At 44.7% G+C, this 72,089-nt stretch overlaps 3 protein-coding genes across 3 annotated transcripts in view; all 3 read left to right on the forward strand.

Annotated features, from left to right (window-relative positions):
* The first annotated feature begins 12,607 nt into the window (after positions 1 to 12,607).
* On the forward strand, positions 12,608 to 32,565 carry SPATA17 (spermatogenesis associated 17). The gene is made up of 10 exons (XM_032947665.2): positions 12,608 to 12,717; positions 13,067 to 13,156; positions 14,069 to 14,150; positions 20,641 to 20,691; positions 20,817 to 20,920; positions 23,847 to 23,970; positions 26,888 to 27,076; positions 27,467 to 27,615; positions 28,379 to 28,514; positions 31,840 to 32,565. The coding sequence occupies exons 1-10, from the start codon at positions 12,626 to 12,628 to the stop codon at positions 31,915 to 31,917; spliced, it is 1,095 nt and encodes a 364-aa protein (XP_032803556.2). The 5' UTR covers positions 12,608 to 12,625; the 3' UTR covers positions 31,918 to 32,565.
* A 26,797-nt stretch (positions 32,566 to 59,362) lies between these two features.
* RRP15 (ribosomal RNA processing 15 homolog) lies at positions 59,363 to 70,335 on the forward strand. Its single transcript, XM_032947662.2, has 5 exons — positions 59,363 to 59,481; positions 62,616 to 62,962; positions 63,173 to 63,270; positions 65,232 to 65,427; positions 69,929 to 70,335. Exons 1-5 carry the CDS (start codon positions 59,433 to 59,435, stop codon positions 70,076 to 70,078), a joined length of 840 nt encoding a protein of 279 aa, XP_032803553.1. The 5' UTR covers positions 59,363 to 59,432; the 3' UTR covers positions 70,079 to 70,335.
* Positions 70,336 to 71,787: 1,452 nt separating this feature from the next.
* TGFB2 (transforming growth factor beta 2) overlaps positions 71,788 to 72,089 on the forward strand; it is a 16,034-nt gene continuing 15,732 nt past the window's right edge. Inside the window, exon 1 of the mRNA XM_032947661.2 lies at positions 71,788 to 72,089. This exon is cut by the window's right edge and continues 480 nt beyond it. The gene's annotated coding sequence lies outside the window, so the exon portion shown is untranslated.

Raw genomic sequence — 72,089 nt, forward strand, 5'->3', positions numbered from 1 at the left:
CTCTGATAATATATGCATTGTCCTTGAAACTGATTGGTCCACACCAAGGGAAGGCTTTCTTTTGAGCCTCGACCCAATTGGTGCTCGAGCAGATGACGCCAAAAGGCGTACAGCTCAAAGACAATGCACTATCAAAGTAATGAGGGATCTGGGTGAGCATCTACATCATTAGACCTCCTTTGCTAGCACCAAAATGTAATAATAGGGTTTTCCCCCTTTTTTCTGGCAACAAAACTGAAACCTTTTTACAAGGATTCATGTCTGCATTAACCACAATACCTGCAGTCAAAATGCAAACAAAAAACATACTATGATAATATATGCATTGTCCTTGAAACTGATTGGTCCACACCAAGGGATGGCTTTCTTTTGAGCCTCGACCCAATTGGTGCTCGACCAGATGACACCAAAACAAAGATATTCGTATCAACTTTGCAATGGTGTAACAAAATAAAAATAAAAACCCCTCGCAGTTTTATAGTCAGCCTGTATGATGCTACATCTCAAACGCCTTTTATCTGGAAATATTTTAGTAGCACGAAAAAAGAACACCAGGGCACTCACAGCCCCTGCGTGACTCCACCGACGTGAGAAGGTACGCGCAGACACGTGATGCCTCTTGGCACAAGCCTTCAGATGTTACTGAACAGAACTGGGCTAAACACGGGATGTCCCTGGACACAAGCACAGCCCTACTGAAGCATCAGTCACCTTCTGTCACAGGCAAGCTCCTTGGTATGGTTTCACATGTCACAATCCACATGGTTAAAGTATATGAAGGCTTTATTTTACTGTTTTTTTTCTTGGATAATCGACGTAAAAGGCTAGCTATAAATTTATTTTTAAATTACACTTTTCATTTCACAAATTTGATAATAATGTACTGTAATTTCTGTACCATATTCCCAGCTCTGACATTCATCAAATTAATGCACGCTGACAAAGAAAATGGAACAACAGCTGAAAAGAGCAGAATAATTTTGACAGACAGGAAGAGTAGCATGTGGATCAAGACAACACAAGCACACATTTCAAACGCCTTATTGACTGTTAAGAACACAAATTGGCCTTGAACAGAACACATCGCTATGAGGGATAAATGATTTTTTTAAATAAAACAAAGTATGGAATAGCAGCAAAAGCAGGAACCTTGCCCAACACGATGACCACCACGGAGATGGACTGGTAAGATTGGTTCAAATGGATTTTAGCATCACAAAGCTTGAGTGGTGGCAAAGTATCAGGAGGCTGCTAGTCTAGCAGTGGATACATAATAACAATTCCTGATCATTCAACAACAACGCTGTAAGCATGACGGTATTGCTGGATTTACAATAAAAAAAATAACAACAGTATTTTGGTATTGTATGTGAACTGGCTTCATTTCATAGTTGTTGTGGTGCTTGCCTCTGGGTTCATGATTCATCACCAGGAGTTAAACCTCAGGCACTAGCGAAGCATTATAAGATAGTCACGCTGACATCCCGTGCACATGTAAGCCCATTATGATTTTTTTTTCAAGATTAAGCAAAATTACACAACATTTTAAGTTAAATATCTTGAACATCTGCTGGCACTGAAAATCCCTGTGTGGCAAAAGTGCTAGAGGGCAATACTTTTTTTGCATTATCATAATGATGATGACACATAAACTAAACTATTTTTATTTTGCTAGGTAAGGCCCACTGAGCTATATAGCTCTTTTTCAGGCGCGATCTGGCCACAATACCCCAATGAAGTGACTTACCATGTAGGAATTTACAGCAGCCAAAGACTCTAAATACGTGACCACGGGGGAGAACATGAAACTCCAAATATTACAGGCGTCAGGGTCGGGATCGAATCCACAATCTCATTCATACCAGGCGAAGTAGTTAACATTTCGCCACCACACGAGGAAGATGTAGATGATAAAATTATTTAAGCGATAAACAAGAACGAGCTTTGGAGTTGTCTTCACAGACGCACATCGACATAACAACACATAGCCAGGCAAGGCCTTGCATGCACATGGTCGACAACACACGCTTTGTTCATACATGTTGTACTCCTCCTTCGGCCAAGATGTTTCCATGGACCATCAAGCACATCACTGACAAAGGCTGCTTGCGCTGTAAGGCTACACACAGAGTTAATTAACAGGTAACAGTCAAGGTTTGAGAATATGAGCTCAAGGAGAGCAAAGACATTCCCAGCAGCAGAGCTTGATATAAAAAATAAAATATTAATTACAAACGTAAAATATAATTTGTATTATTGCAAAGAAGCTTATTTTCGTCAAATGTGTTAACACAGTAACGTTAAAATGACATCACAAAATTTGCTTGAGAAAATACGATTAACTTTGCCGCCTTAATGTTGGCTTCACCTTCAAACAATGTACAATTCAAATAGCAGCTTCGACATCAAACTGTGCCTTTCGGTACTGCCGCGGCGGCGTGGTCAAATGTGATGTGCCCAAGACACCGTCACAGAATGGCCCAGCGACACTAAAACACAAAAGGCAGCCAGGTGGGCTGCAGGGATACAAGCAGAGCAGCGACAGTTCTTTATGTAATCATTCCATTTCTTCCACCCAAACCGCCGGCCATTCGTCAAGCCAAACAGCTTCTTCATCTGGTTGCACCCCCTTCGCGAGCCACCGGGATGTATCTGCTGTCATAAATATCGCGCGAGCTAATCTGTCAGTAATGAAGGCTCCAATAAAGCACGTGTCCAGAGAGCCATAAAGCGCTGAAAGGGAAGGGGGTCTTGGCACGAGGAGGCCATGTGGAACGCCAAAAATGGTCGCATGTGCACAGGCGAGCGACGATCATGCATAGATATCGCCCCGCATGTGCACAATACACAAGCTGGTGTCATGTTTAGAGATGCTTAACTTTTTTTTTTGGGGGGGGGGGGAAATCTTCAAAACGTAAGCGTGCACTTCGTAAGGCACATTGGCCGTTCATCTGATTTTCACGAAGGCTTCTCACAACAATGAGGTGGACTGATGTTTGTTTATGGTATAGTACGACTAAGCATCATGAACATTATGCTGTTTGCGGCAACGATTGTTACATGGCTCCTGCAGTTTGGTATTGTGGTTTTAACAGTAATATACAGCGTAAAACAAAAAGATATGAAAAAACAACATGTAGGATTGTGCATAACTAACTGGAGTTAATTAATACAAATAATACTAAATATCATACTTGCGGGGAAAAAAAGCTCATGATTATTTTCTGCCACACTTTTCGTTACGCGTATTTCACTGTCAAATGCAGTTCTTTTTTTAGCTCCGAGAAATATGAAGTAACTATTTTTCTATTTAACTGACAAAACTGGCAATGTCAAATTTGTTGCAGAGTTGTCTTTTTAATTCTGTGCAAGGGTCAGGAGGCTGGGCAGCGATCGAACCCAATCAATCACAAAAAGTTACAGCCTCTTCTAATTTGGTGCCTGATCATTAATCAGACGTGTTGGTACTCCCTGTCAAACCCAGCTCTAATATGCTTCTGTAACAAATTAACGAAAAGCCGGTCTTTTTAGGGAACAATGCCTTCCTATTTATTCCCTGAAATTGATCAGGAATGCACCTTCTGCTACGTGGCAGGCAATGTTACACTTATCCTCTGCGACGTAACATTTCTCGAGTAACAACTACCAACACGATAGGCCGAAAGGTTTTTAGATGAAGATACATTTTGTCATTGTGATAATTAACTCCACGGATGTTTAAAGGATATCCACATTTACATAAATATAATATTATTTCCTTCAAATGTGAGACAACTACATACGCCTCTCATTTGTTTTTAACATAACAAAAATGTGCATCTCTACACATGTTCAGACCGCCCAATGAAATGTATCTAAGGCACCAAATATTCTCAGATTTCAACCTTTAAACCTCGAGGTTGCTTTGTCACCGCTGAGCGATGGACGAACATGTAAAGATGTCATGAGAAACAAACACCTATCACAGAACAATCGTGCTGCTCATTTTCTGATAGTATCCCACTTGGAAAGTCATAATGTCCTTGATGATATTGGCTTCCTTCTGAAGATTGGCACTAAGATTTTTAAAGGTGATATCACGGACCAGTTCGGTTAAAGCATACCACACTTGGAAATAAACACTCTGTCATCCTAAGGCTGCTCTTACCAGAAAGACACCAGCATTGTGTCATACGTTAGATCGTAAATGCTGGATTTTATCATGCCTTTCATTCAGACATCATCTTTCTTCCCACCCAAATGCATTAAGTTTGAAATGTGTTAAAAGTAGCCAAGGCTGAAACACAGTAAACTGTATTTTATTTTGCAGCATGTTGAAATGCTATCAAGTCTAATAAGCAAGTTTTTGTCTATAAGTTTAGCTTTTTTCTAAAAATTTAACTGGAATGACGAAAAAAGCATTCTTTTTTATAATCGCACAAACATAAAGTCATAGTATAAAAGTCTTCTGCACAAAAACACTCATTAAAAAATATAATCGACAAAAAACACGTTGCTAAATTTCTCAAATGTTTGGGAGGTGCAGCAAGAAGGGTAGAGAATGTTTATATTCACAAGGGAGATGGGCTTTATAGTTTATAGTCTTATATACAGTATGTCATTGAAGGGAGGTGATTAACTCTCATCAATTATATATAAATGTCGACCAAAGAGTAAGTCTCAGAATTGTTATCGTTCACTCTTACGAGCCAAGTCCGTCACGAATGTGCACTAATAACACGTAGTAAGCCCTTTGGAACAACACTGTTTTAAGTCTGTTGTAAAACTGGCTCAGGCTCAGAGATGGACGCAGAATACGAGCTGGTAACTCGTCCCAGGTCTTCGGACGGATACCCCGACACCGCACTGGCCGTATCGCACAAGGTTTGCACAACACCCATCATAATGGATTTAATCGTGCAGGTTGTAAAAGCTACACGTTTCAAAGAAAAAACACACACACACAAACACGTGTAAAAATCTCACGTTGCGCATATGCAACCATCAGCTTTTCCTAAAAAGCACTTCGTCGGAAATTTCTAATGGTGTTTTGCATACACAAAAGGCCGTGTGCTTTAACACATTTTTGCATCTTGATTGAAACTGATGTTTACTTTACAATGGGGATAAGTTACACCTGAATGCCTTGATAATCTCCTCCCGATCTCATTGGGTTCTGATAAGTCATGAAGCTGTGATGTGAACAGTCTTCTTGTTCTTGCAGTGATGCCATGACTCCATATTACTCGCATAGTTGTAAATAAATACACCATCTAGCTACATAGCATGACTGCATTACACCTCGATATAATGTGCAAATCGTAAACCCCGATGCTGTGCAGCTATGTACTGTCAGATTGAAGGCTGAGCATTCTAGCATAGCTCATGAAGCTAATTATCACAATCAGCTATGATATATCCATTACTGGATGTAAATATCCTAAAACTGTCACCATCTCTTACATTATCAAGATGCAACAATCTGATTTCCTGCGCTGAATTAATCACTCCATCTCCACATCGGCCATTATCCAGGGAACGTTCCTTCCTTTGGCTGCCACTCCGATGGCGAGATGTTAACTACCTCGCCTGGTATGCAGGAGATCATGGGATTGATCTTGACCCTGATGCCTGTATATCTGGAGTTTGCATGTCTCTCTCCCCGTAGTCGTGTGGATTTTTCTCCAGGACCTCCGGCTTTTCCCTCCACATTTAGAATCGACATGCGTTCAGAGTATTTGGCTGCTCTACATTTTCCACGTGATAAGCCACTTCGTTGGGCTACCATTTGTGGCCAGGTTGCTTCTAAAAAAGAGCTATGTAGCTCATTTGGCCTTACAAGGTGAAAAAACACATACCTCCTGTCAATCACCGGCCATCATTCCTTCCAATGACACGTCCTGCTCAAGCCCCTTTAATTTTTTAACAGTAAAAATTATGTCTCTAACTTGTTTCCTGATCCATATGTTCCTCTTTCAGTGTCAGAATAATTCAAAGATTGCATCTCACCATGCCTCTTTAAGCACCTTTTAGTAAGGAGGTCTCATAAAGTAAGTACCTTTTGTTCCATTTTCTTTCATAATATTAATAATAATGGTTGAGGGTTAGATCGCGTAAATATAAATGTGTCATTAACCTACCATCACCCGACATAGCCAATTATTAATGTTTGTCACGTAAAAAAAATGTCAATTCGTGGCTACTTCCTTCAGCACACCGGTGTGTTGGAGAGTAAACCCACAACATTTTCAATTTGAGTACAACGTTTCACTGGTGCTCTTTGGTTCTATTCGGTAAAGTCACGTAGGTAAAAAATAAAACAACAAAAATCACGACGTTTTGGCTACAACACAAGCGACCTTCATCAGGTGAAGGGACCAGACTGTCTCGAGGACAGCGCTGGAGTGAAACACAGCCAAGCTCAGACCACGACCTTTCGCTGGTGATTACAACCAGTTTCATCAGGCGATTTGCCATAATTGTGTTGTATTCTTGCTTCCGGACTTAAATAGTGCAAGATGATGTCATCACTATGTGCCTATCAGGTGCGAAGATCAGAGGGAGTTAATGTAATCGTATAATTTATAGTGAATTATGTTAATCTGGAAATATGCAGTACATATTACCTGTTGGGTTAGTCACAGCTACTCAATATATGATAACTTGAACAGGCATGCAATTAAACGATGCATTACTTAATAATACACTTCCAAGCGGCACTGAGCCATCTTCTTTGTCAAAGTCCACGTTTCTGACCCATATGTCATAGCAGATAATATGCATTTATAACAAACTTTCTTCTGTAAGCGCGTTAGTAAGTTGCATTCCGTTATTAAGTGTTTTTTTTTCTTCCAAAAGCACTCCAACCTGCTCGCGTCTGCCTCTTGATTTCATAATTTTGATCCCCAGGCCGCATTCAATAACTGCCATAGTATATATTTTCTGATGTATTTTTCTGGCTGTCTCTCTTCAACATACATCTTCAATTGTTCAGTGAACTTATTGTACATCAAAACTATTGACAGAAAACAGAGGAAGGAAATTATTGACAGAAAACAAAGTGCATAAAGAGTATTGCTAATAATGAAAATATATACAAAGAAAATCAGTACAATTAAATATCAATACATTATGCTTGTGTTATTGTTGCCAATGATAGTGATACAGTTAACTTCTAAAACACAAACAAATATTAAAATACAAATTACGTAGTTTGTACCCCAAATTATATTAAAAATATTATAATAGTTTGCAGCTCAAAAATTGTTGCAAATGGTTAGAAGAAATAACAGAAAGCACATCTGATTTACCTACACCTGGCCGAGGTCAAAATTTGCATCTAATATTTACAGAAAGGAGGCAGACACAGTGGATAAGCCGCTGGCTACAGAAAAAAATTCACAATCGTTGAGACATCACTGACCTCTGCTGATAGGGTGACTGCCTTGCAGATGACCTCTGCTCCTTAGGTTTTCTCTGTAAAACAAACATCTCTGCACCAAACAAATGAATGAGACAATTTAAGCTGGCTAAGCATACTCATCATCATCACCATCATTCAACGCCTGCTTCACAGTGCAGCAGAGTGCATCACACTTCAACCATGTGCTGTGAGTTAAATTGCAACAATAATTTACAGCCCTTTGTCAATCCCCTGCTGGAAGGTCTCCCCTCACTGTGTTGTTGGTCATGAGGGTTATTTGGCCATACTTCACCATGCTGGTCAGTGCGGATTAATGAAGAGGGGGCCCAGGACTAGTTCAGACAGAATTTGCCACTGATGTTAGCCATGGCTGAGAATCAAGCTCAGGTCTCTGCATTCATAGTGCAATGCGCTAATAAGTGTGCAATTTTTACCAAAAAAAGATGCTTTCTATTAAAATGTACATTGGGTGGTGCTGTATGTTGGTGTTTTCATCCAGTGGTGGAATTGCACAGCCTTGACGAGTCTGCCCCTAAAAAACAATGGATTATGTCCCACAGAATGGTACTTATTATATCAACTACAGAGGCAGGATGATAAAGATATGAAGGGCTGAGTTAAACCTGGATTGAGATTTGAGCTCATAACCTTATAATTTTGAGTCAAGTGTATTGTCACAACACCACCTGACCAGATACAGAAAAAAGATGAAAACATAAAAATATATTTCAATCAGAAATATTAGCAAAAATCTGACATTTTCCTCCTTTTTTACTTTTGGGGCAACATTATACATATCACCTAATGGAACAAATTGCCACCATCTATTTTACTTAGTTACTCAACATCTATTGTTGCGTCTTAAAGCCCTAAAGCTCTCTTTTAATGGCCAAGACTGCTTAAGCAGCAAAAATGTGGCCAGCTCCCCTTAAAATTATTCGGAGTTTACGGCCCGTATAATTGTCCGACATCCGTAGCCAGCTTTCATTATGGATTTAATTGCCAGTAAGGAGCAGGCCACAGCAGTCTGGTTGCAGGGACTGCAGTGATGGCCCTTTGGATTCTGAAATGTCTGTTAAAGATGTCACCAATAAAATGCCTGTGTAATTACAGCAGCCCAGAATCGTCATCGAAAATCGCATACGGTAATTTAACGGTCCAACTGATCACATCTTAAGCAACACATTCCTTTCATAATACCGTACATCTAATGGAATTTTCGTTTTTTTTACATCGTTATTCAATACGTCTGCAATCACAGAATGAGTCTCTTTTGTACGTTTTAATTCCACAAAATTGCACGATGAAATGCTGTCCACACCATTGCAGGGATACAAACCAAATGTTACAAGCAAAATCCAAAATGACTGTCACAGCTTCCATACGTTAGTGAACAAGGTGCAAGAGTATACGTACACTGCTATCATTCAATAAATACCCGGTGGTGCCCCTTTATCCACTCTCCTGCTCTCTTTGCATTGATGCATTTGAGACGTTTCACAGAAATGACGGATCTCTCGCCTCCTCTGCACTGAGATCTGGATTCAATTTGTAAAGCCTTGCCCGGCCGAACTTGCTACACCCACCTCGTGAATTCACACAATTGAAGAGATTGCAAGGACCTCCCCTCCCTTTAGCTGCAAAGTAATCCACTTTCATCTTCCATATGCTGCTTTTACATGTAATGCTTCACGTACGAGTAATGCTGTATCACTGCAGCCTATGAAGTTAGTCACTGGGCTGCGATTTAAAACACAATGCAGACTTGTCTTCACCAAATCTAAATTCTGTACCTACCTACAATGACAGTTTACATTTTAAGATCCGAGGCATTTGTGTAAAGTGCATGGTTGAATCTCCAAGCATTGCCTACTGCCATTAAGATACACATTATATTGGACAAGAATGGGTATTTTATGAGAACATTGCTTGTCTGATGTATTTTTTTTAAAAAAAGAAATGCAAAATGTTCTATGTGTAGACAGATTTGGCCCAATTCATATACAGTGTTTTAATGCTTTTGCAGAATTCTGGCAATCGCTGAAAATTCCACAATAAATAATTCCACCTAATTCATTAAGTATTGTTTGGCCGGATTTTGCCATGTGGAATGAAGCCCAATTCCACAAAAAACTCCACAGTCAATCAACAGCCAAGGGCTATGTCAGAATACTCACCCTGTCGATGGGTCAAGCCTACCAATCAGGCCCCGTTTTCCTCAAACACAAAAACACCCAGGCTAATGTGTGTACAGGAGTTGCTCCACCCTTAGCCGAGATTCAAAATTAGTGACTAGTAAACAATAATGATGATTCATTTTGATTTAAAGCTTTCGTGACTGCAGGGATTCATATTCTTGGTTCTTTAGGTAAAGTCACGTAGAAGGGAAACAATAAAATAATAAAAAGATAAAACAATAAAATTCTCACGACGTTTCGACTGCAACACAAGCAATCATCATCAGGTGTGAAACCCACAGCAAGAAAATTTGAAAAAAGTTGGCTTTTTTTTTACTATTTTATAATTTTATTATTTCCCTTCTACGTAATTTTACCGAAAGAACCAAGAATATAATGATAATGAAGATGATGAAAACAAGGTTGAATGTGAAGATGCTAGTGATGCTGTGATAATGATATTCAGGATTATTATAATTGATGATGAAAACGATCAAAATAATCGTGACAATGACAACGGAAAATTAAGATTATGATAGATTGATGGTAATGATAAATTAAGATGACGAATTTTGATGACCAATGAAGAAAATGACGATAATACTGCTGTTTCAAATGATGACGATCCACCAACCCATGATCTACCATCCTACACCAATCTCTATCCCGTGGTGATCCACTATCTGTTCCCTCCAAAAAATAATGCACGCAACACCGGGCACCCATGAGCTGCCTTTGGGTGATTTTTTTTATTTATTTCTGAAGATCAAATGCATTGACCACAGTGGTAACATCTGTAAAGACAGCAACCATGGATAACAACAACACCAAAGACTGCTATCACAGTATTGCAATGCAATAATCCATCTAGTTACGGCACACAAGCTGATTTCTTTACTCCATCTCAACGGTCAACACCCTCTTTGATGTGTTCCCTCATTTGGCCACAACTCTGTTGTTCGTCTCCACCACTAGCCATCCCTTTTAGCAATGTGACCTGCTCAAGTCTACTTGTTGTCAAAATGACGTTCCTAACTTGCGTTCTCTGATCCGTGTGCTCCTCTTTCTGTCCCTCAATGCAATTCAAAGCATGCATCGCTCCATACTTCTTTTAGCATTTTTCAGCTTTTGTTCCATTTTGTCATTGTCCGTGTTTCTGATCCATGGCATACCCAGGTAATGTGCACTTATTAAACACGTTCTTCTTTGGACACATGGGTAGTGTATTTTTCATTCTCAAGGTCAGTTTTACAAACAACGCCACATCCTGATCTCTTGATTTTATATTGAAGTATACGCATGCTGAAGTGTTTTCAAGTGATCTCGCTTCCATTGTTCAGCTACATATGCCTTCAATTGTTCCCCTACACATACCTTCAACAGTTCAGCAAAAACCCCTGCATTTGCTTAGCTACAGATACCTTCAATTGTTCAGCTAACTTTGAGAACGTCACTTTTGTTTTGATCATGCTTATCTTGATCCCTCACTTTGCATCCTTCTTTATTTAGCAATTCCTTGTGAAGTAGCGCGTTCCCATTAGCTGGGCTGATGTTGTTGATCCCTATGCTCAACAAGATAAAAAAAGAACTGAAAACTTTCGTCAATAACACTGCTTTTTGTGCGAGCACATGACGCGCTATGAAGAAGGGCCATTGCCTGAAACGTCACCTATTGTTTTTCATGTTTAGGCCAGTGTTCTTGAAGAACGTATTGAGGAGTTGCACCAGCAGCATCATCACTATCAAATTATTGGTCATCAGCATTCGTCGCCTTCATTTATCATCATCAATCATCTTAATTTTCCAGTCATTGTCAGTAATCATCAGCGTAACTCATTATCGTCATCATCCTGATTATCATAACAGCATCATTGCTATCTTCTTCTTCACGCGGCTACACCACCCCGCTGCGCGACTGTTGATTGAGATTAGTGCCGGATACAACTACATTTGCCAATGTGATTTGTTACTTTGATCCTTTCCCGTGTATCGATAGTTACATTTTAATGTGCAATTGTATTGAGGGACTGTGTGTGTTGTCTTGGTGCGGTCTGGGACTCTGTCGTTGTTTCGTTGCCTTGCCCAAGCTTACGTTTGGTGTTCAAAAACTTGGCAGGAATTGGCGTACTTGAAGCAATTTGTACCTACTCATATATGTTATTAAATTCATTTATCTATCTTGATTTGAAGCTTTCGTGACTACAGGAATCCAGAATCTTTGGTTCTTTCGGTAAAGTCACGTAGGTAGAAAAATAATAGATAACGACGTTTCGATCGCAACACAAGCAATCGTCATCAGGTGGGACAACCACAGCAAGAACTGCTGAAGAAGGCGAGAGATCTGCCTTATTTAGTTATTTATCCATTTATCTATTTTAGTGACTTGCTTAGCTTTACTATACTTTGCACTCCTACCGGTCTGTGTTTAGACTGTTGTTGGAACATTCTGACCCGCCCCGCCGACTTGACATCTGTAAAAGCGCTTCACGGCTCATTGGATTCTTTCAGTCTCAATAAATAAATAAAAATCTGATCAACATTACGCTACCCGCCATTCGCCACCAATTGGCGGTGACGTCCCCACCGGCGCTTGTGCCAGGCTACGTGCACGTTAATGCCACGTGAAGTGTCGGACGCCCGCTGGCAGGAGGTCACGGGACAGACCCAGCAGGTGCCACGGGTCAACTGACTGAGATGACTGCTTGGCCGATGCACCATCAACTGTGCCCCCCTGCTGTGCCAACTCGCTCTATTTTATCCGCCCGGCGCTTCGCTCGCTGTTGTGAGCGTCGCTCCTCTTGCCCTCCCGTTGTTGCTGGAGGGCGACTGCCTTCCACTGCCCAGCAGCAGCAGCAGCAACGTCCTTCACGAGCCTCCTCCACAGAGGCCGATCTTGACACCGCTGTGGTACCTTGATGCTGCCGGCACCACCCCCCACCCCCCTGTGTTGTGCCCCCCCCCCTCCGTCGCCACGGCAACGAACCGCACGTGCGGGCGACGCCGCCGCCGCGCGGCGACGATGACGACGTCAGCGCCCGCGGTCGCCATGGAGACCCGCGCGTCCACACACAACGACGCGGCCATGGCGGCGCCGGGCGCGATGGACGCGACCCTGGCGGCCCTCTACCGCCGGCACCGGTACGTGGCGGGCCCCGCGGCGACCCTCCCCCACCCCCCCACGCTGGCCTCCCGGCCTCCCGCTCCCTCACCACCCCCCACACGCCTCGTACGTGTGCGCCGGTTCGTGGCCGCTCGCCGTCAACATTCCCTCGCCGTTGTGAAGAGTCCACGCTACGGGTCGACGGGGTCGCGGCCGCACGCCTCGCCGTGACGTGGCCTTGCGGTAGTAGTAGTAGTACTCCCACCACCACCACCACTTGACCCTGCCGGCACCGTGAGTAGGGGATGCAACGATAGAGCGACGCGCGGGATGTGTGGAGGAGTGGGGGGGGTGTGACCGTGCCGGTGTGCGGGGCTATCTCTGCAGGGTGGCAGAGGAGCAGCGCGACCTGGAGCACAGGGCGGCCGTGAGGCTCCAAGCCCATCTCCGAGGGTGCAGGGTGCGGGCCAACCTTCGGTAAGCCGTGACATACACAACAATACCAACAACAACAATAGCAACAACCGCCGTTCGTTCGCCACTATAGTGGCGGTGACGTCTCCACGGCGCTTGTGCCAGGCTAGGTGCACTTTAAGGCCACGTGAAGTGTCGAACGCCCGCTGGCAGGAGGGTCACGGGACAGACCCAGCAGGTGCCACGGGTCGACTGACTAAGGTGACACTACCACCGTCGTGAGAAACATGAATACCGCCAGTTACAGTCAGCGCTGTGACACACACACACATAACACACACACACAACAATAAACATCGTGACGCGCATATAGCCTGTCGTTAGAGGTCACCTACGAAGACCAGCACGACACACGAGAGGGTGGATGGCCACCACAACGCCCATTCGCCTTAAAGGCAAATACAGCCGCCACCACCAGCGTGACACACACATGCCACTCGCCCCGTCACACACATACCAACCACCACCACCGGCGTTGTGCTATCATCTACAATTAGCTACATGCCATTAACTCGTACTTACAGTGAAGATCCATAACTCAACAGGGCTCCAGGCCATCACATCTTAACAACTCCATACGATCGTCTGGCGCTAGCTCTTTACTTGGGCCATCGTCATGCCATCTTCAACTGCCTACCTTCATTCAACTTCATATCACCTCATACAGATATCTTCATGTCACTACCACTCCCAACTTGACACAGCGCCAATGGTACCACCATGCTGTCTTTCTGTACTCTCACACAGCCTCATACCACCATCTGCAGTCATGTATTCTTTTCTCAGCGTAGGTGAAACCATACTGTACTTGGAATTGCATTATTTTCACTCTTTGGTCAGTGTAATATTCATAATGAAGACAACGTGTTCTAACCCAACGTTGTTTTTGTTTATAATTTGCTTTGAGTTGTGCAGCTACTTACATGAAAATGCAACAGTTATCCAGAGGCATTGGAGAGGGTACGGGGACCGGAAGGTGTTTCGGGCCATCGTTAAGGTACAAAGTTCACCCAGAGCACAGGGCCTTCATTAACCCTGTTAGAGGTTTCAGGTATTCAGTGGCAAAAGCCATGCTTATGTGGCATAATTTCCACTTACAAATATCAAGCAAAGTCATGTCTGCGTAATGTATAACAAACACATTTTAGTACTGTAGAACTATCCAGCTGCTTGTATGTAAGTCTGAGAAGAGTCATATGATGTACTTTGAGGTAGAGTGTACAGTTAACAGGAATCCCCCGCGAAAGTTGTCGCATTATGCGTTGTTTCGCATATATGTTGCTGATTAATTCCGCAAAAATGTATTTACAAGTATAACTTTTCGCATATGCGTTCAATTAAAAAAATTGCACAAACATGTTTCGCACAATTTTTTTACTATAAATGCACGCGGTGAAAACGTACTATTTTGCGAAGTAACATCATACTGTGCACGCTTCATAGCGCGTACCACCGTGGTGGGAAATCCCCATCATGAGTTTGAGGTGGTGGAGTTCCTTGAGTCCAATGGTGAGGACCCGTCTAATTGGGATTAGAGGCCGACCGAAACTGAATTTCTGGTTTCGGCCGAAACCGAAAGTAAAAAATTGACTTTTGACCGAAACCGAAAGTAAACCGAAAGTTAACTTTTTGGCTTCGGCCGAAAAAGAAACGATGCCGAAAGAGGCCATTTGCCAACTTTCGGCGCCGAAACCGAATTTCGGTCGGCCTCTAGACGCGTCACAGACTCGCGCGCACGCACACCCAAGCCCCCTCCTGCTGTGTGGAACCCATGTGGAGGAGGTGGGATGGGGTGAATTGGATCATTGGAGGGGTGGGTGGGTTGGTGTGTATTGTGTGGCTGGTGGGTGGATGAGTGAGTGTGTGCGCGCGCGCGCGTATGCACACTGTTGGCATCAGCACGCTGCTATAATCTGCTCAGTGTGCTGTGCGTGCATGCGCCCGCATGTGTGTGTGGTGCGTGCCTCAAGCTGCCTGTGGGAGCCCAGCCTCTGAGCCGCTCAAACAAAAGTGCTCCTGGTGGACTGCTGATGCTGCGAGTGCTGGCTACGCGTGTGCTGCTGCTGCTCGCTAGTTTGGTGGTTTTGGGGGGGGGGGGGAGTAATTTTTTTATTATTCTTCTCCATTGTCTGTCTTATCCCACCACCACCACATCCCTCTCACCCCCATCCTTGCTTGAGTGTGCGTGTGTGCGCTGCTTTCGATCGCCGGAGAGAGTGAGGAGCGTCTGCCATCGACCACCGCCGCTGCTGCCCGGAGTCGCATGCGCGCGCGCGCGCGTGTAGTTTAGAGGCCGACTGAAACTGAATTTTTCTGGTTTCGGCCGAAAATGAAACCAGACCGAAAGTAAAAAAAATACTTTCGGCCGAAACCGAAAGTAAAAAATGTACTTTCAGCCGAAACCGAAACTATGCCGAAAGAGGCCATTTGCCAACTTTCGGCGCCGAAACCGAATTTCGGTCGGCCTCTAATGAGGATCTTATGCTCAGGAAGAAGCCGATTAAACGAAAACCACTACCACGAATATTAACTGGTGTTCATTGGCATTCACTGCTACAAGGAGCTTTAACAACAGACAAAGAAAAATGCTGTCCAGCTGTTTTTGGACAGATCTTTTCTGGAAATAAAACAGGTGTTAAGATGTTCAAACACTAAATTGAAACATTTTGCAGCTTGCCTTTTGGCATTCTCTTGTCTGACACTGGTGAGACTATGCCCTAAATAAGATGTAGGCCAATCAGGTTAAAAGACAATGCATATATTATCAGAGCATGTTTTGACTTAAAGCTTTCGTGACTGCAGCAATTCATATTCTTTGGGTCTTTCGGTAAAGCCACGTAGATAGAAAAATAATGAAAATAATATCACGACGTTTCGATCGCAACACAAGCAATCGTTATCAGGTGCAAAATATAGCGGGAGAGCTGAGGCAGGAAAAGATATATGGCGGGAGCGCTGTTAAGGCAGGGAGTTATAAAGGTTTGAGATGAATCTAGCCCAACGGTCAGTGGGCGGGGCTAGAGATTAAATTTGCATGTAAATGTAAGATCGGATAAATCTTGACAAATTAAGCTGTGGGGGTGGACATTCTATTGTGAGAGATTAGCATGTAAATGTAAGACATTTTCTTGTAAATATAAGCTCGGAGAGAGCTCGGAAAGATGGCAAGCCGCCATCTTTGGTGGCTGTGTTCGTGAATGTAACTCAGAGAGTCGAAAATAACTGCTAACATAGGTAGGTAGGAAGGGAACAACACAGCCAGTTATGACTTAAACTGCTTGGTAATGTCCTTCCAATGATTGCTCAGTTTGAATCTTTGCTGATAGCCAGTGGGTTTGCATAGTACCTTCGTCTTGGCAAAATCTATTTCGTGTGCCCACAGCGTTAAAATAATGATCAGCCATGGCTGAGGTATTGGTCCGACCGTGTTTGAGATCTGCCTTATGTTCACGAACCCGGTCCGAGACATGTCGCTTAGTTTCCCCAATGAAACTGCTGCCGCAGACACAGCTTAATTTGTAGACACCAGGGTATTGCATGTCAGGGATCACATCCTTCACAGATGGGATCAAATGACGAATTTATGTACTGTGTTGAATCATACCTGAATCTTGTGTTTGCTCATGATTTTGGAAATATTTTTGGTGACCCCTGCTATGTATTGAAAGATGATGGTTTTGATTGGGTCCTCAGATGGTTCTTTCCCAACGGTTGGGGTGATAGCTTTACAGATTGTGTAGTCTGAATATCCATTCTTCTTGAGGGCTTGGTGTACGTGCTCCAGTTCACTGGCTAGGTGATGATGGTCGTAAATACTACGAGTTCTATGGTGTAGAGTTTTGATGAGGGAATTCTTCTGGGATGGATGGTGGTGGGAATCAGGTTTGAGGTAGGCATCTGTATGGGTGGCTTTCCTGTAGACAGTGTCCCATTGAGCCATCAGGTCTATTTTCAATTAAAACATCCAAGAATGGTAACTTGCCATCCTTTTCCACCTCCATGGTGAATTTGATGGCTGGGTGTATGGAATTGATGCGGTTGAAGAATTGTCCAGAGCTGGTAGGCCATGTGGCCAGATGACAAACGTATTATCTACGTATCTCTTCCACAAGGAAGGACATAGGGTGGATGCCTGGATGGCATCTGTCTCAAATTTCTCCATGAAAACATTGGCGAGAAATTTGAGACAGATTCCATCCAGGCATCCACCCTATGTCCTTACATTGACATGCTAATCTCTCACAATACAATGGCCACCCCCACAGCTTAGATAGTCAAGATTTCTCCGACCCAAAGAATACAGAGCATGTTTGTTTGCATGTTCAGCACAAGTTTGTGTGGCTAATGCAGACATCATTCCTTTTAAAAAGGTTTCTGTTTTGACTTAAAACTTTCGTGACTGCAGGAATTCATATTCTATGGTTCTTTCGGTAAAGTCACGTAGATAGAAAAAATAATAACAATAAAATAATAAAAATAAAGTGAATAGAAAATAATAAAAATATCACGACGTTTCGATCGCAACACAAGCGGTCGTCATCAGGAACAGGGAGGTTAGCCTCTGAGGGCAAGCTGTTTATAAAGGTTTAGAAACAACATGTCTCGGACCTTGTTCATGAACATAAGGCAGATCTGAAACAGGGCAGGACCAATGCTTCTGCCGTGGCTGATCATTACTTTAATGCGGCTGGCTCACTTGAAATTGATTTATCTAAGACGATGGTACTTTGCAAGCCGACTGGCTATCAACAAAGATTTGTTCATGAAGCCATCCATATATACAGACACAATTTCAACCGAGACGACGGTTTTAAACTCAGCAATCATTGGCAAGATGTCATCAACCACTTTGGGTCATGACTTGATTTGTGTTTTCTTGTCCACCTCCACCGTCAGCAGTGTGGGTGTGTGGAGCGAGGTGCAATGCTTTGATTGGTGAAGACCTACTCCCGGTGTCGGAGCCCTCTCCTACATTAACATTAGCTGCCCCGCCCATCTATAAACCTTTATAAACAGCTCTTTGATTGGTGTAGATCTACTGCCGGTGTCGGAGCCCTCTCCTACATTAACATTAGCTGCCCCGCCCATCTCTAAATCCTTTATAAACAGCTCTTTGATTGGGGTAGACCGACTGCCGGTGTCGGAGCTTTCTCCTACATTAACATTAGCTGCCCCGCCCATCTCTAAACCTTTATAAACAGCTTGCCCTCAGAGGCTAATCTTCCTGTTCCTGATGACGACCGCTTGTGTTGCGATCGAAACGTCGTGATATTTTTATTATTTTTTATTCACTTTATTTTCATTTTTATTATTTTATTGTTATTATTTTTTCTATCTATGTGACTTCACTGAAAGAACCATAGAATCTAGGTTTCTATTTGGCGTTTGAACATCTTAACACCTGTTTTATTGCCAGAAAGGGTAATTCTATTATAATTTTTTTATACTTTGATACTGGCAAAAGGGTCCATTTTCGTTGCCAATATGTTTGTAATCCTTTTTCTGAAAAAGTGTGGATGCAGACAAACGTTGTTAAAACAGAAGCTTCCCTTGGATGTCACCCATAATAGCAAGTACAATACGTACAGGCATACGTATTTATTAAAGTAAAATATTTTTGTATGCTTTATGTGACCCCTGCAAAATTCCCTCCATCCATCCTGTCTGCGATCGTTATCGAGAACATAGGGCGGTTATCAATAAATGATGAAATAAAAGTTTTGGTAGCACTCTACGTTGCTTTCCTTGGTTCCCTGTCAACTGTGACACGACTCGCTCTCACTCCCAACACCATCCACGTGCACCAAAGGACTTTCCGAGAGGTTTATGAGGGTCCAAAATGGCATCTATTTGTCCGGCGCACAGTACACAGGCACGCCAACGTACCTGTACCGTATTTCCCTGCATATAACCCGCGGGGTATACCACTTTTTACAAACAAAACAAGACCCTGCAGGGTATATGGAGGTGCGGGTTATCCCAAAAAATTTTTACACGTGTGTAAAATATTTAATTTTTTCATGGTAGGACTATCCACTATGCAACACTTACCTTTGACTAAGGCACTACTGAATAAACCACTCACACTAAAATTGGACATGTTATCACGTTTTAAATGATTCGAATTGTTTGTACAATGAAACGACAATGTTTGAAGTGGGTGCACTTTGTTTGCCGTAATACTTTCAGTGGCTGTAGGGGGGTGCGAAAGTTTCAGCTGAGGCTATGGATGGCACAATGGGAAGGGCCTTAACAAGCGTCTACCAGACGCGGAATCATAATTGCTGAGTCCCTTAGGCCGCTGCTATTGGCTGAGCACTATACAGTCGCGACCATGAGCTTTGTTTCAAACTTCCAATGGCTTTGTTGCCAGGAGGCAATGGCGTTACCGTAGTGCTGCTATTGTCTGCGCAGTGCGCAATCTACCAGTGCTAAAACTGTACAGGGGTAACTACCGGTCCAGTAGCTGTAATATGATGAGGTCGAATGCTGGTAAGCCTAACAGTACGCTTACTTATATACCAGTTATGTGTTATTTATTTATTGGATAGTTACTTTTGTTACTTATTTACTGTTTTATGTTCACTCGTTTCCAGTTAGTTTGTGTTGTTTGTGCACGTTATGATTTTAATGTTAACAATTGATAGTGGAATGTATTACAAATATAAACTTTGTATTAATATGATGAAATTAAGCTGCGGTAACGACGTTAAAGATATGAATGCATGCGGGGTATATGGAGGTGCGGGCTATCTGAAATTTGTTTTACACAAAACGCTATTTTTATGGGGTATACGCGTCTGCGGGTTATATGCGTATGCGGGCTATATGCGGGAAAATAGGTAATATCAACGTGCTGGCATCTCAATTGGCCCCTCGATACAAATCTCCCTCTCTTCAAAATCCTTCGGGAATACATCTCGTAACTCGTCCAATGGTCACGTGACCCTGGAAATTGAATCACGTGCCTAACCTCCCACCCAATTCAACCTAAGACAACCATGACCCAGCAACATTCACAGAGTTTAACAACGACTAATTATATTGCAGTGCGAATATATGCACTATTTACCAGTAACACAACCATACTGGTTACATTTATTTAGTAGTGAAAATGTACTACTTCCTGGTGGGTTTAGCCTTTCCAGTATATATTAATATTAGAAATGTATGCGTCATATATATGACTCGCAGAAATAAGTGTAGCATGTCAGTTGTTAGTAATATACCATTTAAAAGTTGAGCTATGATGTAGGGCCATTCCCTAAAATGTCACGTATTCATATTTTTTCTCCTTTTATCTCAATATTGACAAATGTGTTGAATTTTGTCATTGGCACTTGTTCATTCTTGCCAATGTATCACCTCATTATTTGATACATTTAAAAGTAGAGTGCTCACCTCAATCTTTTTGTAAAATAATTTCATGAGTAATCACGGTCAATGAGAGTTTTTGAGAACTACTTTTACTGGAATCATTCTTGCAGGAAGCTGTTCTCAAGATGAAGTTGGCTTTTTTTAATGCGATGGCTGTAAAGGTAAGGCTACAGTAACAATTTTATCCAAATGACATTTACGTATTTTGTACTTGCATGCACCACTTGAAATTGTTATATATATGCTAAAAGAACTAAATGCATGAATGCTGTACTTGTTTTGACAGATCCAGAAAATATGGCGTGGCTACTACGTTCGGAAATATGTGCACAATTACTATGCTCTGAGGAACTATCTTGATGGGCTTGCTATAAAGCATGAGATCATCAGGTGGGTGAATCACTTATTTATCGTATTGTAGAACACACCTGCATTGTCATGTAATAACATGGTATCAGATTATAAAGTGGCCTGCTGCAGGGCAGGGTTTTGAGGGGGCTGGTTTTCAAAAGTGTAGGATGCCCAGGTGACTAACCACACTAAGTGGATTCCCCCTTTGGATGAAGCACCGGGCAAAAAAAAACTGCCACAATGTTAGTCCTCCTGCAAAAGCGGCAGATATATTTTGCTATCTCAACTATGCAGTGTGTGATTAGAAACTCAATTTTCTTTGGGCTGAGTCATGATATTAATAAAAAGCTCATTTATTCTGAGATTCTGAAACCTCCCATTTGTTATCTTTGTCCCAACAACATGGCAAATTGAAAATACCGCGACTATTCTCTTCACCGATCGATTTGCAGATAAGCGAAATGTGCTGGCCTGATTGCTAAACAGCTCTGACGCAATTTATTGTGTCTGCCTGTGTTTTATTGTGCCCACCGCAATAATTGCCCATTTTGCAGCGGTTGGAGCCAATCATTTTTCACCTACCTTCTCCGATGGCTATCTGGGTGGATTCGTGTTCCCACTCTGGCCTGCGATTGTGGAACACATTTCCCCTGGACCGAGTGGCAGAACATCATTCATCAGTTCCACATTCTCCCAAATAGAGCTTGCTCAATGGGATGCTTTTTTTTATCATCATCATCATCATACAACCCCTCATACTTTGTCAGAATTAACATATACATAGACTTGCATTCTAATTTGCTTTAAATATACTCCGTTTTAAATTCATGATACTTAACTTAAATATCAACCAATTGGAAATAGGGATTTTACTGTTAACATTTGCAAGATAAAAATGTAATCCGGAAATATATCTGTAAATGTGATAGCACATATTATATACAGTGAATTATCATTTACAATATTATATATCCACAGGTATTTGAGTCTCAACAGTAGAGATGTGTTCTCTTTAGAAACATTCAGATATCACTGTGGAACTAAAAAGGCTGTAGATCGTACCCTACTGGACATTAAAAACTTGATAATAAGCTCTGCCGTGAGGAAGTCATGCGGGAATTACGTGACAAATTATCCTTCAGTTTCTCTGCCCATTCCAATTTCTGTCGAGGGCGTTTTGTTATCTGAAATTCTATGTATACCAGTTGGTGAATATACCAAGAGTGGTAAGGAGTCTTGGGCAAGATACCAAGGGAATGTTAGAGTGACCACACTATAATGGGGGTCTGTGTTCAGACAAGGACTTAAATATGCAACCCATTCAGAGGCCTTGACATGTAAATAAAGGGCACGGGTGCTACTTCCACAGGGTCTACATCCATTTTGTATTCATTATAAAATGAGGATAGTTTAAGAAAGTATCGGTGGTTTTAAGCAAGGGAGGGCAAGTCACCACTTCTCGTCCAATCCCTGGGGATTGCACCCAAGGGCCATGGCAATTTATTGGATGTTCTGTATCTCGTGGCAGGTGATTGATGGGGACAAATAAGTTACTGCTTTGATTTAGCTGGGTTGTCAAACCACTGACATTGTGTAGTGCTTTAACTCCATTCACACTTTTTATTAAATGACTTCTGTGGCAAAGGAGCTCCCAGTGGTGGGGAAATATATATGTGTTGTTTTATCAAAATATTTATGAAAGCCCTCACAGTTAAAGTCATTTGTAGGAATAATGTTCATAAAACCGTCAGACTATTTTTGAGAAATTTCAAATGGAAATTAATCTTGGGAAAAAATATCCTTTTTAAAAACAATGACAACGGATAATACTGCACTGTAACATGTTATTGCGACGGTTTTTTGTTTTCTATAAATAATGTAAATAAAATTGTAATGTTCATAGAGTATTTATCAACATTAAGTGAAAATAGTTACAAACTACAATTGATGTTTTTTAATTGCACAACGGTGTATTAGGTGACAGTGATGCATTTAAATTGCCTATGGCGACTGTATTGCCCATTCGAGCTGTTTATGGTGTCTCACTGACAACAAAATACCCTATATGGTGGTTTCAATACATTTAAGTAGCTATTTGTGTGTGTGTGTGTGTTCTACAGTACAAAAAATAATAATAGTTATATATCTAAATAGTGCACACCATATTGGTCGTGGGGATTGTTTGACAGTGTATTTAGCCATACTGGTCAGTGTGGATTGGTGAGGTGGGGGGCCTGGACCATCTAAGATATCCTATACCACTGATAGCCATAGCTGGAAACAAACTAAGGTCGCCAAGTTCATAGTGCAGTGTACTAACCACTGCAACACCTTTACATGTTATTGAGTGAATAAATAACACCTTTATCAATTTCTACATGAATAAAGGTGAATATAACATAGATTATATAAATCTTGACTTAAAGCTTTCGTGACTGCAGGAATTAATATTATTGGGTCTTTTGGTAAAATCACGTATATACATAGGTTCAAAGAAAATAACAAAAAAACTACGATGTTTCGAACCTATCTACGTGACTTTACCCAAAGACCCATGAATATATAGTATAGAAATGCAGTAGATTTCTTTTTCAAAGCTAACCAGTGCCACACCGATAAATGGGAATAAGAAAACTTTTTCAATTGGTCATATTCATACAACCAAATTATCGAAAACATTGACGAGTGGCTCTTCTGCAATAGCTTCGTTTATGAGACAACAACAATGCCATCAGCTATACTTCTGAAACTTGTCATCGTGTCAGAAATAGCAATGAATAAACAGCCGAATGAAAAATATCTGCAAAGTAGTACCCGAGATGAACAGCAGAAAATGTAAAGTTAGCCCAACTATGCATGACGTTATGCTTGTAAAGCAATGTAATGTATTAAGGTGACACACACCAATGTAGAAGCAACAGAGTTTTTTACCTCAAAAGAATGCGTCCAAAATGTTTAAATGCAGGAATGAGCTGGATGAATATGCAGCCGTCCAGTCACAAGATCGGCAATTCCTTGCCCTGCAAACGGCTGAGCAGCAGAGCGACTACCAAGCACGGAAGACGCACTACTTGCTCAGCACCCACCAGGTATAGAACACACACCACCTGCTCAGCATCACCAGGTACAGAACACACACCACCTGCTCGTCACTCAAGCAGAGAAAGCACTTCAGCTGGTTAGCACTTACTTAATGAAAATACACTCCAGTACCTGCTTAGCACTTGAGTAAGGAAGAAAAAAACATCTGCTTAGCATCTATCATGCAAGGCAAGCAGATTACCTGCTTAGCACTCGTGGAGGGGCAGCCAATGCAATACATAAATGAAACCCATAAAGTAATGAAAAAAAACCCCACCTATTTCCAGCCTACCTTTCATCAGGTAAGTAAAATCACAATACTTGACATCCATCAGGTGACATCAGACACCTCCTTCCACGTACCCTTCAAATAAGCAAATTCCATGTGATTGGCACCATTTTACTCCCATCTTAGAAAACCTAAGGAATTCACCTTTTTTAGTTATTTATAGCCTTAGCATATTAAAACCTACACGTTGAAAACATGAATAATAACAATTATTCATATATACAGTTTGTGTACAGTACATATTTAAAAGGTAGAACTGGCGTGACGTGCACCCATATTGCCAATCAACTGCTGGAGATTGCATAATTTCTAGGCATTTGATGATTAATCAAATGAAATAGATTATTAGGCTTAAGATGTGTGCATCAAATTGTGCATGTAAAAATATATTATTTACTGTGTACACACACAAAATTTGCAAACTATGTGCTAATATGCCTTTAGTCTAATGCAACAAATATACAAAAATTACATGTGACACAGGACAAATGAGACAATAGAATAATACATTGTTGAATTGAAGATTGGTTCAAGAAAGATTTGCACTACTTGAGCACATTGGCACAAGACAGAGGAAAGTGGAAACATGACGAAATGTGAAGTGGACACCTATAGGCTATCTGCTCATGGATCGTGATGATGATGATGAATCAAACCATTACCTAGAATCAAGTAGCTGGGGAAGTAAATCATTATATGCTTTAAAATGTTCTCAAGGATCATTAAGATATTGACAATTAGAGATCCAGTTTTTTGTAAAAAAAATTATGTGCCGCATTCCATTCTGCAAAACACTAATAGACAAATTTTAGGTCAAAGGCTCATAGCCTTCGCGAAGCTGAGCTCTGAAGGGTTAAATGTCTTCAGTAATTTGTAAAATAAAATATTGTTCTAAGTGTTATTTCATGTGGACATCCAAGATGGTAATTACATTGTTGCTGGGTTTAGTTTGCTTTATGAAGTGGAAGCCTGCCAAAATATCTCGTGTGTATTACAGTAATGCAGCAACTCTTCACAAAATGAACAGCCAGCGCATTTAATTAACTGGCATATCTCTCTAGTTCAGAGTACATTTACATTATTATTGATAAATTCAATTTTTATTAGATTGTGTTTCTTCAGGCTGTAATGAGCCTGCATTATCTACCATCACACCTTACTTTCAATTAGCCTGCTGTATCAGATAAAAACATAATTACGGTATTTTATGACAAATAAGTCTTCCCAGTGTTATTGCACATAAATCACTTTCATAATTAAAGTTGCAAAAGTGAGTGCCTTTTACTCATTCAGAATTTGTTGTTTTGTATTAAATTTTGACTGATTTTTATTGTGTTAAATTATATTAGATTACCATTTTTGAGTAGATATTTCTATACTCATATAACTTTTGATTATTGCATTTTTTTTTACTACGCAAACATATGCCTAATGTACACTTGCCATTTTTAAAATAATCCAGCGGATAACAACTAGTAACAATGATAATAATGTGTTTTAAAGTTAAAACGACATGGAGTAGTGTCTGCAATGTTTGCAAAAGCAAAATATTGCTAAAGGGGATGAACATTGAGTGGAGCTAGATGGCTTGGGACAGCCCAGCCCAAGCGAGTTCGTCATAGGAACTTGAAGAAGGCGCAGTGGCATTGTGGAGAGCCTGGGGTTAGCGAGTGACCGCTGGCAGATGGGCTGGCTGGCCTGTACCCGCATATCAGAAGAAACAACTGGAGCACAGCTGTTTGCTGGGGGGCAGGCCCAGCGCGTGTGGTGGCCCGGCCTCCGCTCTGCTCCACTCCACACACATGTGCTCCCCAAGCATCACTCATTTCCGCTGCTTCGATCAAAATTTTTACAGCTCATTTACCTTTATCCAGGAGCGTGTCGCCTGCTGCTGCCACCGCTGCAGAGGTGGAGTCGGAGGAGCATACCGGAAGCCATTAGTGGCCGAGGCCCTCTGGAGATTACATCTCAATATTTCGGGGTCGCCACTCGCTTTTACAAATCACTGGGAACAGCGGCATCCTGAGTGGGCCGCTTTGCTTGAACTTCCTGTACATGACAGTTGCGAGAAAAATAAAAGGAGGCTGACAGGCAGATAGCTAAAAGCTGTCACACTGTGGTGCAGCATTCCCACAACTAAAATGCCTCTTGTTTTTTTCCATGTCTATTAATTTTGCATAAAATATGTCCCACAGTGCTCTATTTGTCTGTTTTCATTTTAAATTTGCTGACCTCTTATTGCTGTCATGGTACTTGTACTCTTTTTGTTTTCGTTGGCTGTAATTGGGAAAATAATGTGTTGGATAAATTTTGTATGGTTTTTCACACATATGTTAGAATTTAAATGGTATCTGAATATTATAAAGTGAAGGAAAGGGTTGTTAGTAATTTCATTGTACAAATTAATTTCAAGCCACCCATAATAAAGTTAATATGAAACACAGTTTAGTTAAATAGCTGACAATGCATATGGAACTCATAACTATTATTTAATAATAAATTTTATGTGTCCTGGCCATTGGTGCTTGTGTCTTATAGTTAACACATTGCAGCCGAACAGCATTTACATCTGAATTTTTTTACCTTTGCCATTATACGTGGATTATGAATTATTGGGAAAACACGTTTCCCTACAGATTGCTGGGATCTATAACTCGCCGTTCCTACCGTGCCCCATGGAGATGGAGTACCGGCTGTTACAGGCGAGGCCACTGAGCCACAGGAAGCCCTTGGCTATGATGGAAGAGAGCGCTGGGATGGAAAAATCGACACTAACCCCGCATCCGCCACGGACGCTGCCGCCCATCTGTGCTCCAAAACCACAGGTGTGGCCTGAAATCCCTGCCAGCAAGAATTTTCGATCGCCGTTATGCCATGCCAGCTACCATTCCAGATGTTTTCATTTGTCATGCAGAATATACCCTCAGTTATGTGCTACAATTGTGTTACTTTTCTTGTTACAGACTTTTTAAGCTCCTGATTCAAAGAGTCAAATTAATTGAAATATGCCTTTAAAAATAACAACTGTATAATAGGTAATATAACGCACTATTTTAGTTTAATATTTATTAAAATTCACATATACAAGGCTATAAAAGTGTAGCTACAAATGACCAGGTTTTTTTTTTATTAAGTACAAAAATGCTTTTTAAACATAAGTGTGACCAAACTGCTCAGTATTTAAAGTGTGGGGGGGGTAAAACACTTGTGTACAGGGCCCGTTTAAAGATCCTGCGGTGGTTTGGAGGCAGCGCCAGAAGCCACTCGAGCCATCGGTGCGTGTGGCGACACCCTTTGTGTGCCTGGAAGAGGCCCCCAAAGTCCTCCGCAGGGAAGAGTGGAGGAAGCATGCCACCGACACCCAGTATGCTCAACCCTCACACTTTCTCTCTGCTTCCTAGCACGCTTGACTTCACTTTGCTGTATCCCAGCTACTGGTGTAGCATTGTTCTCTGGTTGGTTTCGAGTGTATTAAAGGACTTACCAGCCACGCAGGATGAACTTACAGGCTCCTAGTCCCAACATCCCATGCGTGCACACATTCTGAACGCAGTGACAACAGACAGCAGGGAGGCAGTGACTCCCACACAAATGATGGATCGTGCAAGTGGCCCCATGAGGCTGGGGTGGTTTCATAAGTGTTGTTGATGACGAGGATGATGATGATGCATGCTGTATATTTCATCCTGTACACGTTTTTTAGTGTTTCACTAACAACGTTCATAATGCCATTTTGATTATTGTTATTGTTACCCCGTTTACAAAAATAAGTACATTTTGTCATAAAAAATTGAAAAACTAAATTTAGTCATTATTGTGAGAAAAAAACAGCACTGCGCGATAAAAAAATTTATGATGAAAATCATTTTGAAGCAATATGAAATGACCAGTGAATGGCTGTGCCCGATAAACACAGCTCTCGAGCTATCTGATGTGCTTCAGGCAGTGGTTACCACTAAGCACTCGTGACCTCCATTGGCAAGGACGTTTGCAGGCTCTGCAGCTGAATTGGTAGCCCATGCACCAACAAAACAACCCATCAGTAGCTGTGTTCCAAAATAAAATGGTGCTGTATAAAATAACATGACTTTTGAATCTGGTAATAACATTCTTCATTATTCTCCCAGATTCTTGCCCGCCGTCAGTGCTCACAAGAACAGAAAGTACGAGCCACTTCTCCACACGTCCTCGGACTACGGCCACATCCCTTATGGTAGCAAGCATTTCCGGGATGAGCAGCCTAACAAGATCATCTCCAATAAAGTAAGCCTTGTGTCATGTGCTGATACACACTAAATATGCATAGCTTGTATTTGTGGTCAAACAACTGTCCTCAATCCGACTCGCATCACATTTTGTATCGTTTTATTCTCAAGTGTCAATGTAAAAATTGCATTTCTATAACAGTTGTCAGATGTCATTTTAAAACACATTTTCTTATGGATCACACGATGGATCACACGTTTTTTCATACAGTATAAAATGCTGACCAGCAAACCATTTAACAAGAATCCTGCATGTGGAAGGTTATCTGTAGGTTACAAAAGAATTAGGAATTAAGAGCAAGTCAGAGTTTGGAAGGTTCAGTAACTATATCTGCCCTTTCCTGAGGACCACAAAGCGTGATTGAGGACGCTGTCAGCAGTGCCCAGACAGTGATTAAAAAGCTACCTTTTAATAATGATTAAGATTATTGCAATTAATACTTGGGTGCACATATAATTTCTAGTGGTTTTACAATGAGGACAGTGCCCTGGGTGCTTTGTGCCTACCAGTCAGCATTTACTGGGTGGGTAGGCCAGACCCTCACACCTCTCTTATAACTCATTGGCAATGTCAGAGTGATTGGAGGATAGGTTGATGCTATTATTTTAACCATTTAGTCTTTTAAATTAAAGTATCTGTTCCAAAACCATATTATTCAACATCAGTAGTTTCACAATTGTATCTGTTAACAAAACGAAATATATATGCTAAACGTCTTAGCTCAGAAAACCATTGTATTGGTTTATATACAAGCAGAGATTCTAACTTTTACATCGACTAATACATTCCTGTATTGCGATTTTACTCGTATGCAAATATATCTAGTGTTTCATTTATAAACCATTATTGGATACTAAATACAAACTTATTGTGAGCAACCCATAAATAGTGCCAATTAGTTCACAAATGAGTATTGTAGAACATGCAAATAACATCATTACGAAATCTGGTGCTCCGTCTGATTCTCACGCAGCCTCTGATCCCAACATCTGCATGTGTCTAGGAGTATAATTACCAGTCACTGATGATATATACTGTTTAGCCAGGAAATCTTCCTCTGGGGCAGGAATCAAGCAGAACTATTAGAGATAGAAGGCCGGGAGGGCCCGGGTTGCCGTGGAGACCAGGCCCGTGGTCGCCCATGGAGCTAAAATTACCTGCCGGTGCTGTGGGCAGCAGAACAGAGTTCACGGTCACTGTTTTACTCCCGGCATCCATCATTAACGCTTGGGCTGTGGCCTCCACAGCAGTGTGTGGCCCCACTGATTAACACCTCTAAGCACGGCGCACCTCCAGCAACGCACTCAGCCTCTCCAGCACAACGCACAGCTCCACAGATGTACGCTGCTGCCGAAAATATAACACTTTGTTTCCAACGAATAATTTATTATTCGTAGTTTTGTTGCAATTACTTGATCAACCGATGCAATAATTCGAGGGTAACGTATGAATATTCTGGAATAAAATCTCCAAACGACTATGAAGTTGTCGATCGTATTCTCATGATGCCCTTTGCAGAATGTGCAAAATGTAATTTTTAAGCGCTCTCACATAATAATCGAAAATGGAGAAAAAAAAACATTGAAAATAAATATAAACTTTGAACAGTTTCAAATTTAAAGACTCTTTACTAATTTTGATTCAATAAATGTCAGTGAAATTGGCCTTTGTTATATGTAGCATATATAACTTCGTGATTGAATGTCTGGATACTCATAATGCATTTATGCTATAATTTATGTTTCCCAAAAATGGCTTTTGGAACATCAAGTGACTGTTCTTGGACGCTTAATTTTCTTGTTGGAATATTAAAAACACGAATAAAGGAATATGTTATAGACACAGTACATTATTTGATTTTAAGAACACGTGTTGTGAAAAGGTAATTCATTCATTGCAACACATGCGTACCAGCGTTGAGCTACTACTGAATTAGTGTTAAAATCCTCACCACTCACATGGCAACTTGCAGCATACAAGGGTCCAGCAGTTGGGCAGTGGCGAATATTTCAACCAATCCTGGGTCTCCCCAAGGTCGACTCAGCCGTAAATGAGAACCGAGTGTTCTGTGTGTAAACATCAGCACTGGGGAGACAGACACAGCAGGGTGTGTGGTATTTCCCCCCCAACCTCTTTTGCCGTGCCGGCCTTCATAGGTGCTCACGAATAACATTTTCCCCAACAGTCTGTTAAAGGCTTGTCTTTGAGTACTGTATATGTGTGCTTACATGGAACATATAAAAGGTCACATAAATGCCAGCCCTGCAGAGAGGGCTTATGCTACAATAGTTGATTTACTGTACAGTAGATGTTTGTGTGTGTTTACACACGTTTACTTATACGTTTATAAATACCATTACATGGGGGTGTGTATGCATATTAAGTTGTACATATAGGGTGCAATATATGAGCAATTTTGTAATACAATCTTTGTTAACACTATTGTAAATGTGAAAACTAATCAGCAAATGCAGTGTTTCCATCACGATGTGGTATAAACTATTACGAGTATAACACTATTCCACATTGTTGAGTACAACATATTATTAAAATGAATGTCTAAACAAAATATTCGCATAACAGCTGTAATAAAAATAGACAAAAAATGGAATACGTTGTTGAACAACTAAAATATTTATTTTAAGCAGATAATAGCGTGTATTACTTTTTTTCATACAATGGTTATTCATTATAGTACGTTTGTGAGAGTTTGGTTGTAACATTTTGTTAAAACAATGCTCTTGTTTTAATTTCTAACAAAAATAGCCATGGGAGACAAGAAGATTCAAGTTATCTTCGAAATGTATATATGTTGAACTTCTTTCACACCGTACGTAGCCAACCGTGATAACCGGAGGTGTGGGAAATGGGAGGTGGATGGAAGTTTGTGGATGCTGCAAGCCTCTAGCCTCGAAGGCTGCTTGTAGGCAGAGACCCATGGCGCGGGGAATTAAATGGTGGTTGGTTCTTGCAGCTGAGCCCAGATTCGTGAACGGATGCAAGAGAGACGGAATGAGAGAGAGGGGGGTGGGGGGTGCGAGGAGGCACAGAAGGCAAGCAGCAGGCGTCAGAATGCCAAAGGGAGGGTTAAACTTAAAGGATGGGCCTCAGGTGTTCTTATTTGGCATCAGAAAAAAAAGATAATATTAGAAACCCCAGAACTAGTTTAAAGAATAGCAGCTGCCAACAATTCCAGTATTTGCACTGTGGGTTGTAAATAATGTATTTGTGCGACTCGGTGTGCAAGCTGAAGTGATTTACGAAAAGATGACGCTGTAGCCTTGCTTGTCCAGAATCCCAAGTATTTTCTCTTTTCCGACAGGCGTACCAAACCGTCTTTCCACCAATCCCCATCTTCGAGAAGCTGGGGAAGACCTACTCCCAGGGACAGGAGGTTTGAGGCATGCGAATGGAGCTGTTCCTTGGAGAACTAGAAATGCAGATGAAACGGAAAAAAATACAACAACAAAAACATCGTTTAACAAGTGTGCGGTGATTTGGGAATTGCTATTTTTAAATGAAAGAAGATGTTACATTTCTAACAGCCTATTTGTACTAAAACAGGAAGAGCCTTTCAGGTAAATGAGATTACATTCACAGGCACTTCAGTGATTAAGATGCATCATAGGATAAGTGATAAGTAAAAAAAACAACTTGCTTTGTCTTTGCTGTTGTATCTTTGACATTACCACTATGGGAGGAAGGTTGCATTGCTGGTGATAATGATAAAGCTGTAATAAGCTTTACTTGAAAATAATCTGTAAACTGTTCTTGTTTAATACTAATGGGACCTTAAAATGTTGCTACCTCAACGTTTACACATTTTACTAATCTAATACATAGAAAATTGGATATTTGGTCACTCACCCTTGCTTGTTTGTATGTAGCACACTGGCAATACTGATTTATGAACATTAACAGCCATGTTAAATGCCTAAATTTAACTCAAACAAATGTGGCTCCCTACCTTATTTGTCTTTTAGTTTGAATTTAATTACTTAAAATGTAATTTTAATTTACAGTAAACATTCCAATTTTAGTTTTTTTCTTTTTGCGTTGTGATCTGAATTTCTCACAAACCAGAAAAAACATTTATTGAGCCAAACTGTGCTTGTGCAAATTAAAACATGGGGTGGTTCAAGCATGTAGGCCAGTACAAAAACATACGACACTTCCTAATTGAAACCAGGTCACGTGCATACGAGGCACTTTCCGCTGCTGAAGAGAAATCAATGGTGGGTTGTTTCAGGAAGCTTCCCAGCTGTCTGACAAACAATCCTGCTTTTTTTTCTAACTCGTGGGCCTGTAGAGAACTTGTAATTCCCGATGATGCAACAGACATCACAGTCAGATATAGACAGTTTACAAATAACTGTCTGGTCACACGCTCACAGCAGATTGCGTCTGTGGTCTGGTGTCTGGGTCGCTCTGCCCGCTTGCCCAGGGTGTGTCTGTTGTCGGACCTGTTTACTGACTGTTTGCTGCCACACAGTGGCGACATTCCGTCTGCTGGGTATCGACGCGACAACACGCCGCTAAAACATCTCGATGCAGTGCCCATCTGGCAGTCTACAGTTGGGAAAATAAAAATAGGAAATAAATAAAGTTTCGTGCATTTGCACAACATGAATACGGCGAATTGTCTGCTGCTGTTGCACTGTTCTTGGCGTCGAGAAGGAGCCGAGGGAAACGTAGGCCTAGTTACAACTGCAGACAGGTTTAAATGAAAGTGCCAAATGGTCCTGATGGCGGTACCCCGGGGTACCAAATAATACAAAATGGGCCGAGGCAATTAAATGCTTTATTTCTGGGACACTATTTTTTTCCAGGGGTGTTACTTAACTCCGCGACGACTGGGGTACCAATCAATCCGAAATCAGTGCTACCCCGCGATTGCGCTGAAACCCTGAACGCTCGTAACGCACCATGGTGGTGCATCGTGTAAAGCTCGTCGAGATGAGTCGATTGCCGCGTCGCCGACCATCAACAGACTAAAAATTACTACACGGACATTATGCGAGAGCCGGGGTACTATGGTACCCCATGTTTCCGCCATAAGGTTCACACGTGCCTGTACACCTGGTACCAAAATCTCATACGAAGTATTGCAGTGCTCAAGAAATGTGTTCCTCTCTTTAATATAAAATGTATGTAAAATATTTGATCAAAAGCATGATTTTTAGGGAGTGCCACCCTCAATCAGTCTCTATAGTGCATTCATTTTCAGAAAGAATACTGTTTCCAGAAAACATATTTTAGAACATTGACAGTGCTTTAACTCAGATGAGAATGTGTATAGCTGCGTGCTTTTGTGGCTGCCATTTTATATGAAAACAGTTTGCATGAAGTTGACAAGCATCCTTTCACGAGGCATTGCTGTTAAATGTAAGATGTGATTGAAGCAGCGGACTGGAAGAGGTTAATGGAAGGAACTCACCAATTGGCAGGAAGCTGACTTGGCAGCTGTTCCTCCCAACATCACAGCCCTCCGCGACCACCCGCTCACCAAACGAGCTACCAGACGCGCACTTTTCTTGGACATACGGTGCTTTGATAGGAATATGTTGAATCTCGGTAAAATTGTTTGTCTACCAACACACAAAAGCACAATTGCTGGCAGAATGCCAGTGCACATAAAAGCACAACAGCCGGCTGACTGCCATCTATCTCAGCGTACAGACAATTTCACAAAGGCTACTGTGGGCGCATTCCGCTTTGTAAGAAGTATTACTTTGTCAATGAGCCATACTGATGACGGTATAAAAACACTTATCATCAATTCTCAATAGCATGCTCAGAATTCAAAGTTTGCTCTTCGTAAATGTCCTTTTTATGCCAAAAGGAAAACATTAAAATGGTGTTAGTTACTGTTGTTTCTTGGGGAACACTTATTGATACTCTGGGTCTCGTAATATCGGCTCAAATTTGAGTGCGGCAATTTTGCCACAAGGTCACACAAATGTTGTGCCGTGTGTACATTATAAAAGCTGCTCGGTGGCTCTCGGTTCAAGGGGCTGAAAAGAGTAAAAGGTCAGGAACCAGCAGCGACTGTGAGACGCCAACATGGGTGCCTGTTACGTCCACTAATTGTGTCTACCTGTGCGCGCCGCGCACGGCCGTAACGCTATCTCTGGGGCCGCATTTCTCATTTGCATGTTAAAGCATCCCTGATCAATAGCCCCAGCCAAGCTGTTGGGTTTACTTTACCTCGTTTCAGGAAGGCAGGAACAGCACTAATAGGCCCGAAACCGCACGCCGAGGGCCACTAACTGCGCGTCATCTTGCCGCACAGACATGTCATTAGTCTAATGCCTGTCAAGGCGGCAAGTGCCCATGCGCTCCTCATCCTTTCACCAGGCTCTAATAGGAAGTTCCGCACACTCTGCCGGTCGTGGTTTAGAGGCATTCTTAGAAATGCGTTGGCAAGAGATAAATCCTTTTGCTAACAAATATTTAAAGATGGTCAGTGTTTTGTACAAATTTAGCCCTATTAGTTTCATGGACTCACGGTAATGCTGAGATGCTGATCATAAATAATACAGTTTTCGCGAGTGGGGAATTTATTTGGTGCGGTGCATGAATTATATATCACTCTTTTAACTCGGTTTATTCAAAAATATCAATGCACATGTTATATTTATCCACTTTTTGTTCCTCCCAGCCACTCCATTTAATTACAACAAAGGGAAATGATGGGGTGGCTGCTACACAGCAATGAGTTTAATTAATACTGTGGGCACACAAATCTCATCGTGTGAATGTGACAGATATTGCTACGGTACAGGCACATCTTTGTTTTCATTTGATGCAGTAATTTGAAAATCAAACAATGTCGCAATCCCCGAAGTGTTTTGCCTATAAAAGGAATAAGAGTATGGAATTAATGACCTTTCAGTGTTACACTTCATGCATTAGTAAAATGTGCGTGCAGCTGGGACGCAATCCAGCAACCTGGAGGACAGTAGCACTACCCAAGCTCACACTCTCGTTCTGTGCATTACCCCACCGTGAGCCACTTATGTCCGTAGCGTCCATCTTCTCAAATGTGTTTTAGGGTTTTATTTTTTTTGTTTTCCCATGCTGACATTGGGTGTGTCGACAGTGGTGCTCACTCGTCAGTGTTTGGCGACAGCTTGGCAGGCTAATCCATGGTGCCATGCTGTGTGGAGTGGCCCCAGCTGAAGGCGTATGAGCAGACACTTCATGGCAAACCATCCCCTTCCCTGCTGTCTGCGTCGCCACCCCCACCTCCCCATGTGCCACTTACCGACAGAGGCTGCAAGGAGGAGCTGCCTGCAAGGAACAAATAATGCCTGGAAATTGATTTATTTGTTTTAGCAAACAAGGTATTGTTCACATATTCTGTAATATCTACAAATACACCAGGCATGAGATATAGCTATCGTTTATACCATCAGACATAACATTTTTATTTTTCCATTTAATAAGACTGCTCAAGAATGCACTTTCTGTGTATGATTGCATACATGACTGCTGTAAGGTTCAACACAAGTCTAACATTAGGTGAGTGCAATGACCATTCACTTCACACAGCTGACAGGCAAATCACTGAAGGGAATGACAAAAATGTGCTATCTCCCAGGGTGAATACTGGAGTTCCCATGACAACATTTTGCGAGCATCAGGCCATTGTGTGCCTGCTGGGTAGGCACACGAATGTCGGGGAATGTTTTCCTCACTGAAATCACTGGGTGGCTGTGGCGATCCAAATTGTAAACTCGCTCGAAGATGCGAGGCAGTCCAAATGCCTTAATACAGAACAAGAGGGGGTACTGGTCTTAGCTAAAGCAGTCCACGATACAACTGAAATAGAGTACACTGGTCAAGAATCTAAACTTTATTAATATCCTGCATGGTATTAATGAGGCATTATCAGGTGGCATCATATATTAGCAATTTGAAATGAATGGAAATGATCAAATGATCTGGTCCTTCAATGAAGTGTGTGAAGTATTTTAAAATTAGCCACGGTCACTTTGTGCCACCTCAACATTCTCTGTACAACAATTTGTGAGACACAACCTGGGAGAGCCGGAGCACTTAAGCATGAATATGCAATGAGGTGACCCGGGGCAGCGCGCGGACGCTGTGAGGCTACTGTCCGTGCAGCTGCTGCGCTGAATATTCATGGCGGTGTCGTGCACCCACGGCCCTGCCCCAACTGCCCCCCCTCCCTGGCCCTTCGCGTTCAGGGCCGCCTCACTGGGCCACCCGTGACCCCGCGTGCGTCTTGACAAGCTGCCGCGCCGAACAGCACTCAGCGCCGTGGGTCCACGCGGCCCCCCGTGGCCTGCACTGCTCGCCGCTAAATCGATCGACTGGAATATTAACACACTAAGCAGTTTTTTTTTTCTATTAACGTGGCATACGCGGAGTGTCCTCTGTGCCCGTGATGTGCCAGGTATCTGCTGGGTATTGCAGAAGGACGTGCTCTTCAAGTGGCCGAGGTAGGATTCCGCGAAGGATGAAATTTTGTAGCGTCCTGGACGTTCTTCTAGCGGATCACGTCGCTTTCCTCTTCGGCTACAACTCATCAGATTTCCACCGATTTTTCACCTGGTCACAGGGCCTGCGAATTTTATCCAACGGTTAAAATTGGTGTACGTTGACGAACACACTACTTGGTGAAGAAGTCTGCCAATGCAAAAAAAAAATTCACAACGCAAAATAAATTTACATTTTGATTCACGGTATCGTTTAAAATATCAATGGCAATTAAAAACCGCACTGTTTGCGAAAACAATTGAAATTGCATGTCACGCACATGCTATGAAAAAAACATTCCCAGACGTTGATTGAACCAATTATTGTATTTTCAAGAGAAGTGGGTTATTGTGTGTGATGACATTGACTTGCAAATGGAGAGAGCTCTTGCCTAATTTTGTTAGTGCTGATGAAAACACGCTTGACACAGGGCAGCTGTTAGTGCATGTTATGCCCTGTGGGGGGCTTAGGTTGGGGGGTAAAGGAGTGCGGGGCTGAGTGGGGATCCTCCCTGTCCCCACCTGGCAGCTTGCTGGGCTCTCTCTCTCTCGCCTGCGAGTGTGCGGCATGTGTCCTTGCTGGGCAGGTCGGTGGGCAGTGGGAGTGAAGGAGTGGGGGGGGGGTTAGTGAAGGTGTTCTGGGAGCCGCACGAGTGGGAGGAGTGGAGGATGCGAGTGGAGTGGCCCACAATGGGTCCGCTGGAGCTACCCGAGAACTTGAACAGATGGACAGAGACCAACTTCGCTTCGGCATTCTTTACTCTTTGTCACTGTGGCAGGTGCAATCCAGGGGCTCTTATTGATGCCGTGTGTTGTGCTATGTCGACTCAGAGTGTTTGCAAGCACGAGCGTATGGATGTGTCCGTAATCCTTGTAATGGGGGCTAAACATCAGAATTTGTCGACTGTCATTCCTTGATGCTGACATAATTGCAACGCCCGTGCTATCTCAAGCAGATTCATGGCGTGCTCCTTTAAAAATATATATCAAACTTTTGCAAATACAATGTAGTACGATTTTCACTTTTGTAACAATGTACTATGTTTGGCATTTTAGTTTGAAGAAGATAGCAGGGTGGGCGCCCTGCTCATCTGCCTGTCTGCTAACCGCCAACAGCCTGTGATACAAATCAGTACCATGTCATAAAATGTCATTTGCGTGATGTGACCTAACCCTGCACATCCACAACAACTGTCGCCTCGCTTTCTCTGTCGCTGGCAGAAAATGCACGGCGTGTCAAAATGCTTTCAAGACTCGGAGGTAATTTCAAAACATGTTAACATTTTGTCTTTTTTTCCTGCCAGGAAATAATCAAGGATGTAAAGTGTAAGCATCGCTTTGTAATTTACACAACAAAATACAATATCTTCGATTGCAACCTTTCAGTTTACCTTGGGTACAAAGTATGTACATTGATATCAGGGATTGACATTTTGCTGAGACGAATGCGAGTGTTATAGCACATCGTTGTTGATGATCTAGCACAAGAACATTTTAAGCCATCCTGTGTTGCTCTGTGCACAAAAAAGCTGATATTTTATCTCCATATCAGCAGTTTCCCTTTGGCAAGTGCAAGTTTTTTCCAAATATTACATATTTGCCTCTAAACATTGCATTTTGAATCCGTGCACTGCTACGGCTGACATCACAACGTGAGTGGGCCGCCGTTTGTAAACATTTCAAAGTTAACTAAATGACAACTGCACTTCAATTTTCAGCACCTTTCTAATGCCGAGCAATATCAAGCAATCTGCAAATTAAGATGCGGAGACACGTAAGGCAGAGTGTTCTGATAAGGGCATTTGCTTGGCTCCAGATAACCAGGAATCTGATTCTGCTGGCGCAAAAGATATGACTTAACGTCCCTCATTTCCTTGAAGGACAATTAAACTGACAGCTTTACTGCTGCTGTATTTTATTGTGTTAAAAGACAATCTGCTTCCATCAAATTAGCGCACGTGGCTGCTGCTGTAATCGGACTGCGCCTCATTGCCTGTTATGGCACTTTCCTCAGAGCGGGACTCGCTGAGTTAAGGACCATGAAGTGTCACTGTTATGACACAGCGTGGTGCCGCTGGCCGGCGTCGCCACTCGCGGCCCTCCGGCATCTACCGCGGCGCTTCACACACCGTGGACGAGCCACGTGCGCGTAGCTCACAGACACCGCACCTTGGGCACATTTCACTTCGCGTGGCTGCACAGTTGATTCGCAGCGATTGCATTTGCATCAGTTGCGCACCGTGAGAACGTTTTTTGCACACAAACTTTCTACGTTACAAAATGTTGATTCTTTTTTTTTGGCTGCATGTTCACACCAATTTTGGCATGCCACGTGTTTCTGTTATTGACATGAGTCATTAGAACGCTGCCGCGAACATGCGTTTAGCCGTCTCGCTTCGAGCTACGGTCACGCCGAGGTTGTGTGAGCTTGTCGTGGAGGTGCAGAGCCGTGAGGCCTAAAAGAATCCTCTCTCGGTGGGCCCATGTAAATCACAAGGTGGATGTGTCAGCCAGACCCAGTCAGGTCGGCTGACTCTGAGTTTATAGAAAAAATTAATCATCGCCAATAAAGGATATTCAGCCATGTTACCGCATGTCCATGGATGAAAAATTAACCAATTAAACGTGGCTATCACTTTCCTTTTTTTTTCTCTCTCTCTCTCACCTTTTTTAGTGTTCACTACCTTCGGTTCAAGTGCTATAAAACAGCAGTTTAAGGATAAGAAATGTGAGATGGTCATGAAGGGATTCAATTTGGTCTATGGACATTTGTTCCTGGCTATTTTTGTCAGACCTTTATTCTCTCTCTTTCGGCGAGAATTACTTGCCCAAGGCTTCTCAAAGTATGATTTACTCGTGTGTGCAGCTTGTCTGCGTGACTGATTGCATTTGCACAGGTCCCTCGCAAAATCTGTTGGACTTGTTCTTTAAACAGTTTGCAATTTTTGGTGGCAGGATTTTCACATCGGTCGCTGCTGTCACATTGATGGATAAAGCTTTTTTTGTTTGTTGCCAGGGTTGATGCAGAGTATTCTTGCTTGGCCTGTAAATGATCAACTGGGATTGGGGCAGCTAACATGGGGATCGACAATAGTGATCGTTGCTGATGTTAAATTGAGATGGTAATTGCTCTGCAGATGTATTGTTTTGGATGAAGAGACATTTATGAGTAAAATATATAAATGAATGAGATGTTTGATTTCTATGTTACTCTGAAGTGTTGTAAAATAATAGTACGCTTTAACCATTTTTTTCAATACAAATATCAATGTGTACATTCCCCCAATGCATATAAATACTTGTTGGAATAGCAGGACATGAATGCACAGATTTACATTAACACGCCTCAAATAGAGTCGTGAGAATATGAAATTGGCCGCTCGCCTGTTGAGTTCATGGCAGGCGTTTTTATTTTTTTTGCTATTTTATATTCTGTTCATTTTTTCTTTTAGGGTTGACTGCTCTGGTTGGGAATAGTGCATTGTCATAGCCTGATGCCACAAAGAAAAAGCGAATTAAAATTTACAAAAAAAATCACATTAGTGTGTGGCGAAATGGCAGGCGCAGCCATGGAGGTGTTGACAGGTAATAGGTTCAGTGTGAGCGAGCTCATCGGCACACAACGTTACGCAAGTATGAAGAATTGATGTGCCGTTTCGTAGTGTCCTGGTGACTGTCTAGAGAAATGTGTTAAATTGAGCTGCTTTAATTTTTTTTCTTTACAACTCAATGTTCTGTGCGCCGCCATGTGAGCTTCGCCACGTATCGCGATGTTATCACGTTGTATTAGCAATGCAAAATGCTCCGAAATAATACAGGTTGGGAACTTTTAACACGACAGTGCACGGCCCCTGCTCGCAAGGCGTGATGGATTTGTCAGCAAGTGTAAAGGTGTTTGGCGGCCGTGACTCGACTCGCTTCGCTCCAAAATTCCAAATTTGTGCATCCCGTAGAGCCCGGAGTTGTTCACGCTGCCTCCTCATCTCTCGTTTCGCTGTGCATTTTGTGCGTCATTAGTTAATGGGGGATTGTTGGCAGCGCTGACTGCACGGGAACACGCGGCTGTGTGCAGCAGTCAGAGCACACAGTGACGAGATGTTAACTACTTCGCTTGGTATACAGGAGGTCGTAGATTCCAGCCCGACCCTAACACCTGTATATTCGGAGTTTGCATGTTCTCCCCGTAGTCGCGTGGATTTTCTGCAGGTCCTCCGGGGGTTTCCCTCCACATTTAGAAACACGCGTTTCGAGTATTTGGCTGCGATGCATTTCCACGTGATAAACAACTTCGTTGGGCTATCATTTGGAGCCAGGCCACTTCTGAAAATAGTTGTTATATAGCTCAGTGGGCCTTACCTGGTAAAAAATATATATATAGTTTAGTCTTGACACTCGGGAAACAGCGTGCGCTTGAGGACCACATGGTGCTGTGCATCTGGGCTAACACATGCGGCTTTGCACGTTTACAGCAAATGTAATCACACTACGGCGTTCGTGTTGCATTGGTGTTTTAGAAAAGGAGCCGGTGTCTTTTTCTTTGGCGATGAATAATTGGCATGTCTCCGTTCAAAGCTAAACACGACAAAAAAACATCTCAATGAATAAAAAAAGGTGAGCTACGATCCTCTCGTAGGATGACTCAAGGTCGATACTGATTACACATTGAGATTAGTCATGCACTACCTAAACACATGTTGTCCAACAGATGGAAGAACAATAATTATTAGTGGCCTTCTAAGTCTGCAGTTCCCAGAAATCAGTATTTAACTTCTTAGAACCTATGCATACTCTGCCAATTCAGGCCGGAACATCCTCAATTGCTGTGTTCCGTGTTATCAATATTTTCCTTTCGGCAGTGTGAAACTAGGCAGACTTGGCTTGCCTAGAAGTGCTTAGGGTTCATCAGCAAGCAATTTCACAGTGACTTGTCCAATTGGATGCCCGTGCTAGGAACCTCTATGGTCAACATGGGTCACGTCGATGAGGCTACAGCCTGCTGATGAGTACCTAGACCTGGTGACCACAATGTAACTCTTTCCCCATCAGTGGAAGCGGCTCCATCGCTGTACCGCATCTCTTTTTAATTCCTTAGAGCAGCCACACATGCTAATCACATCCGCTGCCTGTGTTAATGTAATTACTCGTACATTTGTAATTGACTTGATATCGCCAGCTTGCTTAATTAATAGTAAACCAGTCTGTAATTGTAGTACCGTTTGCAGAACGTGTCCTAACGAGCAAAGGTCCATAGATGTGAGATAAGTGATTCACCAAACTCGCACGCACGGTGGCCACTGACAAGCGTGCCTCTCTCTTCGTGTTACAAGCTGCGGGACATTACTTAAACCAACATTTATTCGTTTCCAGGAAGCTTATTTACATTTGGTTCAATCACTGTTGTTTTGTAATTGTGAGATCGTACACAAGCGGCATGTGATGTATCAGTCGTCCCACGGAGACTTGCGATTGAGAATCCATCCCGACTCGGTTGAGTAAAGGAGCCTGGGTGCAACCTCTGATTGCAGCGTAGAGTGGAGGGAGAACTCAGCTGGGATTTTAGAGCAACAGGGGCATGCGAGGGGTATTCGTGTTGAGGACGGTTGTGCAGAAGAGAGAGACGGAGCGACGTGGCATTTTGTGACTTGAGGTTAAGATTGTTGATAATGCTCACCCGTCATGCACTTCATTCAATATATTGCCAATTCTTTCAAAGCAGTAAATGGTCTTGGAATTTACATAATCATAAATGCAATACTGTGTTTTTCTCACATTCATCTTCTGCACAGCTTTTCATAATTTTATTTTAAATTAAGTTACTCCACGATTTCCTTTGCTTCTTTTTCTTCTAATCTAATTTGGCATAAAACACATTCTAATATTGCTGTGAATAACATCTCCTTATCCGACGCCATTTCTAACGTGTGCGTTGTTGCCTTCTTCATGCCGTCTCAATATAGCCGTTCCAGTTTTTGTCAACTTTTTTTTATTGCATATAAATACTTTCAACGCCTTGGTCGCGAGTGTTAATGACTGCTTAATTTTTATCTTTTTCAGAATCTGATGTGTGCTCCAGTACTGTGTGGTCGACGGTAGAGACACTTAATTAAACCCATCATCATCATACTCACGTGGTTCTTTGGCCTCCTCGTGTTCCATCATTACGTTCCATTGATAATAAGAATACTAACAATAGGTTCGATTTACAACGAACTTATTTGTGTCCAACAAGTCGGCAACACATGTCCGAGGCACGGGGCAAAGCCCCAAGCGTCGCTGGAGCGCTCTTCCACACAGACGATGTGCCCTCTGCTGCCCCTTGAAGGCCGGAAGGAATGTTATGCCATACACGAGAAGCGGAGACAATGATCTTCTTAAACATTTTAAATACATGTCATATAACACGGTAATGGGTCTGTCATTCTTGAAGTCAGTCTTCGAGGCATTTTTTTAATAGAATGATTGAGGCGTTATTCCACGACTGGTGTATGTTATGTTTGTAAACATTTCGTAAATAGATCTGACTAGTCCCGCTTCTTTAATGATGTGCACAGTTATACCACATGATATAACTGTGAATTGCAGTGATTACTTCTTCAAGTCTGATATCTGAAACTTTCTCTTCGTCTCATGGATGGTTTGTACAACAACTTCAATAAACATTAAAATACGTTTTGGAAGGACACAACTATAAAACACGTCAGAGTAGGCAACTATATACCTCGAGATGTTCTTGAAGGTGGGCTGTGACCAAAATGACAAATTAAAGAGTTAGATGGGGGAAGGTTGTTATAGTCCTGAACTTTGTAATAAAATGACATGCCTAAGACGGCATCCACCTCGAGTACGAAGAGATGGAATCGGCCCGGGTGCAGAAGCTACATGGGTTGTTACATTGTATGTATATATGTATGCTGAACTTCCTTCGCACCATACGTACCTAGCCTACCGTGCTAATTGGAGCTGAAGTGGAAGACCATGAAAGATCGTGGCGACTTGGCTGAGGCCTTCATTTTGCAGCGGATTGATAATCGCTGCATATGCTGATGGAGACTCTATAGTTCAACGTTAATTATAAATCACGACTCAGTATCTACTAATTTCGTTTGCGGCGCTGCAATATGAGCGTGCTATGAAAAAAAAATGCGGCGATAAATCAGGGTATGGGTGAGGTTTCCGTCAAGGGCCGAATATGTGAGCAGTGGCACGGTGGGTGGCAAGGAGAAGGATAAGAAGGTGAGGCACTGCCAGCGCCGGGGAGGTTGGGATGCGAGGGCAGTTGGGGAAGGGAAGCATCTGTTTGGGAAGGACGCGTCTGCTCAGCGGTGCGCCGTAGATTTATTTCGCCATTAATGTTCACACGGTGAGGAGGCGCCCGCTCGTGGGCCTGATTAAATGATGTGTGCCACGGAGACGCTCCGAGCCACTCATCTCGGAAGGGCTGCTCGGAGAGCCCGGCTCCACGTGGGACGCGGGCCGCTCGCTGGCACACAACCTCTACTGAGGACTTTAGCACACGTTCAATCTCCTTTAGAGCTCAGGGTTTTGCATAGCCACGTTTCTAATAATGTGCACGTTTGACTCTGCTATACAGTGTATTAGTCCAGCTCGAAGATATCATCTTTGCACTGGAATAGGACGTTTTACCACGTACTTTTGCCATATTTATAGGAAGTATTGCGCATTGTACCGATTGTTTTACCATTCCGATAATGCTGCTCATGTTTAAAGATTGTACTTGGAGAATATATTGCATTTGTGCAGACAAGAATGTGTGAGTTTGCATGTGGAAAGTCCACGGCTCGTAAACTTTTCATTGATGATTTTTCTTTTGTAAGAAGTGATGAATCCCACAAATAAAGAGGACATCGCTGAGATGGTTAGTTATAAACAGAAGGCCGAGTAAGCAGCCACCATCTGTCATTCCCCCAAACAAGACTCTCAGCCAAACGGGCAGCCATCAATCCAATTGGACGGGTTAAACGTAAATGAGCGGCTTTAGAAGATTTATTGACCATGGGTGGCACCATGCAAATGCAGCCACTCACGAAACCAGATGAGAGATTCTTTGAAAGTGTGTGACGTTGTACCCGCCGCATCTGTCCCAGACACCGCGGACTGCATTAGCCATACCATTAGCCGCCGATTGCACTTACTGCAGCGTGAAGTCTCTGGTAATGCTTTTTAAATCTGCTCCCATCCATTTATCGTAGAACAGAACTAATGAAGTCATATGCTGAGGCGTACGCACGCGCGAGTGTGATGTAATTCCTCTTTCACCGCTAATGATCTGAGGTGGATCAGCACAGCGGTAATTTACCGAATCCTACGGCAGGTCAGTGCGCCAGATGTTGCGAACATATGCGGGGAATTAATTACACCCTTGTAAACAAAAACTCAGTGTGAAGGCTGCGAATCGCGGTGCAATGACTCCCTTGCACGTCCGTGTAGGTCACAGTGCTCGGTTGCTGTCACCGAGAGCCCTCGGTGACGATCACAGCTCAAGGACTCCTCCACCTGGACTCGTGGAACTCTGCGCGTCGCCGGTCTTCACCGCTCTGTGCTGTCGACAGAGCTCGCGAGGACGTTCCCTCCCAGGCGTGTCTTGGGAAGACGCGCCCCAAAACTGCGCGCACAGAGTGTGCGGAGATGGGGAGCGAAGCATCACTGTTGCAAGAGCAAGTTTGGTCCATTTCGTCGGCACACAAGGGAGTAATATCTGTCGGAAAGCCTGCACTTTGTACATACTGTGCTTACTCTTTGGTTCAATTCGGTAAAGTCACGTAGATAGAGAAATAAAGTATTATTTTTTGTTTTGTTTTATTTTTCTACCCACGTGACTTTACCGAAAGAACCAAAGAGTATGGATTCCTGCAGTCATGGAAGCTTCAAATCAAGATACTGTGCTTAGTTAAAATAGCGTCTGCTCGATGCTAGTGTCCGGGTATTAGTAAGGGTGTGGTGAGGCCAAAGTTGAAGATTGCCCTCAAAAGTATACAATGGGACGCATAGCAATCATCGCCCCCTACTGGCAGACTAATATCCCAGGTCACTCTGATCTGTTGAGTTTTCAGATGGGTAAACTAAATAAACTTGAACTCCTTTGAGGCCTGTGCCCTCCACCTCGTGCCTCCGCACAAAATGACGCTACTCTATCAGCACTGTAATTGACGCATCCATAAGCGCATTCTGAAGTTCAAAGCTGCTGCATTTCGGTAGGTAATAGATAACAGGCTATTGCTCTATCACCGCGTAGCTACATTTCCGAGACCTGATTCTGAAAAGTCTAATCAGTATTCTAGCTTTTCCCAATAGACAATATTCCAGATGCGTGCAAACAGCACTCAGTGAACTCCACTCCATTGTTTTTGTCAAAAGCGTGGCCGTACTCGTATCTAGATGGTTAATGTAGGGAAAATACCACGGTGCTTTTTTAAATGTGCCATCACGGGATACTGTGATTGTTGCACCATTAATAAGACCCCACTATGGAAATTAAATGGACAGTGGTGCGTGTCTATTTTTTTTCTAGGAGATTGTCCAATGGCCAAGTTTCACCTTCCAATACCGCAGGGATTAATTGCAAAAACGATAACTCCGCTCACCTGATCACATGAAGGTGACTGCGTGTGGGAGAGAGTTCATAGTTTCATTTCATTTATAGTTTCATTTATTTGGTATAGCCCTGTGAGCCATTCGGCTCTTGAATCGGGTGCAACCGCAACAAACAAAAAAACTAAAACATGAACAAGAAAACATCTTCAAGTGACTTTGTGCATGTGCAAACAGAAAATCCAGGAAAAAACATCAAAATATTCCTGAAATAGCACCGTACACCAACGCTATGTGCAAAAATCCCAGTGGGATGCAAGTCAAACAACAACAACAACAACAGGAAAACTTAGACTAAGGCCATCAGTCTAACTCCGTACTACAATAAACAAAAACATGGTCAAGCCAAAAAACTTTTAGAAATCACCAAAATAAAGCCATAAATGCAATGTAACAGTGATCATAGGAACTGTGACCGAATTTTTAACAATAAACTACATAAATAACATGTAACACCAAACCCTAGAGCCACAGCTGGCTGCATGAGTCACTCCACAAACAACAGGAGCATCAGTCAGAGTATCACATTTTTCAATGCACCTTTAAGATCAGCACACTAAATCAAAATACAGATAATACTTTGCAGCGGTCATCCGGAGCGAAACATTTTATTTTATTTTAGGCCACTGAATAGCAGTAGCAGCTAGGGGTGTACAACTCCTCTAGAGCAGTTTTGAGTGAAGATCTCATAGGTAGTGATTCAAGTTGCAGTTTATTGGCAATAGCATTCCAGACCCTGGGGGTATCAATAGCAAAGGCCCTTCCTCTGGTTTTTGTACGGCAATAGGGAATGTGAAGCTGGTAAATGAGCAAAGACCTGAGGTCAAATTTGTCCTTTGAAACAGAGAGGAGATCCAGCAGGTAGTCTGCGGATTTTTTGTAAGTACATCGTGAATAAATAAGATCTGGTGTACAAGCCGTCGAACATTAAGAGATGTTAAGTTTGACCCAATGTAGAGATCACAGTGGTGAGTCCTATATGGGCAGTTCAATGCAAATCTTAAGGCCGAGTGATATATGGAATCAAGCTTCTTCAGTACAGTACTTGGGGCTGATTTATACACGATGTCACAGTAGTCAAGTAGAGGCAGTATGGTAGCTTTTATCAATTCCAAACGGAACATAGGGGGGAAGCAGTGCTTGTGTCGATACAGAAAACCAATTTTTATTTTTGTCTTTTTACCAATATAATCAATGTGATCTTCAAAATTCAGTTTTGAATCCAGGATGACCCCAAGATACTTATAGATTTTGACTTGCTCTATTTGATAATTATTTAAGGAATGTAATTTGGGAAAAATAACTTTCTGCTTTAGTCCTGGTGAGAAGCATAGCACCTTGGTTTTGGAGGTATTCAGGACTAGTTTAAGAGCAACTAGCTGATGTTGTAGTTTGTTGAAATCACCCTGGATCTTAGCAATCACGTCATCCGGAGAGCGGCCAGCAGTAATCAGTATCGTGTCATCTGCAAAAAGATTTACCCGGGAATGATCCAGGTTAGTGCCCACGTCATTGACATAAAGAGAGAACAAGAAGGGGCCGAGGATGGAACCCTGTGGAACCCCTTTTGTTATCTTAACACTGTTTGACCTCCAACCATCTGTGAATACAGTTTGGGTGCGAGAAAAGAGATATTTTTTTAACCATTTTACTGTGTTTTTGGAAAAACCGAGGCAACTTAGTTTACCAAGCAGGGTGTTGTGGTCTACTGTATCAAAAGCTTTGAACAGGTCAAGAAAAAGACAGGCACAGTACTGCTTATTATCAAGGCTACTGTAAATTTGATTCAGAGAGTCTAATGCAGCAGATGTGGTGCTGTATTTTTTTCGGAACCCATATTGTTTTAGATGTAGTAGATTGTTGGTCGACAGGAAACTGCTAATTTGGTAGTTTAATAATTTTTCAAAAATTTTCATCAATGAGGACAAAATTGAGATAGGTCGATACTTATTGGGATCATCTTTAGGGCCCTCTTTGTGAAGTCGACGAACATAGGAATGTTTCCATTCTAGAGGAACTGATGTTTCTTTGATGGACAGGTTGAAAATATGGGCGATAGGTTTGTATATTAGGTGACCAAAAGTTAGTAGAGCAAAGACGGGAAAACTATCTGCTCATGTAGAGGAGGACCCTTTGAGGTAGGACAGCTGTTTCAGAACATTACTTTCGTGGATTGGCTGGAAACTAAATTCGTTTAATGTTTGGACAGGGGTGTAGGAATTTGCATGAGCAGGGGTGACTCCCAATACATTATCAAAAAGATTACCAGCTTCAGAAAAATGAAGGTTAAAATTGACAACTATTTTTTGGGGATCTGAAAAATATTCCCCATTTCGGTTTAGCTCAACGGGCAGATTGTCTGTTTTGGATGCCTTTTCGATACATTTGATTGTTTTCCAAAGAATCCTGGAATTTCCATGTGATTCCAGGAGAGTGGAGGAAAAGTAGGCATTTGTTCGCATGCCGTATTTTTTTGACGCATCTATTCCTTAAAATCCTGTACTCTAGCCAGTCATTTACCAAATTACTTTTCTGAGCACATGCCCAAGCCTTATCCCTACTTTTCATGAGCTTTGTAATCAAAGGATCATACCATGGTGAGTTGATGGCATCCTGGATGTATAATAATGCAGAGCTGGCCGGCCGTGCTGGTCGAGCCACTGAGAGGCAGGTGTCGTGAGCAAGGGATGCACTCAGTAATTTCTTGATGGTGTCAGAGCCAAAGAGAATCTAAAAAGGGCAGCCAAGGGGGCCACGGGGGTGGGTGCTGCTATCCTGCCGATGAGCTTTTAGCAGAAATTTATATTTCTAAGCCTTTTATTTAAATCAAATTTTAGGACATCGCAATCATCTCGTGGCGTGTTCACTCCAAAGTTATCCACAGCGGCGAGGGGGACGGTGAATTGTCTATTTGGTGGAATGCCCATATGGCAGGCAGCGAGATGAGACCACCGCCGCTCTATAAACTAACGGATATTAAAACAAAGACTTGTGTTCACGCTGCGATACAGAGACACTGTTGAGTGTAAACTGAGAACAGTGTGATGCAACGCAATCTATTTCTCTTCTGAGCAGCCCGTGGTAGTTGGCAAGGGCAGCACAGACAACATAGTGTGATTTTAACTCATTCCACTGAGCGCTCGCTCGTTAGGATCTCAGAGCATACTCAGGCTGGTGCAGTGATACGCGAGTGTATGTAGCATACGTACCATGCACACAAGTGCACAGTCCATTAATCTTTGAGGATTCTATAGAGCACTGCGTATGAAAGTAGGCCACTGTGCGCTTGGCATGGTCGAGTTTTGGGGGAACTCCTACACTGGATGCAATTGCCAGACATAGCCCGAGTGGCGTCGCATGGTTGGCATGGGCCCTGGTGCAACGGATTAACTGGGGCCCCCTGTCCAATCACCCCCCCCCCCACTCCCTCTCTTAAAAGCCTGGCCCCTGGGCCTCTCCTGCCCGTGGGCCCCACTCCCGATAGCCACGCGACCGCACAGCCCCTCATTAACTGCTTATGGTGACAACAGAAAAGATGTTCCTATTGTCTGCTGCCAAGTTTGTCCCAGTGTGAAGCCCCGCCCGACAGGCTGGAGAATAATTCTCAATATTGCCGCGGCCAAACGCAGGCGATTCTCACATTTGCACGACACAGGCACACGATTGCCCGCTCTTGAGAATGATGTCACAGGAGCCTCATTAACTGCTTCACATCAGGCGTTATCCTTTATCATGCCGCACGGCATTAGCAGAGGAGTGTGGGATTAAACCCAACCGACCCCAACAAACCGTCGCCGAGTTGGCAAGCCCGATAGCCCCAAGGATATCTTGCCATGCCAGGTGCTCTCCGTGTATCCTGTGTCCCCTGCTGTACTGTTCAGTCGTGCACCTTTTTGTATTAAGCGTGGTCACCATGGCCAAAAGGTCTGTCAATTTCAACCTACTTTGTTTGTGCTGCGAATATCACGACAACTTTACACCTGTGTGCGTCCTTTTGCGTGGACTTTGTCGATAATTACAATACGGTCAAGTACTTTATGCATGCCTTAATCGCGTATGTGCTTGAGAAAAAAAAAAACCTTCAGAGGTAATCCACACTATGTCACGAATAACGGACAGGTTTATGTGCGTGGAGGGAACGCAATGTGTTGGCCATGGAAATCAGTGCTTGTGGGTATGAAACATGCACCGCGCAGCAGGTTATTTATTTACGCCACATCTATCCATCTACATGCAAATGCTATGAATCACATGATTATATAATCAGGCAACAGATACATCAGAGAGAGATACCGTCATAAATACTGGACCCCTCCATTTAGAGGACAGGCGTTGCGAAATGAGGCCCCGGGACGAGGCATCTCTGTGGGGCTGGGCTGTTTGCGCAGGGCATCGCTCTCCTGCTGGGGATCGTGCTCATGACACATTCATGCACAGCCACCTACTGGCAAAAGCAGCTCAACTCATCGTAAAGGTCCCCCCTTCACTAAACCGGAGTAAAAAAAAACCTCCAACATTCTCGCAGCAAAATGTAGGCAAAATAATACAATGGGGAAAACGGAGCAGTTAGAAACTCCTTGCTCATGCCATTGTTGGACGATGCAAATTAATCTTAAGTGCATGTACTTGTTACATTTTGCTCTGGATTTCATTCCGTTGTCTTGCTTAGCTCGCTCTAATTAGGGTTTTTTTTTCCCCCCCGAGTCGGAGCAGATCGCTCTTTCGTCCACAGTGCACAGAGAGAGAGCTGCTGACCCTGGTCAATCAGCAGCAACAGGGCATCGGAAGGCAGCGTCACAAAGGCCATGCCACAGCACTAAGTGCAACTTTTGGGGTCATTTCAGGTGTGAAACAGTTTGTGGCTCTTAATTTGCTTTATATTTGATGCCACCAAAAAGGGACGTGATGAGGCAATGGTACAATATGCTGAAGGAGGCATCCAAAGCGTAACATTTCACAGAGACCCGTTCTCAATGCTGCCTATTACTCAACGCACACTCAATACAGACCTCTCCAAAGACCCCATGCTATGACTTTGTAGTGGGGCTTTATCCGCAGATATAATCTAGTGTGAGGCAGTGGCGAATTGTCTCAAGCTCCCAAGACAAGCCTAATGGCTCATTGTAAGAGATACAACTTGGGGATGGGAATCAAAGAGCTCGCGAATGGTGGCAATTCCTCAATGGGATACTGTCGATGGAGTGTCATGTTCCATTTTGTATTGATAAAGATGGCTCTGCTTGCAAGGCCCATTATTCATGCAGTGTAAAACCTATCATCCTGCCTTAGTGTGCTCGTTCAGACACACGTCTGTGCTTATAAATACATTACCCAGAAGCCAATTTACTGGGAGCTTATTTTCACTTATATTTGCGTTATTGTAGGTATTAGGTGTGTGTTGTGTGAACGACATACGACAACACATCCCGTGTGCTGAACGTGTCTGGTTGCATGTCTTAAGACTGAGGCGTTGTTTTAACAAATTCTCACTTTTAAAGCAAAGCGACTCGCATTTGTATTGGATGCTTGTTTTAAAATCACAATTCAGAGCCGTGTATTTTTGTCAAGGCATGGCTCTGTTTGCGGACTCCTTTCCAAGTCGCCAGTCACGTTGAGGAGTCGCAGGGAGCAAGGGGGTTCAACTCGGGAGGGTCGCCTGCAGGTTCACGTGAACCCGCAAGTAGGGTGCGTGCGTGCGTGCGTCCATTTGGCGAGGAATGCATCCCACATCCCCTCGTTAGAACTCGAGAGACGCGTGTACCGTGACATTACACAACGCAGGCCGGCTGCCGCCGCCGTCATCAATCACAGCGTTTCCACGTGGGGTGCGTGTGACGCGAGACAGAGTGCGCTTCTTGTAAGGAACAGAACAGCACGGACGCCTTCAATTCCACGTCCTGTGGCCAACGCGCAGGAGCTGCTTCCAAGACCTCCGCCTCCTGCTCAAACGGAGCGAGCGCCAAAGTGGCTGCGGGCAAGCCACGAGCCCTGCTGATTGTGAGTCATTAAGAAATGTGACCTCTCTATCGCGAGGGCCCCCCCCCGCCACCCTCCCACCGACCCGCTGGATATTTGATGATGGAAATGAGCGGTGTGGACCGGGCGAGGGCTGCATTTTTCACGCGCCATGTGGCCGCCGAGCATCTGTTCCGCCAGCGGTGGGGCCCGAAGCCTCCGCGCCCCCTCGCCCGCACCCCGACGCCCCCACCCGCAGCCATCCCCTCTAATCCCTGCAATCTCATTTCTGATCATTATGAAAAGCAATTATGTTTTAATTTGGCAATTTATATTATGCCCTGAATTCATTACATGGGGTGGTTTTTTTTTTGCGTGTAAAATATTACATTTGCATAGTATATTTAAATTGTAAGTTAAATGATTTACAATTTGGGATTTCATTATTTTTTCCGAGAACTTTGCTGACACTTTGTTCTTATTATCAATTAGTCCCTTGAATTAACGTTCCCTCCAAGACCGTGACAGCGGCTTGCTGTTCACACGCGTTCGGGCCAAAGCTCGGTATAAAGGGGGGCCAGCAACGCCGCCTCCTTGGTGCCCCGGTTACTGATGGCACGGGCACACAGGCGCGGACAGGTGAGCTCTCTCAACACTGCCCACACCAGGAGCCACCTGCAGGCAGCGGCGGGTGAACGGCGATTTTTCACGCCCCAGGTTCGCTGACGGATGAAGGCAGGGGGCTGATGACTGGGTCCGTTAGTCAAAGGCTCCGCTCTGCATCATTGTCTGACCCGTGGCCTCCCGGTCCCCCACCACGCCCACGGCCAAGGTGCAGGAGCGCGTTAAATCACGGCCTCGTACAGCAGTGCCACATAAATCGGGAGAGGGATTGGTTGAAAAAATAAACAACAAAAAACCCCAAACCAAAACATCAGGTTCCTTCGCTGAAGAGGCATCCGTGTGCGAGAGAAGTTGCTGCCAGGTAGAGGGGACGGACCTGCGAGCTGGGGAACCCACTTGCACTGCCCTCAAAGCATCCCCAATGCCCAAAACCAGCATCCACTGTGACAAGTGCACGCATTTAGTTGGTTTTGTTGCTATTGAATTGTAATGGGAATTTCTGGTGAAAAAGCCCTCCGGTATTTGAATGGCGGAGGGGGATCGCGTAACCACACCGATGTCCAATTTCTTCCTAGGCGTTTGTGATCCCACCGGTTGTGTGCGTCAATCCACGCAAAATTTGCGGTACTTTATCCCTGCCATGCTGCACATTACAGATAAGCAGAACCAGCTCGCCTGCTCCATAAAGTAAGATTTATCGAAGACACTGCTTTATCATGTTTGCTGCTTACAATCATGCGCTGGGTGGTAGTAGGTGACATGTAAAAACAAAACGAAGAACAGCAGCATGGGTTGTGTTTGGTGACACTGCGATGGCAAGCGACGGCAGCTATGTGATCAAGAATGGAATGAGTGAGATGTCCATCGCGGTCACTGCCTGGGTGCCAGGGTAGCACGCCCCTTCCTCATGACGCGAGTCGTGTCCAGCTTAGACTCTTCCTCTTTTTTTTACCACCACGTAAGGCCCCACTGAGCTATATAGCTCTTTTTTCAGAAGCGACCTGGCCACAAATGATACCTAAACGAAGTGGCTTATCACGTGGAAATATACAGCTGTCAAATACTCTAAACGCGTGTTTCTAAATGTGGAGGGAAAACCCGGAAGACTCGGAGAAACACCCATGCGACAACGGGGAGAAAGAAGATGCAAACTCCAGATATACAGGCGTCAGGATCGGGATCGAACCCACGACCTCCTTCATACCAGGCGAGGTAGTTAACATCTCGCTACCGTGGTGCAAGTTACTCCTAACACCGATGCATCTTCATCCCCATGCCACCCCTTCTGTCATTTCCAATGCAAACGTATTCATTTTCACTAATTTCAGTTACTTTTCAAATATGTTCAACAAAATTCATATTTTATAATTGTCTCGTAGCCAATGGAACAGTGTTGACGATATATTCAATTCCGTTTATTATTTCATCTATCATGCTTACACGTTACGATTAAGAAAGCATCAGAATCATTTGGAAATAAAAATGTAGAATAATTCTGAGTGTGAATATAAGAGGTTCAAACAATACTGAGACGTTCACGCAACTCCTCACTGCCAGGGAGTTGCGCGAGTGGAATGATGGCTGCAATGGGCCTGCGGAGAATGCAGAATGGACACGTGGGAGGATCAAATCTGGCTGATAAAATTAACCAAGTCACTCCAGCTCCCCCCTAAAATGATAAGTGAGGTCAGCGTACTCTACAAGAGCCGTCCGCTGAGATTTTCCACACTCGGCTCTGGGGCTAAATGGAAGAGTGGTTCCATTAGCGCTCAATTTGGAAGGACATACCAGGTGCTGCAGAATCACAGGAAGAATGTATTAATATTTTTCTTTGGGCACGTTACAGGGGACGGCATTAACCTTAGCAGGCCTCAAGTTAATAGGGTGTGAAATCAGAGGCTCCATTTGAAGGGGCAGTGCCCTGCTGTGGCCACACTCATGCCCTGCCCTCCTGCGTCGAGCGCTGAGAAGACTCAAGGCACCTCCAGGTGACATGGGTGCACAGACTGAGCGCAGGGTGGCTCCGTTGGCGCCTCATCCTCGTACTACCACCGCGCGCCCCGCCTCGGTGCTCACTTTGTTTCGCACTGCCTCCTGCTGGGGTTTAAATCGCGTGAGTTAAGGTGCCGTACAGGAATCATAAATTAATGCAGGTTATATTCAGCATTGATAACTGTGCACTTTCATGGTGTACACTTTTTTTTATATACATGGCTCAAAGAAGATTTGCGTTGCTTTAATGAAAAAAGAGTATATATTGCAACATAGAAGCTGCTATATTTTATCCCATCAACCTGCATTTGAACAATTTAGAATGTATGTGAATAACTAGTCCTGGTTTAGCGTTCTTGGAACTGCCAAGTCGCTGGGCAGCGGTGGTGCACGCCTGTAATACAGCACTGTGGACTTGTGAGGCTTCTATGAAACCAATGTTGTTAAACTGCCTTCCTGTGGGCGAGGTGCCCCACCATGCCTCACCAGGAGATGGTACAGAAAATGTGGACTCCGTCTCTATGGGACAGAATGTTGCTCCCGAGCACGCGTGGGTTTTCTCAAGGTAAACACTGATTTTAATTATTCTTTGGGTCTTTCGGTAAAGTCACGTAGATAGGTTACGATCAATTTATTTTTATATTCTTGGTTCTTTCGGTAAAGTCACGTAGAAGGGAAACAATAAAAGTGGTTTCCACACCTGATGGTGATTGCTTGTGTTGCAGTCGCAACGTCGTGAGAATTTTTTATTGTTTTATATTTTTATTATTGTTTTGTTTCCCTTCTACGTGACTTTACCGAAAGAACCAAGAATATGAATCCCTGCAGTCACGAAAGCTTTAAATCAAAATTCAATTTATTTTTGTTTATTTTATTTTTATTAATTTGAACCTATCTATGTGACTTTACCGAAAGACCCAAAGAATATGAATTCCTGCAGTCACGAAAGCTTTAAGTCACTGATTATAATTGTCTGATAACACCTTAATATATCGAGGACCTCGGAGCTTGGGGGAACGGGGGAATTGGCGCCGGCTGCCCACGTGGCTTCTTTTCCTGCTAGTCTGTGATATCCTTACGCCTCTGAGACGTTCTCTCTCTCTCTTGGAGAGCGACCGAATGCTGTGCGCGTTACAAGTTTTAATTAGTATACCATACCCTGCCACGAAACGTGCCATGCCCTCTGCAGCCACAGATTGTGCAATGATAATATGCTTTGTTGAATCCAATAACGTGGAAATGTTAACTTCTTTACCCTAAAATATTGATGCCCATCAACATTTGAGCCTTTGAGAATCACTAATATATAGTCACTAATATAGGGATGATTCAACATTGTACGTACATAGGAGTATATGGCGTATAAGCTTTGCATTTATGAAGCGATAACCCACGTGTCTATCCTCAAGCAGGAAACCATCCTGCTGTTATATTTTTTTTTCTGTAATCAAACTGTGTGATCACTGAAACCGTAACAATAAAACATCATACTCTACGTGCATTGACACAGCACACGGTGATAAACTATGCACACTGCATGTGTATGAGTACTGTATATAAGTGACTTCCTGATATAGAGAAGAGGAAAAAAAACAGGTAGCAGGGAGAGCAGTAGATCACAGAAGGCAAAGACAATATTATACGAGACACGCATCAGTGCCTAGAAAATGGCTGCTCAGCATTTCACATGTCCTGTGATTTTAAAACTATTTTAACAGCACCACAATAAAACATAAATTATCTACAACCTATCATGCCTGCCCCTGCCCCCTGCCATCATAAAACCATATGCCAAGCACTGCGAATTTGAGCGACGTTATGTGCATATAATATAACTGACTTTCTCCCCAGACATCAATTTGTCTGCGTAAATTTGAGGCACTGGTGGAGCCGCTTTGGGATGCGTGCACCGACGTCAGGAGGGAGCTCCTCCATCCATCATCTCGGCGCTGGGAGCACCGAGTGCTCCAACACCCCCACACACACACACACACGCGCGGCCACGCTTGCCTTGCGTGCACCATCCGCCTTCCGCACGTCTGCACGCTGCATTTCAGCTCGTGAGACCAAAAAATCATTTCACTTTTTTTTGTCATTTTAACAGTGGACGTCCATCCGAAGGAAGTAACGTCAGTGCATCGCGCGCTTTCAGAAGGCGCGTCCACGGCCGTCTGGAAAGCTCTGCCTTCCGATATTCGAAAGTCACTGGAGGAGCGATGCACTTTTAAATCGTCCTATATTAGCAAACTAATTTCTTTATACTGTAGCTGCTTCATGCGTTTAGTTTGTTGTCCTTCCCTCTACGATTAGCACGGTTGACTGCGTACGGTACGAAATAAGTTCAACATACATACATACGTGTAAGAGGGCTCCATGGGCTCACAACTGTGCATTACATCAGCCAGCCAACCCCGACTCCAGTACAGCAACTTCTATTAAACAGTGGCCACGTTGACTTCACATTCATCGTGTGCACGTGCGAACACTGGTTTCGTGAGAGCAATTGTATATTTAATGTGATTAAATTGTATTCAAGGTGTATATGTAACTTCATAATATGTATATTTAACATTTGCACTATGTGAAATAAAGTAAATGCATTTGTTAGTCTATTAAAAAAAGAAAAATCCCGATTCACGTAGTGGTTAATGGTGCGAGGGTCACAGTAATTAGCCCACGTTACAATGCCAAGCCACACATCAGGGCCACACCGATTGGCAGGACGGAGCAGAGCGGGCAGCACGCTGATGGAAATCGTGTCTTTATTCACCTGGGAAAGAGCTCTGCCACTCGTCAATTGCAATTTTGTGCTTGCAAATGCAAATTATTGAAATTACTCGCTTTCCTTGTATCAGTCTGGGATCCGTCGTTGGCCTCATTCTATCCATCAGCCGACCGTGGTGGCCCCAGTACTGAGAGGGGGGCGCCTCTATCTCGGCTCCATGGAGCCCATGGAGCTCACTTCTCAGCCACTCACGCCACTTGCTGGGAGTCCTTGGGATGTGTCTCTTTGGTGTCGGCGGGATATATGTCTGGTGTCAGTAGGATGTTGTAAGTTGGTGGAATTTATCTGCCTGCTATTTATGAGACGTCTGTTTGTTAACAAGCCTAGTGTCAGTATGCTCAATATTAATTGTATCTTTGGGACTGGTTTTTCCGGTGTTTTTGTTATCAGTGGCACATGTCTGATGACAGGGCACGGTGTGTCTGGCGTCTGTTTGATGTCACGAGGCTGAGGAAGTATCTGGTGTCTGGTTTTGTGTGATTGTTACAGCCTTTAAAGGTAAGGATTCTGTTTATGAGTATCCTCAAATGTGCTGGTGGTGTTGACACTACAAAGGGATTCCCACATGGCCACAACTTCGATAAAAGAGCTCAAAATAAAAATGTTATCGGAAAAGGGTGTTTTATCTCCTGGATCAATGCTTGCCAGCCTGATGGAACTAAAGAATATTTCATTGAATACTTTGTGTTATCCACAATCCACACCAACAAAGCAAAATATAGTATACAACTCCGCAAGGCACCATGGATGACACCCATTAGCTTCGCAACAGCGGGCCGAAAAGAGATCAACACGGTTAATGAAACCGTATTTGGCTGTTACAAAGCTGAATTGTCCATGATTCATTATGCGGTCTTGTGTGTAATGCCCCTTTGTGATTATGTCGAATATTGTTTGCTATGCTGTGCTTTAACACTGACACAGCAGCAACAACACAAATTCAGAGCTTGGCTTACAAACCGAATTACATCAAAGCACTGCCAATAAAGTCCAACCTTGGCATTTCGCACACACCACCACCATAGGTTTACATACAAATTAAGGCAAAGCAAGCGAATGATTTATCTTTGCCCTGTAGAGGCCAGAACGCCGTGTTATTGCAACCACCTCCCATAAAACCATACACATGAAAACACAATGCACAATTAATAACACGCAACACAGAATACGCAATGGAGCAATGTGCAATGAATGACAACAACATTCTACCAGGCAGTCTACTGTTTGGCCTCCTTACACCGGGTTTCCAATACTTATGGGGAAGGGGGAAAAAAAACACATTCTCATCGCAATGTAGTTCGTGCACGTTGATTAGGACAAGGATAAGGGGGAAAGCCCAAATAACGACTGAGTATGAAGACCCGGAACCTAAAAACCCGGACCGCGTTTCCCCCTCAATGCGTTTCCCGTCTCTCCCCGCGCACCGTACCCCTCATTTCCGGAAACATGGCCGTCTCCACGAGCACGAGGAGCGGAGTTGGGAACGATCCACGAGGTGAGGGAGAGGGAGGGTGAGGAGACGAGGTGAGGGAGAGGGAGGGTGAGGAGACGGTGAGGGAGAGAGGGTTAGGTGAGGGAGAAGAGACGAGGTGAGGGAGAGGAGACGAGGTGAGGAGACGAGGTGAGGGTGAGGAGACGAGGTGAGGAAGAGGAGACGAGGTGAGGGTGAGGAGACGAGGTGAGGGAGAGGAGACGAGGTGAGGGTGAGGAGACGAGGTGAGGGTGAGGAGACGAGGTGAGGGAGAGGAGACGAGGTGAGGGTGAGGAGACGAGGTGAGGGAGAGGAGACGAGGTGAGGTGAGGAGACGAGGTGAGGGAGAGGAGACGAGGTGAGGGAGAGAGGGTTAGATGAGGGAGAGGAGACGAGGTGAGGGAGAGGAGACGAGGTGAGGGAGAGGAGACGAGGTGAGGGAGAGGAGACGAGGTGAGGGAGAGGAGACGAGGTGAGGGAGAGGAGACGAGGTGAGGGAGAGGAGACGAGGTGAGGGAGAGGAGACGAGGTGAGGGAGAGGGAGGGAGAGGAGACGAGGTGAGGGAGAGGAGACGAGGTGAGGGAGAGGAGACGAGGTGAGGGAGAGGAGACGAGGTGAGGGAGAGGAGACGAGGTGAGGGAGAGGGAGGGAGAGGAGACGAGGTGAGGGAGAGGAGACGAGGTGAGGGAGAGGAGACGAGGTGAGGGAGAGGAGACGAGGTGAGGGAGAGGAGACGAGGTGAGGGAGAGGAGACGAGGTGAGGGAGAGGAGACGAGGTGAGGGAGAGGAGACGAGGTGAGGGAGAGGGAGGGAGAGGAGACGAGGTGAGGGAGAGGAGACGAGGTGAGGGAGAGGAGACGAGGTGAGGGTGAGGAGACGAGGTGAGGGAGAGGGAGGGTGAGGAGACGAGGTGAGGAAGAGGGAGGGTGAGGAGACGAGGTGAGGGAGAGGGAGGGTGAGGAGACGAGGTGAGGGAGAGGAGACGAGGTGAGAGAGGAGACGAGGTGAAGGAGAGGAGACGAGGTGAGGGAGAGAGGGTTAGGTGGGGGAGACGAGGTGAGGGAGAGGAGGTGAGGGAGAGGAGACGAGGTGAGGGAGAGGAGACGAGGTGAGGGAGAGGAGACGAGGTGAGGGAGAGGGAGGGTGAGGAGACGAGGTGAGGGAGAGGAGACGAGGTGAGGGAGAGGAGACGAGGTGAGGGAGAGGAGACGAGGTGAGGGAGAGGAGACGAGGTGAGGGAGAGGAGACGAGGTGAGGAAGAGGAGACGAGGTGAGGGAGAGGAGACGAGGTGAGGGTGAGGAGACGAGGTGAGGGAGAGAGGGTTAGGTGGGGGAGACGAGGTGAGGGTGAGGAGACGAGGTGAGGAGACGAGGTGAGGGAGAGGAGACGAGGTGAGGGAGAGAGGGTAAGGTGAGGGAGAGGAGACGAGGTGAGGGTGAGGAGACGAGGTGAGGGAGAGGAGACGAGGTGAGGGAGAGGAGACGAGGTGAGGGAGAGGAGACGAGGTGAGGGTGAGGAGACGAGGTGAGGGAGAGGAGACGAGGTGAGGGAGAGGAGACGAGGTGAGGGAGAGGAGACGAGGTGAGGGAGAGGAGACGAGGTGAGGGAGAGGAGACGAGGTGAGGAAGAGGAGACGAGGTGAGGGTGAGGAGACGAGGTGAGGGAGAGGAGACGAGGTGAGGGTGAGGAGACGAGGTGAGGGAGAGGAGACGAGGTGAGGTGAGGGTGAGGAGACGAGGTGAGGGAGACGAGGTGAGGGAGAGGAGACGAGGTGAGGGAGAGAGGGTTAGATGAGGGAGAGGAGACGAGGTGAGGGAGAGGAGACGAGGTGAGGGAGAGGAGACGAGGTGAGGGAGAGGAGACGAGGTGAGGGAGAGGAGACGAGGTGAGGGAGAGGAGACGAGGTGAGGGAGAGTGAGGAGACGAGGTGAGGGAGAGTGAGGAGACGAGGTGAGGGAGAGGGAGGGTGAGGAGACGAGGTGAGGGAGAGGGAGGGTGAGGAGACGAGGTGAGGGAGAGGAGACGAGGTGAAGGAGAGGAGACGAGGTGAGAGAGGAGACGAGGTGAAGGAGAGGAGACGAGGTGAGGGAGAGAGGGTTAGGTGGGGGAGACGAGGTGAGGGAGAGGAGGTGAGGGAGAGGAGACGAGGTGAGGGAGAGGGAGGGTGAGGAGACGAGGTGAGGGAGAGGAGACGAGGTGAGGGAGAGGAGACGAGGTGAGGGAGAGGAGGTGAGGGAGAGGAGACGAGGTGAGGGAGAGAGGGTTAGGTGGGGGAGACGAGGTGAGGGAGAGGAGACGAGGTGAGGGAGAGAGGGTAAGGTGAGGGAGAGGAGACGAGGTGAGGGTGAAGAGACGAGGTGAGGGAGAGGAGACGAGGTGAGGAAGAGGAGACGAGGTGAGGGAGAGGAGACGAGGTGAGGGAGAGGAGACGAGGTGAGGGAGAGGAGACGAGGTGAGGGATAGAGGGTGAGGTGGAGAAGACGAGGTGAGGGAGAGGAAACGAAGCGAGGGAGGGGAGACGAGGTGAGGGAGAGGGTAAGATGAGGGAGAGGAGACGAGGCGAGGGAGAGGAGACGAGGTGAGGGATAGAGGGTGAGGTGGGGGAGAGAGGGAGAGGAGACGAGGTGAGGGAGAGGAGACGAGGTGAGGGAGGGAGAGGAGATGGGGTAGAGTGAGAGTAGACGAGGTGAGGGATGGAGAGTAGACAATATGGAGGAAGGAGAGGGGACGAGATGTGTGGGATTGAGAGAATGTGAGGTGTGGGTAGAAAAAAATTGAGGGGATGAATGCCGATGTGCTGAAAAGAGGTGGGGGAGGGGTAAAGAGGGAGAGGGTCGGGTGATCGAAGAGGTGAGAAGACGCGAGGTGAGCGTTGGGGAAAGCGAAACATCTTAATCGGGATGTTCCGCGCTCGACACGTAGCTGAGTTGGGGGTCTCTGTTGCTTCTCACTCCCGTTAAGGGGACCGGGGGCGTGATGAGGCGATCGAGCCTCGTCCTCCTCCCCTAGACACGGACAACGCGGACGGCGCACCACGGGCGCTCTTCGCGTTGCCGTGTGGTTGTTCGTCCAATGGGTGGCGCCATTCATCAACGATTGCAGCAGCAGCAGCAGCAGCGCGCGATTCAAGTGTTTACGTTTGTCTTGTGAATGCAGAGCCCAAGCCGTGCAGCCCTGACCACCAGGAAGAGGATAATGAGGAGCTGGACCAGGAGGAGCAAATCGAGGAGAAGGTGGACCAGGATAATGTGGACCAAGAGGATGCAGCCTCGGACGCTCGGAGCGACGCCGAGGATGGTGGAGATGCAGACGCAAGTGATAATGAAGATGAGAGCAACGATTTGGAAACAACAGATGATGGCCCCTCTGGCTGGGCTGATGCCATGGCCAAGATCCTGAACAAGAAAATTCCTCAAAGTAAACCAGCTATTCTCTTGAAAAGTAAAGCCATTGAAAAAGCAACGGAAGAGGAAAATGAGCAGAGAGAAAAGCTGAAAAAACAGGTAACGGGTTTTTTTTTTTATCTTTTTAACCGACATTGGAATGAATTGGTTACATTTGCCCTTTGTTTTTGCCCAGACAAATCCAAGACGTTAGCTTTCTATAAATGTCGCAGGTGACATTCCATCGATACAAAAAAAAAAATTCTAAGCTGGTGAAAACTCATTAACGTAAAATTAAACGGCAGTGGTCATTTTTTACGTCTTTTGCAGATTGAAAAGCAGCAGCAATGGGAGGAGATGTGCCGAATGAAGCCTGACCCCACAAAGGATCGCGATCGAGAGCGGAATCTACAGAGAGTGGCCACAAGGTGTGCAGACGCATCGGCAGCCTCTTACTCGGGAGATAACTCCGGGCAAACACAGCCAATCAAGTCACTCCCGCAGGCTTTGTTACTCCCGCAAAGCCGTTTTCTTTGAGAGGCCTAAGTTTATCTGCTGTTGAACTGTGAGTGAAGTCGTTACTGTCATTTTGTTATGCAGAAACAAAATGACAAGTACGTCCCCAGGTTAATTTGGATTTGCCTCGGAAGTGCAAAGGAAGCTTTGTATGTTAAAATGAGCATATTTCAAGTTCATAAATGTGTTTTTGTTCTGAAGCATGCTTTTCGCAATTAAGGAGTGATTTAATAACATATGTGGTGTGAAGTTCGGTTGTGGTTAACCTGTTCTTATATAGAGGTCAGATTGTACTCATTGACTTAGGGCCCTTTGTATACATGCGTGGCATATAATACTGTATTCATAAAGTATATAGTAATCAGTTGTGCAACTCAAGGAGGTTGGAGACAAACACAGCATTTGTTAAATGTGAGCAACAGAATTCCTGCAAGTACTTGTATGTGAAGCTGATGTGGGATATGTACTGTATGTTATAGATAATGGCTAATAAGATACATTTCAGTGACTTGGCATCCACTCTTGTGGCAGGGATTTGTTTGGGGTCTTTTGCTTACAAAACACTATTCTGACCCTTGTGACCTCCTCCACTGTGCCTCACGACGAGGAGAAACGAATCACCCCCCCCCCCCCCCTTAGCTAGCCATTATTGCTTTGGAAACTGGTGCACGATTGGCTGTGATGCTGTGCAGTGGGTGGAACGATGATATGGTGATCGGCTGGATTGGAGTAGAAGCAGCTGTACAAACATAACAGCCTTCGATGGTTTAATGGCTCACTTTTCTTGGGCATTCAAGTTCACATGAAATATTGGGTCAGAAACCTGAAAAGGTTTTCCAAATGTATGCAGAAACTCTCTGACCAGCGCACGATATGGTCCTGTTTTGCATGGAATGCCATGCTAGCCACCCCACCAAGTAGCCACGGTGAGCCCCGGTCTTCCAGGCACGCAGTCATCATGTGCTCACCCGACAAGGCCAAGTGGTCCCGACAGGCTCCTCGAGGCGTAACATTAATCTTTTGAAAGCAGTGCCTATTTGGTTGTATATCCCATCAATATAAAAGAGCAGGGTGTAATAGGTGTGTTAGTTTTGGTTGTTAAATGGGGCCACATTGCAGTTTCAGATGTTATGGACAGTACATTTTTACAATCTGTTACGTAACAATGAGATGGAAAAAAATGGAAAAATGTCGGGATTTCTTGAAGCTGGTTTTGGTATGTTTCAAGTAAATAAAATACTTTTAGTGGAAAATGTAGCACACGTGGGGGTGGGCACAGCTTTGGGGCCTGCTGCCCACCACAGGCACAGGTTTCCTCAGTTTTTTTTTAAACGTTTAACCAAAGTGACTTTTCATGAAACTCTTATTGAATACTGTACTTTGCTTGAGGTATCATTACTGCAATGCAGCTTCAGATATTTCTGTAATGGTATATACTGTTGTCGTTAGTTCATGAATTAATACAGCATTTTTTAAAAGTATGCAAGAAAGATTAATAATGTATAACTGCACTGATATTAGGCGTGCAAACATTTTTCCACAATTTATCTTAGCAATGCTCTGGTTCCCATCAACCCCTCCGCATCTCGAAGGTGTCCTGCTTTTCTTTGAGAACGCCATCAGCATTCGGACGCGGGACCTTCCCCGAAGTGAAATGAATGCGATTGATGTCTGAAATGTTGCGCCGACCACAGTATCCGTAGCTGAGCTCTTGGATGCATCATCATCATCATCACTCTGAACAAAATGCTTGAGATGTGTCACTGTGAAAAGCTGGGAATCTTTCAATCTTTTTTTCCAGCGCGGATAATAATAATAATAACAGCGGCGACGTGATAACGATGACGCACTTGTTTGTCCCGTGCTGCATCAGGGGCGTGGTGACACTCTTCAATGCTGTGCGAAAACATCAAAAGGGAATGGAGAAAAAGGTGAAAGAAGCTGGCGGTCTTGAGCGCAAGAGAGCCAAGGTGCTCTCCTCGGTCACCAAGAAGGACTTCATCAGCATGCTGCGGGGCGAGGAGGACGCGACACTTACACGCTCTGGCCCCGGCCGCACAGCCCCACAGGTAAGGGCCCTGATCTCCATGAGCATGGGGCACCCAGAGGCAGCCTTTGCTCCCACCTCCACCTCCCGCTCCTTCCATCGGCCTGGCCAACATACGCAAAGGCAAGGAAAGCAGCCCCGTAGACTAAATAATGCAAGTTAAAAATGTACTCTAGTTGCGCTGGTGCTCTATATGGAATATTTGTGGTTGTTTAAAAAAAAAAAAGGGAACAAAATATGAGACGCTCGGAATTAAACGCTGGCCACCAGTGTCGGAGAAGAAAGGTTCATTCGCTCCCTGGAGGCACCAGGCGCGCTGTCATGTGTTCAGATGATGGGGTGTCCCGTGTTTGGTGTATTTAGTTTGGTGTACACCAGGACCGTTGGTGACAAGGTTGGGTGGCTGAATGAAATGATGTTCTACTGTTCATGAGAATCGGGCTCCGTTTGGGGGAGTCTGGTTTGAGTTTTCTGTCAATACCCCACTCCTCCTACCCATGCTTAGTGATTCAGAGGCGGTGTCTTTTGTTGCGGAGGAGAGAACATATCATGTAACGGGTTTCAAGACAAAACATATACATCATCTGCGGTGTGACACTATAAACCAAATGGTATTTATTAGAGACACATAAAGGAATAATATAAACCGTAAGGAGGCAGTGACAACATGTCACTGTATGCTTGAGTAACACTTTCGTGATTAAAACACAACTTACAACTATGCGGTGGGACTGGGCTTGTGCAGCGCCCAGGAGTGCTCACACTGCTGGGCCACACGCTGCCCTGTGAGTGAGCGCAGCTGTGGGGGGGGGGGGCTTTGAGAGACGGTGAAGGTGTTGTGTTTAGTCGCTGTAGCTGCCACGTGCCGCTGGGTACGGTGAGCAAGCTGCGACTTTTACACTTGCAGCGAAATACAGAAATCTTTGGGACTTGGGCAATTTTTTATGAATGCTTGAGCTGTGCTTGCTTGCAAGCAGATTAAAACATTAACATAAGTACATTCATCTGCTGCAGCCAAACATAGCCCATGGCCAGCCTGGAATTTGCACTATTCAACCTCAGCTCTGGGAACTGGGAGTTGGTTAAATATAGTAACCGAACCATTCAGGACAATAAATCCTGCCCTTTTCTAATGATAACGAGACCAAAACAAAAAAAAATGTCTTACGCTCGGGGTGTGTTAAAAGGGAAATGATCAAATACGAAATCAACGCCTGAGATTAACACTGCAAACATACTGTCACCACTGTGGTCAACGTAGGAAGTGGAGGTTTGTCTTCAGTGGTTTACCCTTTTAATGGCAATCATTCTTTAAGTCGCATGTCACAACAAAGTCAAGTAGAGTTACATTACACGGTTTCCTCCCGAGTGGGCTGCTGTTAAAGAACCTCTTGAAAACCAGGATGGGGCTCACTGCACAGTCACCCTGGGTGAGCCCGTCTCTGTCTGATGCTCAAGCCGTGTTTGATTTGACGGTCCGCCGGCGCTTTCATCGGAGGCAACCGCAGGGCTGTGGAGCTTGACATAGGCTGTAATCATGTCCGTGATGAAGAGGGCTGCGGGGGACAGCGTAGGTGGCTGGCTTCTGATTTATGGTTGTAGAGGTTGGCTCTTATAGACAACCCCACCCAGGGGCCTCCCCCAGCCTGCTCCTTCCATTGAGTGCTGGCGCCGGAAGGGAAGCTGCCCCGCACCTCACCCAGCGAGCTCTCGCTCTCGTCACCCATCGTGCTTCTTAGCGTTCCTTGCATTTCGAGTGTATTTGGCTTCCAAGGAGGCACGGTGCAGGCAACTCGAGGGTGCGCGGCTCTTGATGGTGACCAGCAGCTGCGAGGCTGGCTGCCTTTGGCCTCAGCTGCAGTGCCCACACTAGACATGAAGCCACGGACTTTGCTTAACGAGAGCCAATAAAAACATTTCACGACTGATTTTATTTCAGCATAAAGTAATGCAGCGTGTCCGGAAATGGGGTAAAAACCACCTCTTCCACCCGTCTCCGAGAAGCCTACGTCACGGCTTGACATTCTCTCCTCGTGCAAGTCGGCAAATTTTTAAATCTTGAGTTGAGGACGGAGGTGACCGTGCAAGGGGGTGAGGTTGGTCGCCTACGAACGGTGCTGCGACTCGCACATGGGACCACATTTGTCACTGAGGTTGCCGAGCAACACTTATGAGGTATCTGCCGGCTTATTCTGGCTGTTTAGGCTCCGCCTGGGTCGAAAGTCCCCCTGGGTGGGTGGGTGGATGCATGCATCCAGCCGACGATTCATTCCAGAAATAGTTTGGAATTATTAGAACCCAAATTTGGTTACATTTCTTTAATGTAATAAATTATAATATTTTTTCAAAAGCGTTCCTGGGTTAAGACACTTTTCAGGCAGACCATGCATTGGGACCTTTTGGTGAAATTTTAAGGAGTGTTTTACAAAGAGATTACCAGAGTTCCTGGATAGAATCCACACGAGCAAAGATGATATTCACAGATCTCCACAGACTGGTTCACTATCCCACCTGCTGTACTGCCATCTATTGCCCACCTTGCAGTCTAGTGGGTTTAACAAATCAATACAATCCATGAACCTTTGCCTCCATAGAAATTGGATTACTAGAATATCTCACGATGTCCGGTAATAGGAATAATGCTATATGGTAAATGTATTTGCTAAATCGAATTTTGCTATATTTCTGCAGTCTAATAGAAAATGAAACACTGACAGAACTGATGTTAACATAAACCAAACATGTTGGCTGTTGCGCTAACAATCAATTACTATTTGTGTGTGAAAAATGAGGAGAGCAAAGTTTCAATAGGCTGTGAGAGCATGCTGTGTTTACACTCAGAAGGGGGTGAGCAGACACGCATGTATGTCTTTATTATTCTCCACAAGAGATCAGCAGAATGAAAGAGAAACAAAATAGTTGGAAAGATTTGAGTTTTGCTTTCTTTACACAGAGGGGTTTTTGAGCCGAGCAGCCCCGGCCCCGTTTCCCTGGAGGAGCTGGGCTGGCATCTCGGTGGGCTGTGATCAAATATTTGTGCAAACGGAGTTTGAAAGGCTCGCCTGTGCCGTGGCTGGGTCGCAGATGGGAGTGATTACCGGCTGGAGGACTGCCAAGAGCTGTGCACCCCCTCCCGGGCTTGCACCGCCCACACAAGCCTGCCCTCCTCACACACATACACAAGACTTGCCTCTCCGCGCACACACCCACGCAGGAGGCTGCCCTCTCGATAACACACACAGGAAGCTTCCCTTCCCAAACACCTACACAAAGGAGGCTGCCCTTTACACACATGCAGCTGCCCTGTGTACACACATGGGGCTGCCCCGATCACCCTGAGCTTCCAATCGGTGGCGAGCGTATTTCATGGGGTGGTGGGAGTCAGAAAGTCCCTTTAAAAGCGATGGTGCGGAGGCTGCATTAGCAGTCAGCACTTCCGAATGGTGGGCAAATTTTTAGTGGCAAAAGTTTTCTCCCTTTACTCTTGTATGTGCTCACTACTGAGACTGAGCTTCTGTAGCTCTAATATTCAATGGAATGATATCTTCAGACTAAACCATACAAGTCACCACACTGGCATTTACAGTCTTAACATGAAACGGGTAGTCCTCAGGTATTTTAATTTAACTGGAAAATATTGGTGGAGCCGCCCACGTGCTTTTGCAGACAGGGATGAGCCAGACCGTTGGGCACACCACCCCCGCAGTTGCAGCACTGACTAAACGCGCCAGCCGGCCGACCGGCGGGCAGGCGGCAGCTGCAGCCGGAAAAGCTGTGGGCCGGTGTTTGCCCTGGGCGAGCAGAGCATGGGCCCCGTCGCACAGGCGACATTCCCCCGTGCACAATGCGGCTGCTGTGCCCTGCCCTGCCTATGGACCCGACCTCGCCGTCACTTAATTGAGCAAATGTGTTCCCTTCGCCAGCGGGATTGGTTCGCGGCTGCTGTGGTTGCTGGTGCTGTGGCCGTTGCGGTTGCTGCTGTCAAATCAATATTGGTTTTATCTGGGCTGGTGACGAGGCAGCGGTGTGCGATGAAATTCAACGCATCCACGTTAGGAAGGGCGGCACCAAACTATTCATTTTCTCTTTAGGCAAAGAAAACATTAAAAAAAAAACGAGGAGAGGTTTATACTGCGATTAGGAGCGCTTATTTCGCAGGCACCGTTCAATGCAGCAGACACATTCGTACGTTTAAGCAAGCTGCACAAAATTGTCAGAACTGCAATCTGTGGAGCAATAAAAATGTCCAAGCAATGTTTTCACTTTTTTGGTTAAAACTTCCGTTAAGTTTTATGGGCGTAGGAGGGGGTTTCATTTTTGTGACATCATAAAATTGAACGCGGGTGAGCATTCACATCTGATATTGTAGCTTTCTTCAGGTGGACATGGACATGTTAGGTACCTTGCCTGCATTTCCACTGCTGTGTTCTTGTTGGTCTGAAAGACAGCAAATTCCCCAACAGAGGCACACGGTTTAAAGTGGGGACTAAGTGCTTGTGTGTGTGCTTGTGTGGCATAATCAGGCGGGTGAGCAGAGCGGGCCATCGTGGAACATCCTGCGAGAAGACTTCATGATGGGAGCCAAAATGAAAGACTGGGACAAGGAGAGCGTCAGCTCGGCGAGTGGAGGAGACGGGGAACCGATGGACGAGCTTGACAGTGACTCGGACTAGTGTGCACGGGGCCACGCTCGCGGACCCCAACCCACGCTAGCGCTCAAATCCCAACACCAGCCGCGCATCCACATCTGCTGACATCGTACGGCACTGCGAGATCTGCAATTCCTGCATCTACTTCATACCTACGCAACAGTGTCTAACGGTCATGTTTTGAAATACTGACGGTCGACGTTTCGCATTTCATTTGGTTTTACCATGTTTCCCAGTTCTGTGTATATAAACAAAAAATAAACATTTTTGAGACATTTTCATTGCGAAAAACGTTTACAGTGTTTGCATCGCTAGGTGTGAAGCGCAGCGATGTACTCGTGTGTGTGTGTATGTAACCTGGCTAGTGGCGTGACTTCCTGCAAGTGCAGTCGCCACCAGTGTGTTTAGTGGTCGCACATTGAGCCTACAGACATAAGCCACTCCACCCAACCGCCAGCTATTAGTCATCATGCTCGCACTGTCTGCCTAAACACCTATGACAATGGGGATGGGTGTGTAGGGTCATCCTAACGGAAATAACAGGGCCCTCCCATGCAGTGGCGCCTAACCCTGGCCTCCAGGAATCGGCTGTGCGAGTGGCTGAACCTTAATAAAGAGACCACCTTCAAAAGTCATGGCAGAGCCTTGGCTCATGCCTTCCAAGACCAGCTGTGCGTTATGTTCAGAGCACGTGGTACTGTGGTGTAAACCTCACTGGGTAATGGTGGGAGTGAGGTGAAGGTTGTTGAAGTTGCTCTCGCAGTGATTTTGTTTGCATTGGTTGTGCATGTGGCAACCCCCTGCCCCTTTAAGCGAGATCATCAGTATCAAAGTAATGCCAAATCCGAGGATGTCACATCTCGCCAACGATTTCTACTGCCAGATCCTCCCGCGAATGCACAATAGACACGTGGCCTCCAAGCCCCTAAGCTAATTGAAGCGTAATACTACCTGCAAATAGGATCTCAATTTAAACTCTAAAAATATTGAGTCAATTAGCTTATAGTAGGGAAAGCATAATTGAGTGTTGAGACTTCAGGGGAATCCTGTATCGGGCTTTTTTTTCTTTATATTTAGCATATGGTACCCAGAGATATGCCCCACATGAGCCAACAATAAAAAAAACGTTCATCGAAGGAGATTTACGAACCCACAAGCTCGCCTGTCATCGCCTTGGCCTTAGCCCCATGGGTTTGGGGAAGTTTCACAAACATGTATGTGATCCACCAGTGTTTTCCTTTCAAAGCGGTAGATCACAGGTGTGCACCATTCCACTGCTTTACATTTTGAGTAAGACGACGGGCCGGTCGCCTTATTAAGAAAATAGACTTATTTTTTTCAACTAAGTAATAAAGTGCTCGAATTTGAAGTTGATCCCTCGTCACGTAGAGTTAATGAGCATGTGTCTCACCTCCTCCAATGACATTTGACACGGATCAATCCTCCAAGAGAGACTTGCAACGGTGAAAACAACACTAGAACACTTTGTTTATCTCGCGCTGTTTGAGCGCCATAAACACACACCAATTGCGACAGACAGCAAGTGAGAGGTATGTGTTATCAACCCCTTGCTCCACCTCGGGACCCCCTCTCTCCACCGCGACACCCCCCCGGGTCGTGGTCTCCCGCCCCCGCATCACAGCTCCACGTGGAGGAGGGGGCGATGGTGGTGGAGGAGGAGGAGGAGGCAGCAGGGGGGCGTGGGGCTGTGCTCGCTATAAATCCCTGCTGCAGCGGTACGCGTTGCTCATTGCCTGCAGCGGCAGCAGCAGGGATATGTGACGAGGAGGACGAGGGTGACAGTGGTGACGAGGAGGAGGAGGAGGAGGTTGTACAAGGAGTAGAACGAGGAGGAAGGACTGAGAGACGGAGGAATGCGCGCCAACCCGTCGCCGTCTCTCCCCACGGCCCCGGCTCGAGTTGGCCGCCCCGGCCCCCGGAGTGACTCTGCGTGGGGCGTCCCCCGCCATGCGACCCCGCGCGGAGGAGAGAGGGCCCCCGCGCCCTGCGCCTAGAGCCCGCGCCGTGCCCTCTG

Source organism: Petromyzon marinus, chromosome 6 (genome assembly GCF_048934315.1).
Source record: "Petromyzon marinus isolate PM22_M1 ecotype Great Lakes invasive population chromosome 6, UKy_Petmar_22M1.pri1.0, whole genome shotgun sequence".
NCBI classification, from domain to species: Eukaryota; Metazoa; Chordata; class Hyperoartia; order Petromyzontiformes; family Petromyzontidae; genus Petromyzon; species Petromyzon marinus.

Coding starts and splice junctions, on each gene's coding strand:
- SPATA17 (XM_032947665.2), top strand. CDS start 12,626: ATGGAGACCCGCGCGTCCACACACAACGACGCGGCCATGGCGGCGCCG. Junction 27,616..28,378: donor AAGCATGCCACCGACACCCA/GTATGCTCAACC, acceptor TTATTCTCCCAG/ATTCTTGCCCGCCGTCAGTG. Junction 28,515..31,839: donor ACAAGATCATCTCCAATAAA/GTAAGCCTTGTG, acceptor CTTTTCCGACAG/GCGTACCAAACCGTCTTTCC.
- RRP15 (XM_032947662.2), top strand. CDS start 59,433: ATGGCCGTCTCCACGAGCACGAGGAGCGGAGTTGGGAACGATCCACGA. Junction 63,271..65,231: donor CTACAGAGAGTGGCCACAAG/GTGTGCAGACGC, acceptor GTGCTGCATCAG/GGGCGTGGTGACACTCTTCA. Junction 65,428..69,928: donor CCGGCCGCACAGCCCCACAG/GTAAGGGCCCTG, acceptor TGGCATAATCAG/GCGGGTGAGCAGAGCGGGCC.